At 42.1% G+C, this 72089-nt stretch overlaps 2 protein-coding genes across 2 annotated transcripts; one reads left to right on the top strand and one right to left on the bottom strand.

Annotated features, from left to right (window-relative positions):
• Nucleotides 1–18136: 18136 nt before the first annotated feature.
• On the top strand, nucleotides 18137–50889 carry EPYC (epiphycan). Its single transcript, XM_044994270.1, has 7 exons — nucleotides 18137–18346; nucleotides 20634–20814; nucleotides 37181–37334; nucleotides 44202–44360; nucleotides 46343–46545; nucleotides 48166–48261; nucleotides 50471–50889. Exons 2-7 carry the CDS (start codon nucleotides 20647–20649, stop codon nucleotides 50639–50641), a joined length of 951 nt encoding a protein of 316 aa, XP_044850205.1. The 5' UTR covers nucleotides 18137–18346; nucleotides 20634–20646; the 3' UTR covers nucleotides 50642–50889.
• Nucleotides 50890–54893: 4004 nt separating this feature from the next.
• Nucleotides 54894–64546, bottom strand: LOC123347709 (myb/SANT-like DNA-binding domain-containing protein 2). Its single transcript, XM_044984946.1, has 3 exons — nucleotides 64121–64546; nucleotides 55627–56331; nucleotides 54894–55083 (listed from the first exon to the last, which is right to left on the bottom strand). Exons 2-3 carry the CDS (start codon nucleotides 56065–56067, stop codon nucleotides 54949–54951), a joined length of 576 nt encoding a protein of 191 aa, XP_044840881.1. The 5' UTR covers nucleotides 56068–56331; nucleotides 64121–64546; the 3' UTR covers nucleotides 54894–54948.
• Nucleotides 64547–72089: the final 7543 nt, after the last annotated feature.

Here is a 72089-nt window from a genome sequence, read left to right as displayed (position 1 = left end):
GCATTCATCAGGTAGGTTGCTGCTGCTTTGTATAGCTTCAGCCCAAGCCACCTCAGCACATATTCACTGCCTCAGCTCTACTGAGATCAGTGGCATATAGAATCCTTAACATAAGTGAGACACTCCCAGCCCCGTCCCCCCAAAAAAGTTCTTTTTCTCTGTGTTTAGCCCTGTGCAGGCTCTTTTACCTCACAATTTCAGATTGCAGTTCTGGTTATAGTGACTCCTCACCCCAGGTAACATCAGTACAGTTTACTGACCCATTCCCCACAAGGATAACAGCTTTACAACATCTCCAAACTTAACTGAACTTTTACCAAAATCAGAAAAACTCTCCTATAATAGAAATGCAAACGACTGCTGGCCTGCTCACTCTTTTCCCCAACAGATGCTGTCAGAAAGCTCCCTCCCATAGGGCACTTCTGAAGTTTTCAAGCAGCTCTGCGGTACTCTTCTCTGTGTTCACCAACAGTGTGTTCACCTCAGTATGCTCCAGAACACAGGGTTTATACCGACAGCCTAGAAGGCAAATCTTGTGTGATGTACAGGACCCTCCCTTGCGTAAAGGAGCTCTGTGGCCATCTCCCCAATCCTGAGGTCCCACACCCTCTCCACAGTTTCTGCTTGTGTCTCTCTTCTTGGAGAGGTCTAGTACCAGAAGCCTTTTCAATATCTGCCCTGCTGGGACACTCTACCATTATACACCGACTGTCAGTGAGGAACCCCACCCACAGGGACATATGGCAGTAGGGAAAGAAGCAGAGTTTCAGACTGCACTTCGAGGGTAAGATACAGAGAAAATGTAAGTAGCCACAGAGCATGGTTACAGTCTCTGCTGGAGAAACATAGCAATGCCTGAATCAGATCAGGTCTATGTAGTCTAGTATCATGTCTCTGACAGTGGCCAGCATATGTTTCTAACATTTCCTCTATCAGGGGCTCCTCAACTCAGGATTCTCAGAGTTTTCCACAAGCATAAAGATTGGCAGATGTAGGTCGGATAGTCGAGATCAGTTTTACCAGAGATCCCTGAGTAAGCAGCTAACCCAGGCTAAAAAGCATGCCACACTAACAAGTAATGATTGTATACACCCTGGGCATAGGTAAAGTCAGCAACACATGAAGTGGGGGGAGGTGAGGCAAGGCAGATGAGTTCAAGCCCACTCCTGTTCACTACCAGTGGTTATTAGGACTGCAGCTCAACCCTACTCATAAGTATGACCCTGACTTCATTCCAGATGATTTAGGCTGTTTTATTACTATCTGGGCCAATGGCAGCAACAATTCAAAAAGGGAAGAATAGGCTCCAGCTGCCCAAAGTATAGATACCTATATTTTCTTTATAAAGCTGTGCTTATTACTATAAATAATCCACCTGATATACATAGCGTGAAAAATGCTTACAAGGGACAGTACCTAAACGTGACAGGAAATTTTACATGGCTGCCCGATTTCTGCCATCAGATACATTCACGCGGTCCTACTGAAATTCACCTCAGCTCCAAAGAGAGGGTGGTCGAGTTCTGCTTTCAGATAATTACATACAACTGTCACTGGCCTCTGTCTGAGCCCTTTGACTCACTATTTACACATGGTACCATTGACAGCTTACTTCAAAATGTTAGTAGAAGACGACTATCTTTTAGGCCTGTATAGTTCTTAAACAAACAAACAAAAACAAAACAACTAAAGTTGGATAAAAGTGTTTGCATTTTCTAAGATTCTATGAAAAATGCTGGAATACATTTTAAAAAAAAATGTATTCTAGATGTTTACAAGTTTAGAGAGAGGTGGACATTTTAAAAGAAAAGTAAAAAAATACACAAAGAACATTGTTTTAACTGTGAAAATGTTTCTGCATTTTTTAAACCAGCTCTACCCACAGCCATTTTTCCATGGTGTGCTTTCCCACAGCTTGTGTTTAACGCAGCCTCCCTTTTCCCATGGCCTATCTTTGCTCAAGCATTCTACCAAGGAAAGATGTCTAAGTTGAGACGGGTGCCATAAGAAGTTATTTGGCACCCAAGAGATGCATTGAATTATTGTATTTCCTGAATTCCCAGATGGAGCAGCAGTTGCAGACGCTTATGCCACTGTGCCCTCCCATGAGGCAGACTTTCCACCCCGCTGACATCAATAGCTGGAGTTCTGCCAGTTGAAAATATCATTAGAGCACAGAGTAGAGAACTGCTATTGTGATGGCTGCCATATTGGCTGACACGTACCCAAGATTGAACTGGGGGCCTCCAAAGCAAAAAAAAACCCATGAGCTGCTACAGATTGAGCTAATGAGCCAAGTCTTTGTAACTAACTGCTGTAACTACTCGTATCATCTGTAGAGGACCTAAAACACACACTTAGCGGGTTATGCTGTTACTGCAATGCACAGAAATCAATGTGTTACTACCTAAATGAAATTCACCTGATTTTGCAATAAATGATATGAAAAACATATGGCCATTAGGTCTGAATTTTAGAAATTAGATGAAACTAAGTTTGTACACTTCTGATCTTCACCTTGTAAGCATTTTTAGAATGACAGTAGAGGGCATTAGACTCTGCAGGGATATTGAATGTGCATTTCCAAACTAAAAATAACCATAATTTCATAGTCAAACATTATATAAAAAAAATAGGGTCTGTATAAAATTTATGGTAATGATAATGTGTGAAAACCCACTTATTTAAACTTTGTTTTCCAAATTTCAAATTTGCTCTGGATGGTGGTTGGCATTAATATCCTTGTGCTATGTAAAGGAATTCTAGGGGCTATATTTAGTAACTACAATATAACACACTGTCTTGAATGTGTGTGTGTGTGTGTGTGTGTGTCTCAACTCTGCAAGTGGATAGGACAAACTGCAACATACAGCATGTCCCATGGACAATTTAAAACTCTTGCATTACTGAATCCTGCTTCTGGTTGATTGATGCATCCCAAATGAAACTTTATAGTTTCTTTCAGTGAAGAATACAATAACTCACATCTGAAGTGTATTTGTTTAGCTAAGCAAGAAAATTCTAAACTAAACTTTTCCATCTCTGTGGCCAGGAACTGCATTTTCCTGAGAGGGTCTAACACCAATCCACAAGCTGGGCAGGAACTACAGGCCATAACTCTAAACGTTAACAAAGAAACATTCTGCCACACCACATGTTTGCATGCTCAGCAGAGCTACCTTATGTTCAGCTATGATTAAAGAAAGATCATATATTCCTTTTCCCTCTCTCAAAACTTTGGCAAATTATACCTTTTCAAATGTAAATTTGGTTTTAAAAGAATGGCAGTCTGTAATGTGAATGAAATAAAAGCCAAGAAGAATCAGATCCAGCAGCTATTACTCAGGCCTTTGGCCTTTATGGGATTTCTGTCTGAGTAAGGACCGAAGGATTTGGTCCTAGAAGATTTCTATGTGATCTACTGTAAGTTCTTCAGAAATGTCCCCTGCTCCCCAGGTATATATCAGGCGTTGCTGAAGAAGTTCTGATAAAGTTAAACACCTCTCCAAACTATGCCAAAGCAAGACCAAGCCTTATTTTTGACATGCCAAACAGTACATCTAACTTTCTTCTCCCATTTAAAAAAAAAAAAAGTTTTATGTAGCTTTGAATTCCCAGATTCTGACAGAGTCCAGAGCTAGAGATGACAAAATCTCAAAGAAAGGGTATTCTCAGGGAGACCTCGGACCCAAATAAAAAGAAGAAATCTCATGAAAAAGACTGTCACTGAGAGATTCTTCAGAAGTTTTAGCAGACACTAGAGGTTTAGATAGTTTGAATTTATACCCGGTGAACTTTCAGATGCTTATTCAAGGCTAACAGCTAAAAATGCCATATGGTTTGCCCATCATTAATTTATATTGACAATCTGGCTTGTTTTTTATCTGCCTGGGCATGCACAGAAAAAAAAAATGGACTTGAAGCTGGAAGCAGATTAAGCAGGATCTCTTTAATTCTGAAAAACTTCCATGTCAATAGGCCTGATAAGGACCATTGAAGTCAATGGGCAGTGGATCAGACTCAAAGTTTACAGCAAGGACTGGGGATTTCAGAAGCAGGTTTTGTGGATTCTGTAGCATCTCTGCAGTGTGGCATCTGGGAGGCATCCATTCCTGCCCACTTCCTCCTCCTCTTTCCCTCCCCCCATATATAAAATATGAAAAGCAATATGAAAAAATAATCAAATAGTTATATACAGAGAGCTATTTGAATTTGTACATTTTTTTTCATATTGCTTGCCTAAGTTTACTTTTTAACAAAGCTTGATGATGAGTCTTAAGAATTTCCAAATAAGTTGAATGCAATCCTGAAGACTCAGGATTGCAGCATCACTAGTCCTGGTTTAGTGGATGCACACATTTATGATTCTTGCCTCCATTCTGGAATATATTAAATTCCAGGAACCTTTGTAGACCATCTTCAGAACCCTGGAAATCCAGTGTTTTTAAAGATTTTGAGATCTCACAATTAGTGAACAATGGTAACAATACCTAGTATATATATCAAAGCATTTCATAAAAGGTGTGTTATTGTTCTCACATTGTAACTAAGGAAACTGAGGTCCAGAGAAGTTAAGTGACTTGCCTTAGGTCACACAGGAAGATAGTGGCAGAACTAAAAAAGAACCCAATTAATAGGATTTTAATCTGAGGCTTTCCTATTAAATCATGTTCCTTCCATAAGTTCAAGAGGCGAAAGAGCTCGACTCCTATTGGTGAAAAGGCAAAAGTGATACCATACATAGCCGAATTTGCATAGGATACCTACCCACAATTCCTCTAATGACACTTGGGGAATCACCGTAACTATATGTGAACTTCCAAGCAGCCAGAACTCTACTCAAGGGATGTTGGCTTTCCTCCTATACAGACTTTGCTGCAAGAGCTTTTATAGATGGAGGACTTCATGGCAAGAAACAACATAGAGGTCATCAGCAGACACAAATGGAGTCTTTGCCTGCCAGAACCTTAATAAAGCTGAGTCATTAAGCTGGGTGACAGGGTGGCAGATGTCAGCAGAACACAGCAAGCAGCTTCCCTGTGTTGTGAGCTGGTATGGGTGTGTTCTCTCTCCATATGCTGTCCCAGCTCTGCACGAGTAGTTGGTTCAGCAGACCTCGATATTTCTACCCAGCAAGAAAGACCACAGGCACTGTAGAGTGGGCAGTCAGCCAGGTTTATTGCCCTCAATGTACAGTATTAGCATCCTGGCTCTATGGTTACAGGTACACTAACATGTATGCCCACTGGCAAGGATCAGAGGGGTAGCCATGTTAGTCTGGATCTGTAAAAAGCAACAAAGAGTCCTGTGGCACCTTATAGACTAACAGACGTATTGGAAGATAAGCTTTCGTGGGTGAATAGCCACTTCAGACACAGTGGCAAGGAGTGTCTCAGTCACTAGCAGCAGTCTCTGCTGTTCCTTAGACCACACAAAGGGTTACGGTGAGGTACTCCAACATTTATAGACTGAGAAATGATTTACATACCACCTTTATGTGTTTCATGAATCTACTTGTTACCTTCCCTTGTATCTTGCTCCAAGTGTCTTGGACAAAACATCCCTATTCATCACTCTGTCAAACCCTCTTATTCTGTGACAGGTTACGTTGTATCTGTGCTAATCTTTTGGAGTGGGTAACTTCACACAAATTTAGTATCTGTTGCTTTTTAGGAGTGCCTGTGTTCTAGCAACACTAGCAATATCTTTTCCAAGGTCGTGTATTGGACAATAAACTTGTAAGCATCTGTTTTACTACATGGCTTGACTTTGGTTCACGACATGACCTAACTTTGCTGATTATGATTCAGGCCTCAGATCTTATACCAGGCCCAGTGCTCAAGGCACTTTCTCTCTCTCCCCCCCACACCTTGGAACAAGAGACAGACATGCAAAGAGACACGTGGACTATTGCTACTCCTCACTGATCCCCACCATGACTAGGATTTGGTAGATTGTGTAGGTTTGGGGTTACTACTCCTGGGACATTCTAATCGGTGGGTGAGAAGGAAGTTAGATGGGCTACTGCCAGAGTTATTGGGAGGGAGAGTTGTTTTACTCTTTATTTGTGTATGTATTCTATTGCTATGTTTTCCCAGTTTATGTCTGGATCCCAAGACTGTGTCAGCTGCTCCTTGATGAGTGACAATATGACCTTACAGAGGCCCTCCACAATTATAAAATCCTCCTGCAAGTGCAGAGGGGGTAAAGAGAAATCTTACCACTATTCTCTGAGGCTTAAGTTCAATGAAACATGTATGTGCTTAAATACCATTGATGCCAGTTGAGTGGGAGTAAGGAGGTGATTTTACCTCTTTATATGGTGGAACTGATACTAGAATACTGCATACAGTTCTTATGCCCACATTTTTAAAGGGATGTTGGAAAACTGGTGAAGGTGCAGAAAAGAGCCACACAACCTGCTCCAGGGCTGGAAGAGATGCCTTACGGTGACAGACTTAGAGAGCTCAATCAGTGTTGTTTATCAAAAAGAAAATTGAGAGGTTACTTGATAACAATGTATAAATACCAAGTACCTTCACAGGGCAAAAATACAAAGAACTAACTAGTGGAGAAAGGCCTAGTAAGAACCAATGGCTGGAAACTGACAAATTCCAATTAGAAATATGGCACATAGCTGTGGGGGTTATTAGTACTTAGAACAAGCTGTTAAGGTATTAGTGGATTCTTCATCTCTTGAAGGCTGCAAATCAAGACTGGATGCCTTTCTGGAAGACATGCTTTAGCCAAACAGGTTATTAGACTCAATATCAGTATCTGGATGAAATGTTATGACCTGCATTATACCAGAGGTCAGACTAGATGCTCTAATTGTCCACATAACCTTAAAATCATTTAATGTGCTTGTAAGATTGTGTACTCACGACCTATAGTGTCCCTTGTGCCAGGGTGCAATGCTGTGAGGGTCCTTGTACTGGCCATCTGCTTCTCGCTGGGTTTTCCATGGCTTAGCCTCTAGCCAAGTCACACAAAGTTCAGTCCCCTTCCAGGGTAAGAAAAGGTCCACTTGAAATTCCTAATGCAAAAGAGCCTTTGCCCTCCTCCATCTTGGGCAATTCCTTGGCCCTTCCTTTGGCGTCAGTTTCCAGCCCCACCCTGGGCTCAATTTCCTTCTATTGGGCTTCCATGCCCCTTCCTCAGGAGCTGGTAGGGGAACCCAGGCCCACTTTCTACTCTGGGTTTGGCTCAGGGACCCTGTATTAAGCAGTTAGCAGCATATCTGAAGAAGCAGACCTATCTCCAAGCTCTCTTGTACTGCTTCCCCACAGCTTGTGTTTAACACAGCCTCCCTTTGGTTCTTAGGCCTCTGGCATATCCCTAGATCCTCCCATCTTCTCCTTTCTCTGCTGATCTAATAAAGCTCCCGGTCCACTCAGGCTCTACTAAAATGCTTTTACTGACCCTACCTCAGGGCTTCCCCCACAGGACTCTAACCCGCTCCTGTGGAGTTGTTCCTTTGTTGCTTCTGGTCTTAGCAGGCTTTCCCTCCCTTCCTCCAGGATTTTGGCAGCTTGTCCTAGGGATCTCCCTAGTTTGCCAGCACTAGCTCAGGGCTTCCCCCACAGGAGCCTATGCTGCTCCCTGTGGGTCCACCTCCCTGACTTCTCGCCTGTTTAAGCCCTGTCTCAGGACTCCCAGCCACTAGAGCCTGACTCTGCTCTTGGTGAGTTTTCCTCCCTGTGGGAGGGCACTGCTTTCTCTTCAGCCTGTCCCCTCAACCAAGCACTCCACTGTGATATCTTTTTCATGACCCTTTCACAGCTGGAATCGCTAATTATCTTTAAGATGCCATATCGCCATCAGCTTGGGGCTAGCTGGTAGGTCACAGGCAATGCTGAGACTGGCTTGCCTTAAAGGGACAGCCAGTCTGTGACGCTGAAGTATGGACATAAGTGAATTTGGGCCCAAGCGAGCAAGGTGGGGGAACTAAAATTATCCCTATTTATCACCCTCGAAGCACTATAATCAGTGTTAAGAAGTTGTCTGCATTACCACCACCATGTGAGAGGACACAAGGTGCCATGAAGAATCTATTACCTTTTCTTAGTATCCCTCTCCAATTAGAAGTAGAAAACTCTTAAGGAAAGGGTAGCACACTATAGGTTTCAGTATGTAACTGACAATAATTAGAGATATGAGATCTCAAAGGTTCATCATGTGATGGCACAGGCCTTTCTCTTTCATTCATTCCTGAATAACAGCTAAGAGTCAATCTGTACAGATATTTCTGCCAAAATCTTAAAAGCTTCTTAAAAGAGAACTGAAAGGGTTTTTTAAAGATGTCCCAGAATGTCAACTTTTACATATAGGAGAAGCGCTGGGCAGACAATTTACATCTAAATAAATTAACAAACATTTAAGAGTTCTATCTTTGGGTCAGGGAGAAAGATCAATCTTCTCTGGCTTGAGGGAACTCCAATAATTTAATCTCTCTGCAGCCTGAATCAGAAGGGGGTTATTGTTACTCTACAAGTGAGAATAGAATGTTCCCCCTTTGTTGTATCCACCTGCTCTTATTTTATGCTTAGATCATACAAGTTTTTGTCTCGATCTTGATGGGCAAAAGGGAGGTTATTTTCATTTGAGTTAGTTTAACCTGACTGAAAGTTTCATCTAGACTCATTTAAAGACTTATGAGCTGGTCTCATTTTAGCCAAGTAAACCACAATCTCTGGAGTCTCCCTCATATAGCCAATGAAATTATTGTGTGCAAATTAGCTGTAGAGTAAGGGCTGTGATTGGTTGAGTTACCATTGATATCAATATTCTAGGACACTTGGTATGGCATAGATATATGCCGTACTGTCACACAGGTGCAATTTGTAAAGTCAAAATGGCTGAAAACTTAAACATTGGATGGTAACAGACCAGTTGCTGGTAATCCCAGTGATTATTGAAGCTGGTGATATTCTGAACAAAAATAACTCTCAACCATGCTTGTAGCTGTTTCTATCACTTCACACTGACTCAGACATTCTAGATTTCAGAGTAGCACACACAGTGACCATCTTGAAATCTTATTACATGGATAACTATGAATAAATAATATCACTAGAAATGAGCATAAACAGTTTCAAAAGACCAAACATATTTTGCACTATTGCCCAAAAAGTGATTTGTAACCACTTTTCTCTTAAATCACTGATATCAGTATGAAATTCCTGAACTGTCAATATGTTGTCACCTCTTCCCCAGAGAAATTCACAAACACATAAAACTACTCTATTTGGCATTCAGAGACCAAGAGGACGAGCACACACTTATTGGGGAGGTACTCTCTTGCTCAAGATCCTTCCCTGGACTTTTGTGCTATTTATTGACTATAGCTGACTATAATAGCAGTGAGCAGGAAACTGGATGGGAATAAAGAGACCTGGATCTGCCACAGACCTGCTGTTTAATCTGGGGCAACTCACATTACACCAGTAACACTATTTGTAATGATACTCACCCTCCCTTGTAAAGATTTTTTTCAACCTATGGATGAAAAGTACTATACTAGGGCTGAGTGCGGTTATTATTGAGGGAATTAAGAGATAATCATTCCTTAAAAATCGAGATGCAACCAGTGGAACCGTATATCTGTTAACCAGGGAAGTTTAGAGCTGCAATAGAACTGGTACTTTCCAACATGAAATGCATTGATTTGGGATTTTGTAACTTCAACTGATTAATTTTACTTTTAATGCTTTTCCCTGTATTAAAATTCAAATTAAAGAGGAGGAATTCCTTGCAAACATTAGCTTTAATTAATAAAGGATGTGTCTGCCACCAGAAAATCAGAAATCCAAAAGAAATAGGTTACAGTTGGAGTTATCTATAGACACTTAAGAAAATAGTGCAAGTATGTATAGAAAGAAAAGTGTATGTGTAAAGCAATAATATGATTTAATATAAGAAGCATTACCACTTCAGCCATGAATTCTCTTCTACTACATGCAAAATGTATTACATACTATAATGTAATGCAATCAAATTAGCTCTTTTTGTTAAAAAAAGTTAACTCCTTGTCTGCATTTATGGATGCCCAGTGTCTGCCTAGAGAACAAGTTTAGAAATCAGATTTAAAATGACTAAAGAAAAATTTTAGCATTTCCATTATGACACACTTCTAACAATTGTCTGATTAAGTATAGGTGGTACCCTTTGCTTCAGGTGAATCCCCAACAAGATCTGTGAGAGTGTTAGGGAATCCATGGTGTACACTGTTACCTGAGGTTCTTACAACCCAAAGCTCTTGGTAACTTTTACTCTGTGAGAGGCGGTGTCAGGAAATAAATCAGGGAAGACACGGCCATCTGAGTGCTACATGGCTGGCACAAACAGGACAACACAAGAGTGTTTTCACTTAAAACCACACTTTACTTAGTCTCAAGCACTTACACACGTCCACAACAGATTAGTAAAACCCCCCAACCCTTGATAATTACCAAAGCTGAGTGTGGCTCTCGAGTGACACAGCAGCAGGCTTCCGGTGGCCAAATCTTCTGTCTGCCAGTGGGGAACGCAAGATGTATCCCGAGGGAGAGTCCAAAAAGAGTCCCCAAACGAGTCCAATTATCTCAAGCTTTTTCCCCTTATTTATATATTAGTAATAGAATGACATATCCCTTAAAGAAAACTTGTTAAGCAAGCAGTTCCAATGGGCAAGCAAGAGGCTCCTTCTGATTGTTGATTAACCAGGTGTGGGTTTTTCCAGAGTTTGCAGCCTTGAGACCCTAATAGACATTCCTGAGGCACATCTTGCTCTTTTAAAATGCATGTATCGGCAACTTCAACACAATTCTTATCAGGAAGGATGCAGGGCAAACTGCCCTTTCTGTGGCACCCCAAACCTCCCCCCCTCCTGCCTTGGTCAAGCTGAGACTGCTGAATGGCCAATTTACAGCTTGCTGACTAGGCTGCCTTTAACAATAAGCCATAGTGGTTTCAGGCACTTTACTGGTTTGCCAAAGTCTCCCTGTACATACACCTACACATGGATCAAGACTGATGACACAGCTGTAGCTGGCCTAGGTCAGCTGACAGGCTTGTGGGGCTTGGGCTGCAGGGCTAAAAATTTCTGGGTAGACATTTGGGCTGCTCAGGCTCCAGCATGAGCCCAAGAGTTCACACAACGATTTTTCAGCCCTGGAGCCTGAGCCCAGCTGCAGGGTTCTTTTTAATCCCTATGTAGACACAGCCCATATTGTAAATGGGCAGGAACCACTAGCTTTTTCAACAGGGTCCAGACACATTGAATTCCTCTCCTGGAAGTACTTTAGTTCTATGCAGGTGACAATGTGGCCTTAAGCTTATTGTTCTTATTTTTGATGGATCTTTTACTGCTTTTACTATGTGATGGAAGATCTAGGGGAAGATCATGCAACCTTAGCTTTGCCAATTAGTTCATCCTTATTCATGTGAATAATCCGGATGAAATCAAAGCGACCCCTCACCTGGGACTCCATTCTGCCCTTCTTACTTATGCTGAACACTTACTCCACATGAGAAAGGGTGGATGACTTGGACCCTAATGGTCACATAAGGACTGTAGGATCTGGCCCTTGTTAATAGGAAAGACACAATGTATCTCTTTTAGAGATGGACCTAATTTTCAGCTTTTACTGTAAAATAATACCTTGTTTCTTATTGCAAAGTTTTTAGATCTGAAGTCTGTGATCCCAAAAGAAAACAAAGCAAAAAACAACAACCCCCTAATCAAATGGATGCTGACAGCTGGAAACACATGCTGAATATTTTATATGGCACATTGTGGAAGAGCAAGATGACACTGAAGCTTTGGGACTGAATTCAAGTTCTCAGTCAGAGGCCTTTCCATCTCCAATAAAGCTGAAATGCAAACAAAAACTTCTGCAAAACAAGTAAATAAAGTAATTCATTTAACTTTGTCAGCTAGTAGATATCAGGAATGCATGTTAGATAGTAATGTGTTAGGCAATAAACCACAGCTGCATGTAGTTGCATCTAAGGCCTTGATCCAAAAACAAATGAAGGGAATAAGAATCCCTACATTGACTTCAAATGGGCTGTGAACCAAGCCCTAAGTTAATACATGTGAAAGCAAGATTGGCAAGTGATTGACAAAGTTTATAAGTTTATAAGGCTTATGGTGCTTTAACATAAGAAAGTCCTGTTAATTTCATACTGTATATGGAAAAATAGATCTAAAGTGTATGTTAGCCAGTAACCTATTTCATGATCCTCTGTAGTAACAGACTGCAAGACTAAGTCTACACTACAAGGTTAGGTTGAATTTAGCCATGTTAGGTAGATTTTATAAGCAATGCAGCTACACAACCAACCGCATTCCGCTGATCTAAAGGGCTCTTAAAATCAACTGCTGTACTCCTCCCCAAAGAGGGGAGTAGTGCTAAAATCGTCCTTCCTGGGTCGAATTTGGGGTAGTGCAGATGCAGCACTGTGCAATTTGATGGTATTGGCCTCCAGGAGCTATCCCAGAGTGCTCCAATGTGACCGCTCTGGACAGCACTTTCAACTCCGATGCACTAGCCAGGTACACAGGAAAAGCCACAGGAACTTTTGAATTTAATTTCCTGTTTGGTCAGCATGGAGAGCTCAGCAGAACAGGTGACCATGCAGTCCCAGAATCACAAATGAGCTCCAGCATGGAGTGAACAGGAGACACTGGATCGGATTGCTGAATGGGGAGAAGAATCTGTGCGGGCAGAACTCTGATCCAGAAGAAATGTATCTTCTTAAATTCTAGAATGGCATGCAGCTGATCATAGAAATTCTACTCTCCTGTTCTTCCCCTCCTCCCCCAATCATGAACATACACCTAAGGGTAGCATAAAATCCCTCCTTTACCTGTAAAGAGTTAAGAAGCTCAAATAACCTGGTTGGCGCCTGACCAAAAGGACCAATAAGGGGAGAAGATACTTTCAAATCTGTGGGGGAAGGTTTTTGTTTTGTCTCTCTCTCTCTGTGTTCGCTCCAGGTCTGCGAGGAATCAGGGCAGGAAAAATACATCTCCCAAAGCCATACCTGAACTAATCATCTAAGATTATAAATTGTAAGTAATAGGAAGGAAATGCATGAAATTATCTTTTGTTTAAGCTTGTGAATTGTCCCTATGCTAAGAGGAAAATTTATTCCTGTTTTTTGTAACTTTAAAGTGTTTTGCCTAGAGGGGAAGCCTCTGTGTTTTAAATCTTATTACCCTGTAAAATTACTTTCCATCCTGATTTTACAGAGGTACTACTTTTACTTTTTTCTTTATAATAAAGTTCTGTTTTTTTAATAATCTGATTGGTTTTTAGTGTCTTAAAAACCCAAGGGTCTGGTCTGGTCTGTGCTCACCTTGTTAACCTATTTGGTTGGTATATTATTCTCAAGCCTCCCCAGGAAGGGAGTTAAGGGGCTTGGGGGAATATTTTAGGGAAACAGGAACTCCAAGTGGTCCTTTTCCTGAATCTTTGTCTAACTCACTTGATAGTATCAGCAGTACCCATCCGAGGACAAGGAAGGATTTGTGCCTTGGGGAAGTTTTTAACCTAAGCTGGTAAAAATAAGCTTAAGGGGTCTTTCATGCGGGTCCCCACATCTGTACCCCAGAGTTCAGAGTGGGGAGGAAACCCTGACACCCCCTGAAGCTGCAAATGTTTCTATGCTCCCTGTATCAACTCCATCCCTGAGGTTATCGCAGATTAGAAGGCGAAAAAAATGCACTCGTGATGACATGTTTTCAGAGCTCATGCAGTCCTCCCGCACTGATAGGGCACAGCTGAATGCATGGAGGCATTCATTGTCAGAGGCCAGGAAAGCATACAGTTAAAGTGATCAGAACATGTAGGAGCAGATGCTGAGACTAATGGGGGAGCAAACTGACATGATGAGGCATCTGGTGGAGCTGCAGGAAAGGCAACTAGAGTACAGACCCCTGCTGTATCCATTGTGTAACCTCCTGCCCTCCTCACCAAGTTCCATATCCTCCTCACCCAGATGCCCAAGAACATTGAGAGCGGGAGGTTCCGGGCATCCAGCCAATCAACTACAGAGGATGGCCCAAGCAACAGAAGGCTGTCATTCAAACAGTTTTGATTTGTAGTGTGGCTACAATAAGCAATGTGGCCTTGTCCTTCCCTCCTCCCCCACCCCAACCGGGCTACCTTTTACTAGTCAGCGTTGTCAGTGATCTCAATATTTTTTAATAAAGAAAGTATGAATGGGTTCAAAACAATAGGAACTTTATTTCCTGTGCCAGCTGGGTCGAAGCAGGGAGGAGGATTGGCTTACAGGGAAGTACATTCACTAAAGGGGGCAGCTTTGCATCAAGGACAAACATACACAACTGTCACATCATAGCCTGGTCAGTTGTGAAACTGTTTTTCAAAGCCTCTGATGCGCAGCGCACCTCGTTGTGCTCTTCTAATTGCTCTTGTGTCTGGCTGTTCAAAATTGGCCACCAGGCAATTTGCCTCAACATCCCACCCCACTATAAATGTCTACACCTTACTCCCACAGATATTATGGAGCACACAGCAAGCAGCAACAATAGGAATATTGCTTTCACTTAAGTCTAAACTACTCAAACAGCGCCAGTGCTCTTTTAAATGTCCAAAGGCACATTCTACCACCATTCTGCACTTGCTCAGCCTATAGTTGAACTGCTCCTTACTGCTGTCCAGGCTGCCTGTGTATGGCTTCATGCGCCACAGGAGCAAGGGGTAGGTTGGGTACCCAAGGATAACTGTTGGCATTTCAACATTCCCCACAGTAATTTTCTGGTCTGGGAAGAAAGTCCCTTCTTGCAGCTTTTCGAACAGCCCAGAGTTCCGAAAGAGGTGAGCGTCATGCACCTTTCCCAACCATCCCACACTGATGTTGGTGAAATGGCCCTTGTGATCCACCAGTGCTTGCAACATCATTGAGAAGTACCTCTTGTGGTTTATGTACCGTTTGGCAAGGTGGTCCAGTGCCAAGATAGGGATATGCGTTCTGTCTATCACCCCACCACAGTTAGGGAACCCCATTGCTGCAAAGCCATCCACTATGACCTCCATATTTCCCAGAGTCGCTACCCTTGTTAGCAGAAGTTTATTGATTGCCTTGGCTACTTTGATCACAGCAGCCCCCATGGTAGATTTGTCCACTCCGAATTGATTCCCGACTGCCTGTAGCAGTCAAGCATTGCAAGCCTCCATTGGGCTATCACCACTCGCTTCTCAGCTGTCAGGGCAGGTCTCATCTTGGTATTCCTGTGCTTCAGGGCGGGGGAAAGCAACTCACAAAGTTCCATGAAAGTGGCCTTACGCATGCGAAAGTTTTGCAGCCACTGGGAATCATCCCATATCTGCAACACTATGTGGTCCCACCAGACTGTGCTTGTTTGCCGGGCCCAGAATCGGCATTCCACTGTATCAGTATGCCGCCATGATATCCCAATTGCCACATCCTGTGCTTTCAGGAACATCAGTATCCATGTCCTCCTCACAATCTTCATTGTGCTGGCAGCTGGCTTCCTAGCCAGGCTCTGCACATACTTCAGGATAATGCACGAGGTGTTTACAATGCTCACAAAAGCAGTGCGCAGCTAAGTGGGCTCCATGCTTGCTGTGCTATGGTGTCTGCATGGAGAACCCAGGAAAAAAGGTGTGAAATGATTGTTTGCCATTGCTTTCAAGCAGGGAGGGGGTGGGAGAGGGGAGACTGACAACATGCACCCCAAACCACCCATGACAATGTTTTTGCCCCATCGGGGATTGGGAGCTTAACCCAGAATTCCAATGGACAGTGGGGACTGTGGGATAGCTACCCACAATGCACCACTCAGTGATGCTAGCCACAGTATTGAGGACGCACTCCACCGACCTAATACGCTTAGTGGGAACATGAATGATCAACTGTATAAAATTGCTTACTAAAGATCGACTTCTATAAAATCAACCTAATTTCATAGTGTAGACAGGCCTTAAGTGTCAGCTAGGGAGTCAGAGATCTGGGGTCAATTTCTGGCTCATCTACAGACTTCCTGTGTGACTATGAGTATATCACTTAATCTCTATATGCCTTGGTTCCCCATCTGTACAATGAAACTAACAATACTTCCTTTTTCTATCTGTTTAGTCTAAGCATTTTTGAGGAGGGGCGGGGGGGGAACGGAATGTCTTTTACCATGAGTTTGCACAGTGTCTAGCACAATGGGGCTCTGATCTCAGTTGGGCCTTCCAGAGGCTAATAAAATAAATAATAATAAATAATAATATAATGTTTGAGAGTGAATGTATTGCTGTATAGTCAATAAAGCATATTGTGGTCTGGGAGGAGTCCAGAAAGCAAGAAAAATGAGTTAAGCTGAGGCCTGCAGCTAAGGGGATTTAAATTTTATTTGTCCTGATAAAGGCAAATCACCAAAGCACCACTCCTACAGAGCCACAGATGTAACGAGTCGCAGGTTCTAGGCTACAATATGTCTAAATCAACCTTACTATGTTAGGAGTATTAGAAACATGGATCTCCCTTTATGATCAGCTTACCTTAAACAGTTACCAGCTTTAGACAGGCTCACCAAAGCATGAGGGATCAGGGCCTTCTGTGTAACAGAAATTCAAACACTGAACAGCATGCCTGTCTGGAAAGAATAATTCTAGAAAGGAAAAAGACATATGGAAAGTGAACTGAAGTAGAAAAAATCCTTTAAATGCACAAATACATGAATGAATAAATCAATTCAAAATAAATTTTAATGTAAAGATAGAGCATCGGTCACTCTAGTACCCAATCAGCAGGTTAAAAAAAACAAAACACTTGTATAACCAATGGAGGTAGAAAATGAGCACTAGATTGCTCAGGATGGTGCTTACTCATTTTGCTGCAGTGCGTGAAGGTACAACTGCTTGCTTTGAGGCCAAGTGGTAAATGCTCAAAATGAAATCAGCTCACTCCTCTCAGAGGAGAAGTACAATCTGTTAGGCTTGAGGCCAGTGTTGCTTGATTCAAGAGCAAAGAGATGGAATTATTTGTAGAAACAGCATATTGTAAAGTGGGCCTACTTCTGCATTCACTATCTCAATTGTCTAATGGAGGAAGCTGTTGATATAATGGAAGGAGACCCAGGGAAATGAAATGACAAATACACTATTCTCTTAGTTAAGACCTACCTTCAGAGAGCAGAATGAATGGTCTTTAAAACAAAAAGGCAATTGAAGAGGGGATATTATCATGAGATAGGGACCACCATCATTTAAACAAGAGCTATTTCCCAAAGACTGGGAAAAGAGTATTTGGATGAGGTGCTTTCTAAGGATATTGCTGCAAGAGTGCTCAGTGAAATGTAAGAAGAAAATATTAAGCAGTACATCTGAATGCACAGTATCTGTACTAAGCTCAAATTCAGTTCCCACTGTCAGGTAAGCTGAACCAAAAAAGAAATATTACTTGCAGGGAGAACTATTTAATATTTAATCCAGTTTGCTAGAGGCTTGCACTTACAGCCAGGGAAAATATGCATCCTCAATCCAATGGGACTCAGTGTTTGCTTGCAGAAGCCTGACTATGTGTTACTTTTTGAATGTTTTACATGGCTTAGCCAAAACAGGTTTTCCACTTGGTAATAAGGGGCCACATTCAACTCTCAGTTAAATCATTGTAAATCCAGAATAACTCAACTGAATCTGGACTAATTCTATTGAAGTCACTCAGGTGTAATTTAAATCAGGATTTGGCCCAAAGTTAAAATCAATACAAATACCTTTTAAAAGTATGTAGATATTATCCTGGATTTTGTTACATCTAAATTACATTTTCTTTTACCGTCAGGGATATCCTGTAATTAGGTATATTCTTTACTTAATATCTGAATATTAAATAGCAATAAAGACAAACCCTTCTAAATGTAAAAAACCTTGTTGTTCCAAGTCTTTGATTCCATTTGTTTCATCGCATTAAAGCATCCAGTACATCCTTGCATAGATGTAATACATAGAATGCAAGTAATTTGCTTTTTCCTTTATTGCAGAACTTAAATGAATGGACTCTAAAATTAAAAAAGTCTCTCTCTTTCTGCTCCTGAGATTTGAGGCACATTGATGGATTTTTTATTTTATTTTTGTAACATGCTCTGTAACTTCTGAAGTAAACTGTACTTGCTTACAATACTAGCTTTGTTTGACTTCACTTCAGTTTGATTCAGCAACATTAATATCAAGACCAAAAACCTTCTCAGAATGAGGTCTCCACTTGAGGGTAAAAATTGTACCACCCTCCCACAGGTCCAAAATCCCACTGCCATTGGTCAGGGTCAAATACCACAGGCTCTGCATTCTGAGTAACTCTGTGCCACTTCAGAAAGTAGAAGCCAAAGGTAAGTTTTACTACTTCTTTTCTTGATTGGTAAATTGGATTCTTAAAGATGGAAATGTTTTTGATATTTGTTTTATTATATCATGGAAAATAGTAATTCAAATGAGGTAGATTGCTGATGCTATTTACTTTATTTTTTTTCTTTAAACATTTCTTAGTTCCTTCCTGTGAAAGGTGTACATGATCTTCAACAAAATATTTGAACTGACAGCTACAGTAGATGCCAATATAATTACAGTGTGTTCCAATATCTGATGCATAAAAAAAGTAGAGAGACACAAACTTTGCAAGCAGGTCCAGATACTACAGTAGCAGTTATAGACATACAGTTTAATAGAGGTGAGAAGATAACTGATTACTTATTTTGTTGCTAATATTCTTGTTACGTGAGATAAAGTATTTAAAAACTCATACATTTAAACTTTTATATCTAGGAAATGTAAACATGGTTTTAAAATGATTTGAACAAAGAAAACAGACAATTCTTAAATGATTAATTATATGTAATATTGATATACAGGAACTGCTCAGAAAAGTTTACACAATGCAAAAAGAAACCTATGCCTGATACGTTAGTGATAATACACAGCACACTTGGACCTTTGGGGATTAATGCCAGAATCAAGCCAACCATAAAATGAGGCCAGTAACAATCCTGACAAAAATAGGGAACAGAAAATAAAGACAAGGAAAAACAAATTATTTCATGTTTTCTTTGGCTTTTAAACCAGCACCAACAATTAAAAAACTGGGACTACACAACTGAGTGAGGCCATAACGAATGTTTTCTTATATTTGAAGGCTCTGTAATAGAATTATTTGTAAAAAACCAACTTTAATAATCTTGTAAGACACCATTGAAAAGCTGCCATTCAATTAAGACTTGCTCAAAGACTAGCTAAGCTGTCCCTAGGTTTTCCCAAAAGCAGATAAAAAAATTATTTGAAAAAGCACTGGAAGGAAAAATGAGTGCCTTGTGCAGTTCAACATCCCCACTGGAATTTCATATCCTCGTGCCTAAACCTGCTTCATAAAGACCTTCTTTCAAGTAGCTGAAGTTCAGTCTGTTGCTCAAAGTATGCAACCTCAAAAGGAAAGGTTCTCATGAATTTCTTCTCTCTCATACACTGGGTAGTTTAAGCAACTAGAATTTATAAGTGAAATAATAAGATACCATAATACAACTGAGGATTGTACATAGTATCTTCGGGAGTATGGTTTATTAGCCCTTATTGGATCTAGTCAGCAATTATTACTGTCAGTACTTCTGTTGAAATCAATTGTAGCTATAGGTAAGTAAAGGATTGAATAAGGAATGCTAAATAGAGCCCTATATGCGGATATTTTAGATAATAGTGAACGGATCACTTAAGCGTGAGAGGGAAGGAATATTAATATTCAGTCCTATCCTATTTTGTACTGATTTTATTAAAATATGGAACATTTATATCAATTTCACATGTTCGATATTCTAGCTGGGAAGAAGAGGTGACTGTCACACCCCGTTTTCATTGGAGCTAGTTAAAAAAAATGGAGTGAATGGGTAAGAAAAAATGGAGCATACCATTCCTTTAAGTAGTGGTGGGGACATATTTTTTTCAGTTGGAGATCTGCAGAAGGGATATTTTTTAAATATATCATGCCTTCCAGCCAGTTGAAATGCCATATTTCAACATATTGGTAAACAGAGTAAAAGTACTTGAAATAAGATACTACTAGAATGGTGGAAAAAAGATTCTACTCTTGTTCGGTTTGTAGGGGAAATATAGAATTCTGTTGCTGGACATTTTGAAAAGTGAATCATTACTGTGATGTATAAAAAGTCTACTAATTTGGCCCTTGATTACCTTCTCAAGCATCATTTTATGCTGGAATTGAAAGGGCCAATGTTGTGAGAGTCAAAATGTATTCCTCATTTAGCTTTTCAGATCTATTCTCAGAGGCATGTTTTGTCAAAAAATCCTCTATTAATGCTCTCATGAAACATGTGAAAATCAGTGGGCCAGATCCTAAGCTGTTGTAAATCAGCACATGCCCAATGAAGTCTGCAGAGCTATGCTGATATCAGCAATGGATCTGACTGAATGGTCCTGATTCAAATGAAATTGTAAGGTATATTCACATTAAAAAATCATCAATAAATACTTTCAATCAATGATCTTGGAATTTTTACAAAAGCTCCTCAGCCTTCAGAATTCTTGATAAAATTGCATATCCTGCTTGTATAAGATTGAAATTTTGCAGGTTATTTGCAATTATATATTTATGCATACTATGTTTCCATTTAGAAAGAATTGAACAATGAAGACATTTGCAAATATTTTTCTGGGACTTTTTGTCTTTGAGACCATTGTGGCTGCTCCTACAATAGATACCTTAACTTATGACTCTGAAACCTATGATGTAGCATTGGAAGACTTGGATAATCTTTACGACTACAATGAAAACCTCCCCGTGGATCAGGCAGAGGTAATCTGAACTTCACTTATTTTGCTTTTCCCAAAAGTACAATGCATAAATGCATTGGTTATTTAGGATTTTTTTTAACTATTCATCATTGAGACAGGTCTAGTTGTGTGGTGGCTATTGCATACAGTTGACTCAGTTTTCTGTTTAATTTAATATACCATATTTAACACATGATTTCTCCCCATCTTCACATGTGGTCCAAGATGTGCCCCTGAATTTTTTAGAGCTAATCCTTGAGATTATAGCCAATTGCCTCTGTTTCCCTTAGCTTTCCTCACTTGGCTCTGATACATGTTGGAGGCTCTCATGGTGGTACCACTATGTTAGTGGGACAAAACCGAGAAATGGAGAAAGTTGGGATGGAAGAAACATCCACAGCTCCTCATAAAGTGGGATAAAGCAAGGCTGTTTCCTGAGGTTGTATTATGGAACAATGGATACACGGGATACAGGTATTTCAGCCCACAAGCTCGTTCTATAACTGTTGGAACAGAGAGGAAGGAAAGGAGGAGGGAAGGAAAAGGGAATAAGAGAAAAGAAAGAATGGAAGAAAAATAATTAAGGAGAAAAGACTAAAAGAGAACATGATTAAACTGATTATAGTCCACTCCTGCTGTAAGGACTTAGGCAAACTCCCAAAGAGGCAATGGGGGTTTGCCTGAGTCAGCACCGAGTGCTAAGAAAATATGAAGAATAAAAGAATGTTAACTAATGTTAGATTTAGATAATAAAAACAAGACTTGTATTAAATATTATATGTTGGGGGTTCTGAATCTGAATCCTTCCTGTGCCATCAGATGTTGCTTAGGGCACAAACAAAGCAGTCCCATCCCTGTCTATCATGCTGTTTGCCAGAAGGACTAGCTTGTTGTGTTTCTATAACGTCTTTATGTGGACAGGTTTTTGGCCTCTCATTTAGCCCCTAAGCTGGATCACCAGTGAGTGCTTCTTGTCTGGCCCCTACCCTTTGACATGCTCAGTTTGGACGGCCCTGCCAGGAGTAAAAGTTCCTACCCGCACAGCTCTCGGGGTCATTGGAATGTGCAAGGTTGCATCAAGGTGCAGTCCCAACCCCACAAAGTTTTGGTGCTCATTACCTAACAGAATTATACAGGTTTACAGGAGTTGTTATTGTTTTAGGGTTTCATGATCGAGGACAGTAACTGTAACTAACATTTGGTAACTATGTAATAAACATTTCCCAGCAGTCAAACGGTAGGCCAGAGTCAGATAGTGTAAGTTAGATCTGAGCTACATAAAGGGCTCTATTGAAATCAATGCTGAATACTAGCATAGAATCTGGCCCTAAGATCATAAACACTCATTGATGTAATGCAGGGGAACTGCACTGTTCCTTTTAAAATAGGGAGGAAAATTTCTGCTAAGCCAGGGATCAGCCTTTATGCAAAAAATGCTTGAAATGGGTTTAAATGTTCCCAAAATACAAGGTCCACAATGAGCTGGTTGCTCTTCGGGGTGTTTGCAAACAGCCTGCTAATGATCATCTTCCTTCCCTGCTCCAGAAGCAACACAGTCATGGTGAAAAGGTGGCTGACTCTCCCCTACAGAGATGACTTCCCTTAGTCTATCTCCCCTATGCACAGCCCCCATTTGCAGACACCCAGCTCTCCCCACACATGTTTCCTGCATGCCTTCCCTGAGAAATTTACCTCCACTCACCAGAAGCTCCAGCTGCATGTCAGCTGAGTATATTTGATGTTGATTAATATGTGATACTTATGCCATGCTTCCATCTGGGAAGAAAAAGGAACCTACATCACAACTGTAGGGCTTCTCATATTTAAGAGAGACAATTTTGTGATGTCTTAATTAAACTACCGAATGCTAATGGTGAATCTAATGAATCCCATGCACTCTGTTCTCTTTATGAGTCACCCAGTAAGCTCCCATCTCACCAAGACATGGAGTGGCTCTCTTTACCAAATTCCAACAATTAAGGATCGAAACAGGGCTAGCCTCTTGTGGCTCACTTCCCGCTAAACGGTAGTGCTGGGTTCTGTTTTTAATTTGTGCCAGGGCTTGTCTGGACTGAGTCCTGGCACCTCTAGGCTTGGCCGTTCATAGCCCTGGCATCTCTGGGCTCCCAGACAGCCTCCACTCTCCAGTAGCCAAGCTCTGAAGATGGCACTGCCATCAGCAGCAGTGCAGAAATAAGGGTAGCAGTATATGGTGTATTGCCACCCTTACTTCTGCACTGCTTCTGGCGGCAGCACTGCCTTCAGAGCTGGGTGCCCGGCCAGCTGCCACCACTCTCTGGCTGCCCAATCTGTGCTGGGGCTTACCAGGGCTGAGCCCTGGTGTCTCTTTCATTACAATTTAAGCAGTGGCAGGGTTCTCAGCCCAATCTTTGCTCCCACCAACCAAAGAGAAGAAGTCTCTCCATCTCAATTTCCCTCCACTTCCCTATGAAAGTAATAAATGGGAGGGGTGAGAGCCCCTCAATAGGAAAGAAATCAGAGCTAGAAAAGCCCCATTAAATTTTTTTATCAATTTCTCTCCTGAGGCAGTATTGTCTCCTATTACTGAGCAGTTCATTCAGTCTTATTTTAAATTCCTTTAGTGATGCATCATCCATCACAGCACTTGGAAGGTTTTGTAATTTAAAAGACCTCCCGGTAAGAATATTTTCCAGCTATCTAGCCAAAAATTTCCTTTGCTTAGTTCCATCTCTTTACTCCTTCCATGTCCCATCCTGAACAAGTCAAGGCACTCATAGTTCCCTGAAGTCAATGAGAGTTCTGAGTGCTCAGCACTTTTGAAAATCAAGCCACTATAAAGTAGGTGTTTAAATATGGATTTAGATGCGTAGGCACCCAAGTTTAAAAACTGTGGCCATAAATTATATTTTAATTGCTACAAACAAAATTTATCTCCTCATTCCATCACTCCTATGCCTCCTATCTGACATGGAATCCAACTGTACTTATAGATCTGAGCTACATAAAGGGCTCTGTTTAGAGAAATTATTCATACAATTCACACAGATTATAGATATTGGTGTCAAGTGATGAATGAGTGAGTGATAGTGCAAAAACTCAGGCTAGCTGTAGAATCCCAGTCTATCCCATTTATGGATGGCTGCTTAATAAATAATAATAATTGGAGATATACCAATCTCCTAGAACTGGAAGGGACCTTGAAAGGTCATTGAGTCCAGCCCCCTGCCTTCACTAGCAGGACCAAGTACTGATTTATGCCCCAGATGGCCCCCTCAAGGATTGAGCTCACAACCCTGAGTTTTGCAGGCCAGTGCTCAAACCACTGAGCTATCCCTCCCCATAGACTTTTTAGGGTCCTGACACTTCCATTCACTTCAGTGGGCTTTAGATCAAGCCTTAGACTCTTAAGGCAGTGCAGATAATTATTCTACCTCTTGCGTTAAGGACTTTAAAGTCAAGTGACTTGTGAACCTGTGAATTTTTCAAAGAGCCTGATTTACACAACAACATCCCATTAAATGTCAATGGGACCTAGACACCAAAGTCAGTTAAGTGCTCTTCAAAATTCTACCCAACAGGTATTATACCTGAGTATTCAAATATGCAAGCACCAAGTTCAGTTAGATCTCCACAGACTGGGAAAAGAAATAAGGGTATTGAAAGTCTGAGTTCATTCACCATCTAGGTCAGTGGTAAACAGTGGGTGAGAGAAGAATCAGGTCCATTTAAAAAGAAAGAAAGTGTGTATTTGATATTCTTTTATGGAAGTCCATCTCTTCATGCTGGAGATCATGTTGTCTGTGAAGTGAGCACCATCTCAGCACTGAATTAATAGACCTGGAAAATGACAACCCTTAGACATTTATCTTGAACACAAGCACAAATAAAGAGCTGGTTGTTTTTTCTAGACTTGCAGGAGTCCACTGATGTGAAGCTGCTGGAAGGAGCATAGGCAGATGATCTTGCAATAATGTGAAGTCATATGAGTGTGGTCTCAGAACTGAATGTTTGAGAAACAGTCACTAACACTTTCCCTCTGCCCTTTGGGGTTTGTTGGTAGGATGTATCGGGATGAGTAAGCCTGAAGAGAGGTATCTGTAGGAATGTTTGAGAGAAGAAAACCATTTGGGAGGTAGGCTAGGAAAATGGCAGCTGTAATTAGTGGAAGAGATCATGGGGGTTGTTGTGGGCACTTTTAAAAAATTGCCTTGTTGGCCAGATTTATTTATTTTTAAGTAAGGGAGCTCAGAGGAGAGGTCTGGTTGGGTAACTTAAGCAGCCTGCTAGAGGCAAAGAGGGCCTTAAATATCCTATCAATTTATTTCCTCTGATTCTGAGGAGAGTATATTTCCTTTAAATTTTGTGCTTGGGGTCCAGGTCCGGGGTTCATTTCTGTGTCTTCTGTTTTAGAGATTCTTTCCTTGGGGAATCTTTGTATTCCAATGAAAATAAATGTATACCTCTATGGATTTTGTGGACTATCTTCTGTGAATCAGGTCACCTAGCTCATGGTTGTTGAAGTTATCTCCTGGGAAGCCTCTGATTTGTTAGTACAACTTTAATGTTTGTAGAGTTAACATGCTACAAGGATGCTGTCAGTTACCACTGTATATGCATAATAGACCTAAATTCGTCTCCTTCAGTGTGTTCATCTGGTATAATCAGTGTGTGGGAAACACGGTATATGGATGTTAGAAGGGTAATATAGATGAGGTTTTGTATTACTTAGGAGAAATGTACTCAATCCTTAATCAGAACTGGGAGGCAGTATAATAGGTAAGGTTACATTTTGGCTATGAAACCCAAAGTTCCTTCTAGCACCATTGCCCTGAGACCTGCAAGTTCTACTATGGCTTTGTAGTGGAAGGAAATTTATTGTCGGAGAGCCTTAAGTAAAGGAAAAAGGTAACTCAACTAGAATTGTATGTGGTGTTTGTAAACAGACTAGTGCCAACCATAGACAACAGGAAAAAGAAAATAAACTTAAGAACCAGGACGAAATGCTGAGGTCCTAACAGAATGAGACTAGGAAGGAGAGATTTAAAAGGCAGACTTCAAACTTTTTAAACAGGGTTTATCTTCTGAAACTGACGATCATAGTTTAAATATAAGTTGAAATAAAAATATTTTGAGGAAAAGATATGGTATTAATGATTTATATTATAGTAGCAACCAGAGGATCCCAATCAATATTGGGGCTTCCTTGTACTAGGTTCTATAAAAACCATATACAAAGTCATATTTTCTTCCCCAAAATTGGTATAATCAAAAGACCAGACTGTCAAAGGCACTACTCATGTGAGTAAAATGATCACTGATTCAGGGGTTCAGAGACTTTCATTCAAAGAGGGCTTACACTGAATTCTGTTAAATGAAAACTTCATTTGAACAGCACGTAAGACAATATTGAGAACTGGAGACTGATTTATGCATATTTCAGCTAATAAACTCAAAGAAAATCCTAGCACAGTCTGATTAGGCATGTGTAAATATACTCTGTAATCTCTTTTCCTTACAGCAGATAAAGCTGCTTTACAGCAGAAGGAAAGACAAATTAAGACTACATCTAACTATGAACTAGGGGTGTGATTCCCCCGCTGTTGTAGGCTTACTTGCATGAGCTTGATAGGTAGCACAAACAAATAGTAGCGCAGCTGTGGTAGCATGGGCCATGACAAGTACATACCCATGGGGTTCAGGTGAGTATGTTCTCGGCCCCACTAAGCCATATCACCACTGCTGCTACCCATACTACCAAGGCTATTTATACTTGTGCTAGCTTGATAGGAGCGAGCCTTAGCATGCCTATATGAGCTAGGAATCACACCCCTAGCTTGTAGCATAGATGGAGGATTAGCTCAGTAGTTTGAGTATTGGCTGGCTAAACCCAGGGTTGCGAGTTCAACCCCTAAGGTGACAATTTGGGAATTTAGTTGGGGATTGGTCCTGCTTTGAGCAGGGGATTGGACTAGATGACCTCCTGAGGTCCCTTCCAACCTTGATATTCTGTGGCCTAAGAGGTATTGAGATGGCAGTAAAATGTTTCCAAATGAGATGAGGAAAATCAGTGAGCCTGAGAGATACAAGTTGGTTATGCTAGATAACAGGAGCAAGTTTAAGAGAAGGGACAGAGATAAGGCCAGGGCAAGACAAATAAAGAAAGTGGGTTGGGGAGTTGATGGCAGGAAAAAAGGGTTAAAACAATATCCTGTGATTGGTATTGGGAGTGTGAGGTGGGAAACAGTCACAAATCCATCCAATTTAGGCTTAAATAATTTTGATCTTAATTTATACAATTTCAGACAGATTTGTTATGTCTGCCCATATGTTTATGCCAGACAGACAGATAAGAGGGACTTGGTAGCGGGCCCAAAATACCACATTCCTGGGCACTGGGAAGTTCTCCTGTACTTCATGATGGTAGTCACTGCCTCAGATCTGGTCCTTCAATCCTGTTCCTTCAGTTTCTGACCTGGTGTTTGCCCAGTTTGTGCCTTTATCACTTAGGTTAAGTAATGCGGAAATATATAAAAAGACCCTTCTCAAATGATTAATATGCTTAATGTTGATTGGTTTTAGGTAATGTGCATGTGCAAGTTTCAATTTACACAACTTTTGCTACTTATACAATTTTCATATCATTCTACTTCTGTGTCACCCTGCTCTTGGGATTACCCAGTAAAGCAGGCTTCTTGTCATTGTAGGTTTATATATTTTACCTAAAATCTTCCAGCACATGTTGTCTTTGTCCTGTCATCAATTACATCAGCAATTCCTTGTGAAAGGAGAACAGCACTCATGTCAGGCAAAGCTTTGGCCTAAATGTAACCTTATCTAAACTCATTCACTATCCATAATTGTAAATTACTAAAGTGTAACCAACAAAATTCTTAATCTGAACATTCTGCAATTCTTTATATTTCAATATTATTTAGCATGTGTGTATTATCACACACACAGAGGCAATAAAAAATGCCACAGCCTCAAAATGTCAGCATTTTCTTTATCTTCTTTAAACATAGGTTTTGAGAGACTTTCACTCAGAGTCCAACCCTAGGTTTGCAAATCATTATAAAAAAAGCTTTGTTAGTAATTTCCCCTGTATTGCATTTTAAGGGGTGTCTTAATTTTAGGACCTTAATAATCAAAACTGGGGAATAAGAGCCTACACAGAGGATGGCTCAGAAGACTGGTAATTGTCTGCACACTATTTTATCACATACTTATTGGCTTAAACTTTGATTAAGTTAAGTTATTATTGCTCAGCTGCCCACACAAAACAAATTTGTGGTGGTAGTTTAATTCATAGTGTACAGGCACATATAACTACAAAAATTCCACCTGCAATTGGCACACTTGTTGGCAATCTCATTTGAGAAGATGAGGACTGAATAGGAGCGAAGATGAAGCTATTAACTCACTCCTACAAGTGAAGGCTGAGGTACATTGTCAAGGTAGTGTGAGGAAGCTTGTACTGCTTCTACTACCTACGCTGTACTTTCTTGAGCTAGATAGAAGACTTCAGGGCATGTCTATATAATGCCGACAGACCCTGGTCATCAGCAGGTGGGATCAAACCTGGGACCTCTGGAGCTAAATATATGAGCCTCTCCTGCATGAGCTAAAAACCATATGGCTGTTAGCTAAGGCTGTAGAGCAGACTCAATCTCTCTAAGTAGTCTTGGTACCACTAAATGGGACAGAACACCAGACCCAGGAGGTGTGGGGTATATTTACACTTACAAGGGAATCGACCCTGTGGTGATCAATGCACCGGGGATCGATTTAGTGGGTCTAGTGAAGAACTGCTAAATCGACTGCTGATTGCTCGCCTGTCAACTCCAGTACTCCACATAAATCGATGGGAGAGTGTCTCTTGTCAACCCAGTGTGGTGTAGACATCTCAGTAAGTCGACCTAAGCTGCATCGACTCAAGCTATGTTAGTCACATAGCTGGAGTTGTGTAACTTAGGTTGACTTACCCCCGTTGTGCAGACAAGGCTTCAGGCTGACAATCCAACACCTTTCATGAGCATGACATGCATTTTTAAGACTTTCCATTTGATGATGCTAACATGGTGCCGGGAAATCCTCAATCAACAGGGGAATTAAAGCTTTCACAAGACACCATTTGTCCTTTATCTTTACACTGAAAATCTCCTGATTTCTATTAGCTTCTTATGTAGCTCAATTGTGATGGAGGTATACAAACCCCACACTGGAGGAGGGGTTAAGGAGCTGCTCTGGGCCTGGGTGCTCAGACCTATGCCAACTACAAAGCCTTCATAGGCTGGAGAAAGAGCTTAAAAGGGGAAGCAAATTAGCTCAGTGGCAGACAGGCAGGTGACCTGAACTCCTCTCCCAGGAAGAAACACCACAGGTACTCTTGTTGCCTCAGGCCTACTGATACTGATCTGACCAACTTGCAAAGGAGGGACTGGTGACTTTTGAAGGTCAGAAACTTTATCTGTTCTGTTATTTACTTTACCCTGTGGGAAGAACAGGCAGTGGTAGGAAGTGATCTAGGGAGGCAGCTATAAAGCACCCCAAACTGTAGGGTTTAGCTGCCTATGACTGGATCCTGGATTGGAGCTTGGTGGAGAGGGTGAACCCAGGCTCTCCTACCAAGATTTAAACAGTGGAGTATAGCAGATGTCCATCCCTCAGTGAAGAACCTAGCTGGGGAAGCCACTGACCCAAGGGGGAATCTCCAAAGCCCTTGCTGACTTCAGAAGACTTCCACATTGTTGGACTTTGTATACCCCAAAAGGGGTGGACTTGAACATGTGAGCTGGCCCGAGGGCTGAGCCTCTGAAAGGACAGAGCTCCACCACCAGGTGGAGCTATAGTGAGAAAGGGGACACCTGGAAAGACGACATCTCCCAAACCCTGGCCTGAGCACTAGGCAGCACTGGTGGTAAGTGTTCGCACCAAGGTTTAACTGCAGCTCTTAAATTTGTTCAGTTACTTCATGATTGCCTTCACCCACTAGCACTCTTCAAAAAAATATCAAAGCTCGTGGATATTAAAGGATAGTCAAAGTCACATGGCTGCAAATCTGTAATTGTAAGTAATTGATAGAAGTCCTGGAAAAACTGAATTCAAATTCTGCCCTAGAGCATATGGGTAGCAGATCAGCATGTCTATTCCCTGCCCCGAATATGACCCCTACATCATGTGGAAAGTGGCATGCACAAGACCTTGAGCTGTCACAAAATGATCATCATGGTCCCTTTTGACCTTAAAATCTATGACTATGACTTGCATGAGCAAGGAGTTCCACTCTGACTAGGAGTTATCTGCCTTCCACTCCTTTGCACCTTCTGAGCTTCAAAGAGGCCAGATCTAAGTATCAAAACTGGCCCAGTACAGCTTTATACAGTACTATTGCTACCACTGGGTTTTTAGCACTGGTCCAACCAAAAGAGCTGCTGAAGGCTGACTTATTTCACACATCTAATATGTTTCTAAACAAAACATCAGGACCAGAAACTAGGGCACCTGAAACTACAAATGAAATTGGTAATCAGGCTGGATGCAGTCAGGGTCAGAATTTGATTTAATTGGTATCAGTGTAAACCCAGCATCTCACAATTTAAATCTGGTACAAATATAACAGAAGTGGTAAGTAAAGCCTCAGTCATACCAGTAGAATCAGTGGTTACTCAGGATTTACACCAGCATGTCTGAGATCGGCATGCAACCCACAAACTCTTGCCCTTGGAAAGAGGTGCTTCAGGATACCTATTTGTGATTCTGTGGCCAAAGATGAATGGAACGAACATTCCTGCTTCCCATAAGAGATTCAATGGAAGAACCCAGGAATCTTCCTGTTTCCATGGACAGCTGCCACAGATGTTAGCTTATGAAGAATCACCATACAACTAATTTTATTTGCACAGAGCTATACATATAACAGTGTACCTGCCTTGAAGAACTTGCCATCTAAATAAATGTTACTTTAACATGCAATTTGCTGCTGTCTCACTGGGTTATAGATTTTAAGATAAAGAGGAACAAAGAAAGAAACTAGGCTGAGGCAACTTCTGTAATAAACATCTTAAATTGCTAGGCATTTTCTTGTATAGTAGCTGTCATCTTCTGTACCATGCAATCTCCCTTCCTTCCTTCAAATGCCTCCCCAAAACTCATTTGCTTTCGATTAGTATTTCATCACTCATTTCTGTTCAGGGCTATTTGGTCTCTTTTGTCCCTCCCCTCACCATACATGTTCATAAACATCGCAAAAATAATGTAAAATAAAACAGCAAAAAAATAATACATTAATTTGTGTTATGAATACTCTCCCACAATTTTACTCTCTGCCTGTGAAATGCTATACTGTGCATATGGACATATGAAAATTGGTTTTGAGTGCCTCATTCCATGAATAGCATCTAAAGAAAGCTGGGATGCTGGTGGAAGAGAAAGTCTACAGAACATTGGTACTGACTTTGGGGCTTATCCAAAGCCAGCTGATTTCAATGGAAAGAATCCCATTCCTTTTAATGGGCTTTGGATCAGGCGCAACATGAGTAAATATCTACCTGAGATGAAGAGTTATACAAAAAGTCTAACTAGAGAGTAATTTTAAGAAGTATTGAGCATCTACAATTCAAACAAAAGTCACTCTGAGCTGGGAGTGCTCAGCACTTGTGAAAACCAGATCTTAAGTTATCTAAGATATAGACCTACAATTTCAAAGGTGGCTAGTAATGTTAAGTGCTCAACTTGACGTGGCTGAAAGAGGCTTAATTTTCAGAAGTGGGTGCTCAGCACTTCCTTTTAGGCATACCACGTTGGGCATCCAAATTAAGTTGTCACTTATGAAAATTTAGTACATACTGTGTAAATACACAAGGAGAAGAACTACAAGATGCTATGTGGGTATCTGAGCTTAAAAGATTTCATGGTGTTATATTATATTAAATTCCTTGAGAAATAGCTTGACCATGTGGTTAAATATTCTGTCATAACGTGTATACACAAAGGAATAGAGTTAAGATTGTATGTGCAACCTTAAGTTTGTCCTTTGCTTACCTTTCAGGGTATAAGTGTGCAATCTTAATGTTTTCTCTCTGTGTGCATAAAGGGATATATTTATACACAGTTTGCTTATGTTGTGGTCTGTTATGCAAGGCACAGGAGATTTGTAACGATTTAAAGAATCAAAATATTTAACAAAGAAAAACAAATTCCTATAGAAAAAAACAAAAAAACCCACATAATTTGGCCCTCTGCAATTCCTTTCTTATTTTAAGAAAGTGAAGAATTTTACAGAGAAAAATCCTACTAAATCATCTAGAAATGTTTTTGCCTGAAATATCTAATAAGGCAAATCCTGCCAAAAACAAACAAACATCTGAAAGACAAAGGGCCATTTGAAGAGTCTAGGAAACATCTTTCTCTTATTAAAATTTTGCGTGATCTATCAAATATGTAAAAGATGGAGGCCTGCAGAACTCAGAAGCTTGATAATAAGAAACAGACTTTTACCTCTAGGTCACTGGTTCAAATCCAACCCCTGTGTAGTGGCCAAGAAGTGTCCATAGTTTGTGACTTGTTTGTAATACATATCAGAGGTTTCTGTCCATTTTCTAGTGGAGAAGTGTCGACATAAAAATCACCATTTAAACTGGCATTTTCCATGACAACTTCAGCAGAGGTGCTAAGAATTAAATCGACTTTAAGAATGTCTCAACAACTCTGTTTGCAATAGCCTCTCCAGATCAGTGTTTGAACTCATTGGCAGGACAAGTATAGGGAAGCTCCCACTGTCCAAGCTATCACTGCTCTGTTTGAAGGAAATACTGTTTCAGTCATGTATCTTTCATACGCACTACATTTAAAAGACCTGTAATATTACACAGGAACACAATAGGAGAAATGATGATCTTATGCTTAAGGTACAGGAGTGGAAGCTGGAATAGCAGGATTTACTTCCTGACTCTGCCAAAGATTGTCTGTGACCTTGGACAAGTGACCTAGAGAGAAATTCTGGCCCCACTGAAGTCAATTGGAATTTTGTCATTGCCCTGTACGAGGGCGGGATTTCACTCAATCAATTTTCTTCAGTTTCCCCACTGGAAAACCAGGGATAATATTTATTTCAGAGGGGTTCTGTGGGACTTAATTCATATCAATGAAGTGCTTTGAGATCCTCAGTATATGTAAGTAGAAAGACTACATACTGTAAACATCAATGTTCCAATGATGTGCCTAAAAATATGGATCATAGGGTATAATAATGGTGTGGTAGACAGGAATGTTGGTAGGAAACCTATCTTTATGACCTGATCCCTATCATATAACATAGGCCACATTTACAAGAAGTTATTGGACATCTGTCAATAACTACTATCTCTGAATCTCAATGGCTTTCTTCCCCAGAATTTTCTTTGCAGTACAATTTCCATATCTTACTTGAATAAAAATGTGCACAAAGCCATTACTGAGTTTGGAAACACATTTTGGATGGGTTCAAACTTTTCCAAATCTGCACTTACAAAAGTGAAACTTTACAGATGTCCACAAAACAAAGGAAGTTGACTTCTGTGGACAGACATATGCAAACACTTTTGCACAACACCCGTACAGGGTCAATATGTTTGGAATGCATCTCTCCCTCTAGGCTCTCTCCATTCAGAGAACAGCTGCCCCTATTTCCTGTGTTCTCTTGGTCTTTTTGATTTGTCCCCTCGTCCATTCCTGTTAAAGCTGTCTCTCAGCCCCACAGATTGGAACAGTATGTTTTTGGTAGATACACTGATAAGGTGCATCCTTATTTCCTATTACCCCAAGTTGGCAAGCACTCATTTGCTGTCTTTTGAAGTTGTTAGTTTTTCCCTTACTCCATTTGCTGTTTTCTCTTACACATTTAGAAACATTAGTGCTTCCTAATTCCAGCACCACCTGCTTTCCTTTTAATTATATTGAAATGATAGTATCTGTGAATTGTTTCAATCAAAACAAATATTGCTGCTTTCCATACACAGTCATTAGGACAAGATAAAAACATAGGGCTTGATTCTGTGTGATATTGAACACCTATGAACTTCTAAACTGTTTGCTGTCATCAATGGAACTCATCACTAGAGCTGATCAGGCATTTTGGCTATTTTCCCATTGAAAACTATTGAGTCGTCAAAACTGAAACTTTGCAGGAAACAGTCAGTTCTGACTTTTTTACTTAAATTGAAAACATCAAAAGTTTCAAAATCATCAAAACAAAATGTTTCAGTTGACTGGAAATAGTTTTCTTTTCAGTTTGTTCATTCATGGAAGTTTTCAAGATTGACTTTTGTCCCAGTTTAGGATAGTTTTTTTTTTAAATCTTGATTTTCCCAGATTTTGGGGGGGGGGCGGACAACAACATTTCCCCCCTTTAGCTCTACTCACCACCTCACAGCATTGGGACCTGTAATCAACCCCAAGTTTAAAACAAACTATTTCTATTCAATGAGTATAATGTAAATGGATGCCAGGATCTCTTCCATTCAGCATCATGGTTCTTAACATTACAAGCACAAATACAAAATTACAGTAAAATATTTAAGGAGATTATAATAAGTGTGTTTTGTATTCCCGGACAATCCTGGAATCTGTCTTTCCAAAACAAATATACTGATGGCATAATCAAGCTAAGTACTTTTATGGGGGCATATGCACGGTTTTGTTCATGTTTAGGACATAGACCAAGTGCCATGTGTTTGTGTTCTTATTTGTCCTTCATGAAAGGCCTGATTTAAAAAAAAAATCCTAGCAGTTAAAGTCCTTCCTCCTCCTTTAAATGCAGGTAGCTAGGATTTATGCACAGTAGTTCAGGCTATCCAGCAACCCACACTCAACTGGAGCCAAGGAGATAAGAATGGATGGGCTTGGCCCAGGAAGGAACAGTGCCAAATCACCTGCGAGATGTGGGGATTCAGCTCCTCTCCCATGTCACCTGGTGCAACTTGTGTAAAGCCCCAACTAGTTTGTAAATCTGCCATTCCCCCTCAGCCAGTTATTGTGGTATGAATGCCCCTCTCCAGCACTGCTCACGTATGGGCACAGGGGAGTGAGTGTTAGATTCTCTCCTGTAAGTGCAGGGTGGTGCAGTTATCTCCACACTTGTAAAGGCAGGTTAAGTATGCAAATCATCTTGACAGCACCCATCCAAATTGCAAAATAAACCATTTACTAGGAGAAGAAAGCTCTAGGACTAGATGCAGGTTGCCCAATAATAATTGTATACAGCACACAGATGCCTGTGGTTTGGTTTATAATTTTCATAACACTTCAGAATTCTGAATCTGGACTATTCTTCAGTTCAGCTTCTCTAGTTTGAAAATAAATAAATCAAAGTGGTTTAACTAGGGAGTCCACTATGGCCAGCACACCAGCATGTGATGTCTGTTCCGTTGTCTGGGCTGATGCAAGGACAGGCAGCTATATTCCATTCTATAAAGCATTCTTTAAACTCGATACTGAGATGGTGTCAGGCCTTGTGGAGAGGTCTTTACTCTTTTGAGCTAATTTTCCTGATTGTTCCTCACCCACCTCCCCACCCTTCAAAAAAAGATATTCCTTAAATACCTACACAAAGTAACGATTTATGGAACTGGGGCAACAAATGAGGCATTTCAATTGGGTCCAAACACTAAGAGGCTACCTTACACCTTAATATGGAGGAATATACGCCAATGTATTGAACAGTTTACAGGAAGAACTAGTTCTAGCCCAAGTCCTTGAGGCTCATTTTCACTGTACAACCATAAGGCCCAAACAAGTAGTCCAGGGGTAGGCAGCCTATGGCAGCATGCGAGCTGATTTTCAGTGGCACTCACACTGCCTGGCTCCTGGCCACCGGTCCGGGGGGGCTCGGCATTTTAATTTAATTTTAAATGAAGGTTCTTAAACATTTTAAAGACCTTATTTACTTTAAATACAATAGTTTAGTTATATATTATAGACTTATAGAAAGAGACCTTCTAAAAACATTAAAATGTATGACTGGCACGTGAAACCTTAAATTAGAATGAATAAATGAAGACTCAGCACACCACTTCTGAAAGGTTGCCAACCCCTGAAGTAGTCCTTTCTAAGGCACTTACTTCAGTGGGAGCTGAGCTTGAATTTTATAAATACTTGGCAGTTATCTAGCACCTTAAATGTTCTAAACACTAGACAGACATTAACTACTTGTTCCTTATCAAATGAAAATACTAATATTCATCCACCCTCAGAGGGGCATTTCTGATAGATAAGCATCGTTATTTCCATTGTACATATGGGGAAATGGAGTCAAAGAGGTGAAGAGACTTGTCAAAGACCACACTGAGTCAGTGGTGGCAGAATCCAAAGTAGAATTTGTGACCAATTGATTCCCAATCCTGCATTCATTCCTTCAGACCACAATGCCTGTTTGCAATGGTAGGCTTCTCCTATACTCACTTGCCAACACTACTTTGTTCTGTGATAGCAGCAGATGTGACACTAGAATCCATAGGTGCTGAACCAGGGGTGCTCCCTCACCCCCTGGCTTGAAGTGGTTTACATTATGTACAGTGTTTACTGTTTGGTTCAATAGACTTCAACATCCCCACTATACAAATTGTTTCAGCACCCCTGCTAGAAACCAGACATTTATTTTTCCTTAAAGTAGTTTCGGAGCAACATTGACAGAATGCAGCTTTATAGTTAGTATAGTAACAAAAATTGGTTCTTCCAACTTATTAGGTGGTGGGACTCAGGGAAGGAAAAAAATGTTTTCTAGTGACATGGCAGGGTTTACCAAAGTTTATAGGATTTTCTTGAGTGTAGATCTTCATGCTTATTTAAATGCTTTTTATCTTCAACCCTTCCTTTTTGTATCCTCTGCAATTGCTGACGAATAAAGCTACATAGTGCTGTCAACCATTCAGACAGTGAAAAAAGTTTGACAAACACTGAGACTAATTTATTCTGACTCCCTTTCCTGTTTTAAGATGATGGTTCTTTTAAAGATATTACAATTCAAATGTGATATACATGTGCTGGTATGTTTTGTGGATTTATTCTGGCAGATTTTGCCATTCTAAATTCAGATGATTGGCATTTTTTTTGGAGCGTCTTAGTAACTTTTATTTGTCAGACAGATCATCATTGGCTGTATCACAAAACTGGTTCATTAATGCTATCTTTGAATAAGCATGAGAAGAACTTGGTTAATAGAAGTTCTCATTAATGCAGAATGTTTATAATATTTTCTACAGTTGCAGACCAAGTCAAAGTCATCTGGTAGCTGCACTATAAAACGCAGATGTACCATTGAGTGTCAGAGCATGTCTGGCCTCTAGTGGTAGAATCTGATCAATGAAGCATTGTTAGAACAGTGAATACAAACATGTAATGTACCTCCTTAATATAAATGTGTTTCTCCCCAGATAGAGATTGGAACCGTGTTACCTTCTGTAACTAGAGAGATTCATTCCCCACCACCACTGCCAGAAGAAGCTGAAGAAGAAGCATCAACACCAAAACTAACTGATGGTTCTTCACCACAGGGGTCAGGAGTTCTTGGGCCCCAAACACATGATGGTTAGTGAGAAAAAAAAGCCATACCATTGCATTGGGTCGCTTTCCATGATGCACTGAGTCTGGTGGTGAGTTTGCTTTTTATTAAGCATTTATCTAATTTGGGATGAGTTGTCATCTATAAAACTAGTTAACTTTTTCCCACAAAAAAAATTCTCAACAGAATTGGAGTGTTCAAAAATAAAGCTTTTCATGAAAAAAAGTCATCAACATTTTCCATTTTTTGTGAAATTGTGACAATTGAAATTTTTATCAATATTAAGTTCAAGATCATTTTTGAACATCTGTTTGATGATTTCTAACAATTTCAGTAAGCCTTTCCATTAAAAATATTGATTAAAACATTGTGGTAACTCTGGGAAAAGACAGACAAGTTTCCATTCTTAACTTGCAAAATGGAAATATGGGCATTTCCTGTGTCTTTGACTATTGCTAGTTCAACTGGAATCTTTGATAAGTCCCAAGGGAAATTCCTTTAAAAAAAGTTTATAATAAAATGCAAGCCCACCAAACCACAAAACACCACACCACCAAAGATCAGTAATTGCTATAGTCTCAAATACATGGAAGTTGGGGGTTCACCCGTTTTGGTGGCTGCCATGACAGGTCTCAATGTTATGCAGTGAGAGATGCAGCCAGGGAAGAGCCTGCAGATTCTGTTTTGTACCTTGCCCATCAACATGATATCTGAGTGCCTAGGGGGACAAAAGAGAGGAGTTCCTATTTCCAAATGTGTGTGTTTAGTGGATGGAACGGAATCACTCCCAGATTCAATTTTTTTAAATGCCACCAGTTGGACTCTGCCAGGATAAAGAATCTGTACTGATTCAAAGCAGAACGGGGGTGGAAGGTTCTTTGGACAATTCTGAAATATCCAATGCAATTTTCTCCATTTTAGATTTTCAAACCTTTCAAAAGAGTTGTTATGCAAAGCTTCCCTACCTTATGTATTATGAAACTGTCATACTTCACAGGGACTAAGGAGGATCTAGCAGAAAGAGAGATCTTCCTTTTGAAAGTGTGGATAGGGAACACCTGTTCTTATGTCAGGCATTGGTGCTGCTCTGCCAACTAACAGGAAGGCTGAGAGATCCAGGAACTCCACCTTCTCTTCCTGAATCCACTTCAGAGTCCCTTGCCTCCTAAATCCACACCAGCCCAGGAGGAGGAGTAGTAGTAGTCCCCAAGGAGGGAGAAGAGGCGAAAGTCTGTCCCTGTTTTAGCTGCAAAGTCCTGTCTAAGGTGGCTATCTAAGACTCTGAACTAAGCCTGGTTGAGAAACAACAACTCCATTTCATGAAAAGTTTAAAGGCTTTAATATTTGTTTTGACTCCAATGAGGAATGAAATCAAAACCCTTTTGATATTTTTTCCACACAAAAAAATGAGAACCCCACACCAGAATAGCCAACACACCAATTATAAGGGTACTCACCTGGGATGTGCGAGATCAAGTCTCAGGTTGATACTCTGAATGAGGCAGTACAGAGACTTGAAGGTGGGTCTCTGACAGGCCAGGTGAGTTGGAGGCTATAGAGGCAGCCTCTCTCTCCCTCTCAATTTCTCCTGTTGCAGCTGTTCCACTATGTATAAATAGCCATTGGAGCAGAGACACAGAGACTGACTCTGTAGACCAGTGATAACAGCACGCGCCAGCAATGTCATTTGAAATGGGGACTGGAATCGGGGTCTTCAACTGCTTACGTGAGTGCCCTGATCACCGCACTACTAGCCATTCAAAAGTCTGTGGCCATCTCTATATCCTAGACCCAAGAAACCATTTTGGTTGAAACTGATAAATTTTCAAGAAAATTGTTTTCACAAAATGGCATTTTTTGCCAGAAAAAAATTGTCAGTTTTTTTTTCCCAAACAGCTTTACTCTAAACTCACTTAGGCCCAGATTCACTACAACTGATTCAAGGAGGTTTGGGACGTGTAACTTACACCTCTCTGTGTCAGGCTTGCTCCTTGAAGCTAGGTCAAATCACCCAATGGGAAGGAAGGCAAGAGGGCAGGCTGGAGTGTAGTTTGCCTCTAAGATATTTCTCCTGGAACCCTGAGCACTGCAGACAGAGGTTCCAGAATAAGGGAAGATGTTAGCCTGTGACTCTTCTCTCTGCTTGTCTGAAGAGGGCAGGTAGCAGACCTAGTATGCCCTTGGAGGGGTGTCCCTCAGCTAGGCAGTGCTAGCAATTATCATGGTCTTTCAGTGATTGACCTTTTTACAGAAACAAGCCTTGTTATCCTAGTTGGCCAAGAGGGGTCAAGCCAAAACTGGCAACTCCAGAAAAAAAAAACCCTAAAAGCCAATCCAATAAGTTTTTTTAAATGGTAAGCTTCACTAACTTTCACTAACCACATTGCTAACTGAACTGTTTAGTAAAACTGACTGTCACAGGGTGAGCACAGGCTCTCCCATTTTTGTGTCTGCACCCTGTGTTTAGGCTTGTTTAATAAAGAGTGTCCACACCCTCATTTGTTGAATCACCCCAGTGTCTTTATTTACAGTGCTCGTGCAGTGCCCAGATCCCCCAACAGTTAGTGCCCCACAGACCCTCCCTAGGGTCTCCGGGCCCTTGAGGCCTCCTTATTTGCAAGGAGACAGAGATACTGCCCTCCTGTCTCCTCCCAGGCTATCTTCCCCACTGAGGTTTGCCCAGAGCTTTTACAGCCTTCTCCTGCCTCAGCCCAGCTGTCACTACTTAGCCCAGCAGGTTCATCTGAGCCAGCCCTCATTAGAGCTTGCAGCTGGGCTCCCTGCTGAGTACCTGCATCTCTACCCCTGGCCTACCGGCCAGACAGCCGGCTGTAGCCAGCATTTTGGCAGGGCTTTAAAGGGGTTTTACCCCTGCCCTGCCACACTGACCAAATAAATTTGACAAACAAAACTATCCAGCACAAAATGCTCAGTTGGTTCCATGGCCAAAACAGGTGAGAAACATATGAAGTGGAGCAGGAATATTTATACCCTCAATCAGTGAAATGTTAGGTTTCAGGGATTTACACATGCCCACTAATATTCACTACTCAAAATGGTTTGAAGGCCATCTGGCTAAGTACACAATTTCCATAGTGTGGCTCTGTGGAGGAAATATTAGGAAAAGGACCCACTCTAGCCTTCCATATCCCACACCTTTCAGTAGGAACCTTTTGTGAATGAGGTGAAATGGCTTGAGTTTCGATTTTCATGTTCCTCCTGGGGCAGCTAAATGTTTTCTTTGCAAATGCACATCTTTCAAGCAGATTTAGCTCAGGGGATGAGAAATCTTTCCTGAAGTCAAGCTTCTGGATCAGAAATGTTAATTAAAAAACAATGGGAAAGAAATTGATATCCTGTCTCTATAAGCCTCTAAAAAAACTCATTTCCTCAATAATCATCCGAAAGATACTGTTTACGGAACTAAACTTAAGTAACTGTAATAAGTTTCAAAGCCACCACATTTGAATCTTTAGGGTAGCATAGCATCTGAGGAGTTCAATGTGACTAATCTCATAACCCTAAGAAGGAAATGTCAAAATTAATTCTATTTCTCATATGAAACTCTTATGAAAGTGGATTGCAGTTGTGACTGCTGTTCTTATCACAGTTTTAATCACCAGAGGAATCTATCAATAATTTAGATGTTTCATATTACTGTGTATTAAGTTCATGTTCAATGGGTTCCATTACATTGAACTTTGAAGCACTAAGTTTTGACTGGCCATATCATGTTGAACCACTGTTAAATAAGACTTTGCAATCCAAGAAAGGAATTAGCCATTAAAGACACCAAGAGGATTGTCTTGGCAACACATACAGATAAGTGAGATGATGAATTCCAGTTCACATACCTAATCTTTGTAATCAAAATTATAGCAAGAATGGAATTTGCACACAATATGGATTGTGTCCATTGTGACCATTCATAGAAATCTGACAATCAGTGGAACTTGATCCATTCCACTGAAGTTTTAAACCTTCTGCTCTTCTGGGGATGCCACAGGACCAGGGGATGTCTGGGATGTGTAAGGATTCAAGGTTTAGTTTCCCCATATAATTATGTTAGTTCTACAAAAAAAATAAAAATAAAAATAAAATTTAAAAAAATGGATCCTACACTCTCTGGGACATATATAGTAAAGATAACCACAAAATCTAGCATGTGGACAAATGTCAATATAGATAAACCCCCCCACCCCCATCCCAAACTATACCTTATTAGATTCTGTACTTTAACTCCTTTATGCAAAAGCTTAAGGCCAAGACTAGCGAGTGGGACTAGCATAATCATACAGTGGTAGGCAAGTAACTATCACCCCTTGCATGGCTGCTTACGGTAAAGGGGAAGCATGTAGGTAGCTACTCCTCACAATAGCAGTCCCTGCACTCTTGCCCTCTTGGGAGAGCAGGTGTAAGAGGGAGGGAGAATCAGAGTATCACACCAAGCTACAGAAAAGGTCTGGAGTACCAAGGGGAGCATTCTTCACCCGCTCTGTAGCCTCAGGGGAGCTCATGCCTACATGAAGGACAATCTCCCCAGTATTGCTCCTGAGCATGCAGAAGCCTGCACAGCTCTGTACTGCTCCCTACTGAACACTTGTGGCTTACAACCACAGTGTAGCCCTAAGAAGAGAGACAACAAGCCTTGCGCCATGAGCTGAAGGTAAACAGACTGACAAGAATGCTTGGGCCTGATTTTCCACTTTGTTATTGTAATCAATAGTGTTGTACCCATGGCAGGGAAGGAGACTGGGGGAGTACAGCAGAGTTGAGTGTCCCCAGTATACCAGTATACCAGAATATGAATCTAAGAATTGAGCCAAATAGCTCCAAATGATTTCAACTGTCATGACAACACCTAGGAAGAGAGGGAGCATGCTTCCAAACCATGCAGCGGTTTCTAGATCAGTGTCAATACCTTGAATTGCTCCTCAAAGCAAATGAGAAACAAGTGAGATCTTTGGAGATGACATAATATACACCCTATTGCTAGGACGTGAAACAACCTTATTCCATGCTAGCTGCAGACGTCAAATGGTGTTAGTCAAACACAGTGGCATAATTTAATCTGGAGGTCAGAGACATGTAACTGTGACAAGGTACTCAGAGGATTAGTGTCCACCATCTTCTAATAAAAAAAATAGATAAAAAAGGGTATTTTGGCCACTACTATAAGCTGGAAATCAAGAAGTGCTAAGGGATCCAAGACCACACATATATAGTGAGCCTCACACACACACACACCCCACATCTTTGGCATACCATCTACATGCTTCCCCTTTACCTATAAGCATCACCTCCATTTTATCTGGACTGAGTTTTAATCAGCTAATCTCATCTATGCCTTGTTTACAGCCAGACCCTTGGAAAGCACAGAGGCCGTACCATTTGGATTCAATAAAAAAAGAAAAAGTAGAGCTGGGTATCATCCACATACTGCTGGTAATAGAAAGCCACAAGCATCCCCAGTAGCCTTCCAAACACGCTGAATAGGAGGAGGTGACAGAACAGAACTTTACATAAGAGAATTCTCAAAGGGGATAAGCAATTGATTCCCCCACCCCAACCATCTCAGAAATCAGAGAGGAAGGAGATCCCATCTATCCCAGCAGGGTGTAACCCATAGCCAATGGCACTGAAGGCTGCTGCCAGAGCTAAAGGAATCAACACAGATATTTAACTGTCTTTCCTGAGAGAGGAAGCCACTCCTATCAATGAATGCAGTGTGATTCTTTTGCCACTAGCAGAAAGCCAGACTGAACAGATACAGGGAAATCAGAAGACTCCAGCTGTCATCAGAACTGCTTCACCAAAACCCTCTTTGTTGCTCTTCCCAAACGAGGAAGTTTAGAGACAGGGCAGCAACTGACCAGTTTACCTAAGGAAAGCTAGCATCTTTTATTCTCCCTTCTAGAGGCATTAATCTCAACAAATAAAGGGCCAAACCATCTCCCCTCACACACATACACACTTGGTTTTACTGTCCATTACTGCATCTTGTGATTTGTGGTCTCTTTGCAGGTAGAGAGCAGCGAGAGTGGATGGAGATGGATCCCTCCATTCTTGTGACTGCTCTCCCAGCCCATTTGCACTGGTTGCCCAGGATGTTGAAGCCACTGGATCTGCATAAAAAATAGTTCCCATGGTGTGGTCCTGGCCTGCCTCTTTCATCACCTTCTCAGCTGACCCACTAACCAATGAGCCAGTTGGGAAGATCCTTTACTCTGTGTGTAGATGTGCTCAGGGACCCGCTTGCACAGGGACCACCTCCTTGTGCCTCTGCACATCCCTTGTGTGAGGCTTAAGTGCCGTAGAGGCTCTCCCATTAACCTTCACACCACGGAGGAATCTCACCCTTTGTGAATAGGATCCCATGTATACATATACTTTTTTTAGAAGCACAGAATAAAAATGTCAGCTACTATAGGATTATTTGATTCATTTTCTATTCTGAGAAACATGTTAACAGCTACAGTTCCTTTAATTTCTATCACCATCACAATAAGTCAAACAGGCTAAAGTATACAACATTAAAAACCTTCAAGTTTGGAAGGAATATCTGGAACATCATATGTTCTACACTTATTGCACAATGTGCTATTTTCCAGTGTTTATTCTGTAATGAAAGAGGTGCCAGGGCTCAAGCAATGTTTTTACTTTCATAACTGATGTGGCAAGCCCAGAGGTGCCGGGGCTATGAACCGCCAATCCTAGAGGTGCCAGTCCTCAGCCCTGGGAGGCCCTGGCACAAATTAAGCACTGCTATTTTCTTGATGATAATACCAAACTCTTAGTTAATATAGCTTTTATAAAACTGACCCAATCTTAATATTCTCACTGCACATGCACATTTTTCTTCACATAATTGCTTTCTTTTAATTTTTTCATAGGTCTTCCGACTTGCCTTCTGTGTACATGTCTAGGGACCACAGTCTACTGTGATGATCATGAACTCGATGCTGTTCCTCCACTGCCCAAGAAAACCACCCATTTCTACTCTCGCTATAACAGAATAAAAAAGATCAACAAAAATGACTTTGCTAATCAAAGTATGGGTGACAGTTCTGATGCAGCTGGTTTCCCTTTCTTTTTTCCTTTTTTGCTTCATGGCATTTTAAGTGGTAAACTGTCTTATATAATCAGGGGCGGCCCCAGGCACCAGCAAGCCAACTGCGTGAGGGCGTCAGGCAGGCTACCTTCGGCGGCATGCCTGCGGAGGGTCTGCTGGTCCCGCGGCTTCGGCGGACCTCCCGCATGCAAGCCGCCGAATCTGCAGGACCAGGGATCTCCCGCAGGCAAGCTGACGAAGGCAGCCTGCCTGCCGTGCTTGGGGCGGCAAAATGCCTAGAGCCGCCCCTGTATATAATCTTATGTCAAATCATTGATGTCAGTGGGACACATGCTGAAAGTTTAGCATCTGGTAAAGTGCTTTGCTGTATTGAGGTCTAAGCCTTTAGTAGCTTGACTTAGATTCACTAAAATTCAATCCTAGAATTAGTGCAAATAGTACAATACAAATAATTGACTGTTTATCTATGCACTTGCTAGCATTTCTAATTAACGTTAAAGGGGAAAAAACCCATAGAGAATTTAAAGTACAGTGGTTAGTTCTCTTCTTTAAAGAAAGCAATCATCATTTAGGCAGTATATCCAGCAATTAGAAAGAGTAAGAAGGGAATCTATGTAAAAGCTTAAAGAAGTTTCTTCTTTTAAAGATATTTATTGGTTTGCTCTGGTATGAACAGGAAATCCTTATGGAAAAGGAAATATTGAGGCTAAGGTTTTCAAAAACGTGCTAAAGTTAGGCTCCTTGAGGCCTAAATTGTCAAAATCAACTAGTGATTTTGAGTCCCTCCATTTTTTAGGTAAGCAACTTATGAGGCCTTAAAGGGGTCTGATTTTCATAAAAGTTCAGAGCCATCACAATTGATTTCAGTGGAAACCATTGGGTACTGAAAACTTTTTAAATCAAGCCAGTTTCTGGGAACCCAACTTTAGCCACCCAATATTGAAAATCTTGTGCTGACTGACTTTGGTTACAAAGTGAAACACCAGTCCTGAACCGTTGAAGTAGTGCAATGCACTTAAAAATTAATCATTACTTTTATATTAAATTGAAAATGCCCTATTTGACAAAGTAACACAAATGTATTCTTGTTGAGTAAGACTGCTCATCTCAAACATGCTTACAATATCCAGAGACACTATCAGGCTCACAAACAACCTACTGAATTTTTTTGTGGACCCTCTCTCCCCTTTTAATGGAAAATATGTTTAACCAAATGAAAAAAAATATTTTGGTTTTGTTTATGAAAAATTGCTTCATTTTGGTAGAAAAAAATCAAAACCCATCATCATGTTTTATTCTTTTCTCCTGGAAAAAGGTAGAAAAAAAAGGAGGAAGTGGGTAATGAAAGTGTTTGGATGGAAACACTTTCTTTTTTAACCTCCCTCCTTTCCTTTTTCCAGTATGAAAAATATTTTGCTCTGAAAAACGTTAAGAATTTCAGGAAATTTAGAGAATTTGACAACATTTCATTCGGAAATTTTCAATTATGAAAAATTTTGAACAAAAGGAGTCTTTTATTCAATTTCATAAGATACTTTTTTTTTTAAACCAGCTCTCCTCAGAATCTCTCAAAATAAAAATTGTTCCAATTGTGTAATTTTGCTCTCAATGGAAGACCACCCCCACACACTAAAGGAGCTTACTGGACCTCCTAGAAGTATGTTCTGCTCTTGAAGCTCCCATAAATTGCATTTGCGCTCATTATTAATGGAAGCTGGCCCCTTTCAGAAGAGGAAAAGTTCTTCAAGCCTCAAATTGGCATTACTGCATTATTAAAGACCTCTGGGAGAAGTAATCAATGCTCTACCATACAAGTACATGTGTATAATTAAATACCATATAAGGGAATGTTCATATGTAATTAAAATGCATTTGCTTTTTTGGTTTTTCCATTTTAGGTTTTAAGACAGTCAGAAATAAGTTCTGGAGTGCTCTAAATATTTTATTAATTTTCTCTGCCAGACAATTTAAAGAGGATTGATCTGACATCAAATTTTATATCCGAGATCGATGAAGATGCCTTCAGGGAGCTGCCCCAGCTTCAGGAGTTAGTGCTCCGCGATAACAAGATAAGGCAGCTCCCCGAGTTACCTCCTTCCCTGACATTCATTGATGTTAGTAACAACAGGCTTGGCCGCAAAGGAATAAAGGAAGAAGCATTTAAAGTGAGTTTGGGATTGACAGAAAAATCACAGAGCACAGAGGTGCTATGTCCACTTTTGTGGGCAGGCAGAGCCTTGGCTCTCCTGTCCAACTTGCTCAGCAGTGTAGCTATACTGGCACTTTGTAGAACGCACACTTCGGGGCATATATGTTAACTCCTTCTCTGGAACAGCAGGTAGACTGCAACTTTCTGAGTGACACCCTTCCTCCTGATAGCAAAACTATCAATGTGCTGCTCCTTACTCCAGGCACATCACTAAATCACAATCCAGGCCTCGATTTTAATACATCTAAATAATGAAAATAGTTGGCCAGATTCTCATGCCTGATCTGACTCATATACACTGTTCGGTTATCCCAAAGGATTCTAGCTGTACTCAGGGCCGGCGATTCCATTAGGCGACCCTAGGCGGTTGCCCAGGTCACCAGGGTTCGGGGGGCGGCATTTTGTGCGCTCCCCACAGGGTGCACGGGAGCTTCTGGTTCCGCTCCTGTCGCGCCGCCGAATAAGGACCTTCTGCCGACGTGCTGCGGAAAACAGCGGCAGGCAATTGAGCAGCTCAATGACTGCTGCTGTCGCCTGCGGCATTTTGGCGGAGGGTCCTCCTTTGGCGGCGCGATGGGAGCGGAACCGGAAGCTCCCACGCCCCCCGTGGGGAGCGCACAAAATGCCGCCCGCCGAATTCTGCCTAGGGCGCCAGAAACTCTGGCGCCGCTCCTGGCTGTACTTGATCAGTTATGAATTCTTTCATGGGAAAGTGGCTCTCAGACAGCATAATAAAGTTTGCAGAATCAGCTCCTGCACCAACTACTTCCTCTCAGCCTAGCACCTAGCGTGAGATGGGGAATGCACAACCCAGCCCCCAGGTAGCCTCTCACTCATGCATTCAAGAGGGTCTCAGACATGGGAGAAAATCTGCCCTACCATTCCATACATGCACACTTGTCATCCTAGAGTCTCAAAGAGCTTGGCAAATGTTAATGAATTCACAACAACCAGTGAAATAGGTAGGTAGTCTTATGCCTGTTTTACAGATGGGTGAATTGAGACACAGAGTGGTTTATTGACATCCCCAAGATGATTAGGGATGAGAACTCAGGAGTCCTGATAGTCTGTACCTTAGTGCAATTAGAAGATACTGCTTATCCCAGACTTGCCACTGTTGATACACAGGAGTCCATCTTACTTTTGGGGGTGGGAGGTAAAGATTATTATGTAGATACATTTTGCTTGAACAAAATTGATTTCTGACAAACAATAACCTGATGACTCCTCTAAGAAAAAAAACAGGCCCAAAGGAAGGGCTTTCTGCAGAAGCTGGGACGGATAGTATGTGCATTTTGACACAATGCTGAGGTGAAGACTTCACTTAAATATTTATTTGCCATTCTCAGTTGCTTTACCAAGACAGCTGATCTCTGATAGTAACTGATCTTGGCAATGCATGTTCCTATCTATATTTCATTGTAATTTTTTTTAAACGTAGAGTCATGTTGATTTAAAAGGAATTGGCAAGTTCAGTTTCTCATTGCAAAGGTGGATGTAAAACTTACTGTCTTCTTCTTGGAGATTTTACAAAATTCTGGTTTTTTAGGAAACACTCCCCTTCCTTCTCTTCCAGGATATGGTTGATCTGCATCATCTTTACATCACTGACAATAACCTGGATCACATCCCACTCCCACTCCCTGAAAACCTCCAAGCTCTTCATCTTCAGGTAGATTACAAAACCAATTGATTTTTTAATAGCAAAACAGAACAGATATAACTGGGAGGGCAAACCACTATTAGTGCTTAGTGGTTTGGTTTTTTTAAACTTCAGGTAAACTCTTATTATCCAAATGGATCATGGGACATCTGAAACCTTAGGCTAATTGGGGTATTGATTACATGAAATTCACTCTTTCTACTCATTTCAGAGTCAGGTGACAAAAAACAAAATTTGAATAATCCAAATAGTAGTCCATCTGGATATGAATCATTAAAAAACTTATCTGTGCAATGTATATATATTCAAACAGAAAGGGCCAGATTCTCCACTGATATAATTTAGTGTAGGCAATGGAGCCATTTTTATTTACAGGATGCAGGAGCTGGCCCACAATTCAGAACATAAAAACATAAGTCTAGCAAAACCATTTTATCATTTGTCATGGGGTACTTTACTCATCACTAGGTGGTACCTTCTACTGGATGTTCTGAGGATTAGCTTTTTACAGGTCCAACACCCTGTTGTACTGCTTGCTGCATCCCTGCCACCACTCTTTCTTACACTCTGTGACTTAAGGTGCTCTGTCTTCATGCTTAACCCTCCAGCCAGGTCACTATAGCCCTCCCCTTTCAGGGTAAGAAATTCCCACTTGACAACCATCCTAAGCAGTCTGAATTCTGCTGCCTGGTCTGTGCCACTTCTTCTGTGGCTGGTAAGGGAACCTAGGTCCACCCACTATTCCAGGTTCTAGCCCAGGGATCCTATACCTAGCAATTGTGGTCTGCTTTCCCTCAGGCTCTGTTGGGTCTTTCCCTGGATTGCTTCTAGCTCCCCACTCTTTGGGTGTACCAGCTCAAACTCCTTCCTCCCAGGAAGAAGCTGCAGACTACTGAAATCCATAGCCTCAGACTCCCCCCCTTCATCCCTTTTCTGCTATCAACTTACTAGCTTTATACCAGCCCTTCCTGTTCCTCCCCAGCTAGGCTCCATCTTCAATCAGTCCTTCAAGGCCTGGCTCTTCCCCAGGTGCAGGCTATCAGATTAATTGGCCTCTCCTCAGCATCATGAATCCCTTCTGGGCTGGTGTGTGGTGAATACCCCATTGCATATTCATACTTGGATTCCTACTTTTAAAAAAAATAAAATTGGGGGTATGGAAGGATAGCTCAGTGGTTTGAGCATTGGCCTGCTAAACCACAAGTTGTGAGTTCTATCCTTGAGGGGGGCCATTTAGGGATCTGGGGCAAAAATCAGTACTTAGTCCTGCCTAGTAAAGGCAGGGAGCTGGACTCAATGACCTTTTCAAGGTCCCTTCCAGTTCTAGGAGGTAGGATATCTCCATTATTTATTTTATAAAGACCTATATAGAATAAATGTATTTTAACAATGCTAATCAATTCTATTGGTTGCACGTTGCTAAACTGGGGCAACATAAGCCACTACATATTGAACAATTGTACAGACAGGCAACAAGCTGGATTCTCTCCTGCACCAATATCTGGCAGGCACAAAAGTGTGGGAGGGGCTCTCTATAGTGGTTAGATGCTCCTCATTTTGAGACACGTCATTTTAGTTCTAAAATAACCTATGTCCTACACAATTTTGGTGTCCTATCATTTTTATTGGTGAAAATTGTTTACCTCAGAAAAAGAATCACAAAGCTGGGGTTACAGGAAGAGTTAGTTACACTAAATGAATGAATCCCACAGCATTTTAAGCTTCCTGCATGAATTCTGGGTGTGTAAGCCCTTTATTTAGGGCCTGTGACAAACATTGTATTCCAGATCTGTGACTTGGCAAGTTGAGAGGTCTGAGGATGTCAAGGGGCTGGTTATAGTTCCATGATTCTTTGGGTTGACCTCTGGGCATGATTTTCCAGCTGGAATTGCTCTGGTCTCTCACCTTCCCACCTTGCTCCACCTTGTCTTCTTGGCCTTTTCCCGAGAGTGCGAGGGGTTGTTTCAAGGTGCAATTTTATATCAGTTGAGAGCTCCTCCTAGCCGGGAGAATTGTCAGTTGGCTATCTGCAGCCAGAATCTCTCTTTTGCACTGTGAGCAGTGCAGAGGCGCTCGGTTTGGGAGACAACCTGGTCCTTTGTGCTTATGTTACTTTCTTTTTACAACACAGAAAATATGTCAATAAATTGGTTTTCAAAGACAATTATTGTCAAACATATACTTTTGTCTTTATGGATATTTTTGCTTTTCTTTTTAGAACAACAACATTCAGGAGATGCATGAAGACACTTTCTGCAAAATGAAAGATGTTACTTATGCCCGTAGAGCTCTAGAAGACATCAGACTGGATGGCAATCCCATCAACTTGAGCAAGACTCCTTCTGCTTACATGTGCCTACCCCGTTTGCCAATTGGTAGCCTCATCTAAGCTTCGACAGTGGCCAGCACTGTCGTTTGACATGGCAGTGTCTATGACAAATGAACAAGTCGTTGCTACAGAAAGCCCAATACATATTATTTTCAAAGTTCATTCATTTGACAGGTTATTAATCAGTAATTAAATTAATGAAAAAGACAAACAATAATGTGAAATGCTAAAAGATGTACTGAAATATAGACTGTGCAATGCTATAGATACCAATGCATTCAATACAACAACTGCATTGAGTATATAGAAAAGGGGGGTCAGAATAACGGAATATGTATAACTTGGATGCAAACAGATTTAATGTACGCATGCTAAAATTTAATAATTTTATATAGATTTAAATTAATTATAACACAATAAATGAATAACACAAAATGCACTATATCCATGACATTTTCATTCTAATTGGCTTCATACTCTCAGTGAAATACAAATCTTTGCTTTCTACTTGTCTTCTAAAGCACCAAATTGTTTTTGAGAAATACTAATACTATTCCAAAATATTTGGAAAATGTTGACCCTTCCCTTGCATCAATACCAAAATGTGAAGAATAAACATATACAAGTAAATAAATGTACATAAAATGCTTCTCCCTTTGTAGTAATAATTGGGCACTATAATCTTGATGAGACACAAAGCCTTGTTTTCTATATCCAGTTCTTTTAGAGCAATAATAAAATCCTCATATTTAATGGCCTGTTTGGAAAATATTGAACTTTAACCTGTATCTGTTAAAGAAGCTGAAGAACTTTACCTGGAGTACCTTGATAGTCAGACAGAACATTCCAGTTGAATAAGTTCAGTTTTGGCATGTGAGCTAAATCTCCAAGTATATATATCCATTTCTTTGAGTTCTTCTTCATTCCTCATGGAGTCTCAGCAATCAGGATCTGGAAATTCTCTCACCCCGGCAATTCTGAAGAAATCTATTTTCTGTTGAATGTTTAATACCTTCCACTTTGAAACATGATGGTCAGAAACAACCTGATGGATTCAAGAAGCCGGTCACTCATAAGGGTAAAGAGAGGAAAGTGACACCCTGAAAATCTTTTGAAATATTTCTGAAAAAAAAGTTTATGCTAGCCAGTAACAAAAAATATCTTCCCACCTACAAAAACTAAAATTCATTTGCTCTGAAAATTTGCCTGAGCTTAAATGAGCACGTGCACCATGTAAGTGTCAAATGCAACAGAAACACTTCCTCTACACTTCTGCTGAGCCAGGCAATGGAACATTGCATCTCCCTTTCCCATGCTCTCTGAACCACAACATGGAAGTAGGCATGCTGGGGACATGGACAGCAGGTTTGTTTGTGCATGGCATGAATTCAGAAGGGCCAAAATTAATGCTGGAATGTCATAGCAGGCTACATCCACTACTCCCCCACTAAGCTGGACAGTATTTTTTAGAAAGCTAGATAGGAAGGATATAAATTATTCCGGACTGCAGCTTCTGTTCTCATTTCATACTTCTGCTCAGACTTCAATTTTTCAGAGTTTCTCAAATCCTGGTATATCAGGGAATGTGGGAAAATAGTTTCTTTTTGCATTCTCCAACCCCCTAAACATGCTCCCCCCCCAAAAAAAATATGCTATATCATCAGCCTTTTCATTGGTGAGGCTTCTTTTTGTCCTCACAGGGCCCTGCTGTCTCAGAGTACGTCTACAGTACGAAATTAATTTGAAGTTATTTTATTTGAATTTCCTGAATCGAGTTCATACATTCGATGTTATGTGTCCCCACTAACGTGTTTGAAATCGGCGGACTGTGTCCACAGTACTGAGGCTAGCATCAAATGGTGGAGCATTGCACTGTAGTAGCTATCCCACAGTTCCCGCAGTCTCTGCTGCCCATTGGAATTGTGGGTTAAGCTCCCAGTGCATGATGGGGCAAAAACATTCTCACGGGTTTTTCTGGGTGTGTGCCGTCACTCGCTCCTCCCTCTGTGAAAGCTACGGCAGACGCCATGATGCCAGCAGACTATGCAGCACGGTGCACTGTCTGTCTCCTGGTATGTTGAATCCACTTCGAATGTCTTCTCCTCTTTCTATCTACTCTTTCATCTAACCATTTTCCGCCATTTCTCGGCCATCGTGAACAGAGCCGCACATCTTCCGCCGCTTTCTCCAGATTGTCTGTGCTGGGCTCCCGTGGAAGCTACAGAAGGCAACAATTCTCCACCGTTTCTCAGCCATCATGAACAGAACCGCACAGCTTCCGCCGCAAACTCTGCTCACGCTTCCGTCGCAAACTCTGCTCTCGCCCCTTTCTCCATGTTGTCGGTCCTGGGCTCCCATTGAAGCTACAGAAGGCAATAATTCCCTGCTGTTTCTCAGCCATCGTGAACAGAGCTGCACAGACAATCTGGAGAAAGCAGCGGAAGCTGTCCTGGGCTCCCATGGAAGCTACAGAAGAAAACCATTTACTGCCTTTTATCGGCCATCTTGAACCAAACAGCTCATTTCACGCCCTTTTTCAAGGATTACCTGTGCAGGTGCCATTGCATGGCAAACATGGAGCCTGCTCAGATCTCTACTGCAGTTTTGACCATTGTAAATACCTCGCGCATTATCCAGCAGTATGTTCAGTATCTGCAAAACCAGGCGAGGAAACGACGACAGTGCGATTACTATACCGATGAGGACATGGACACAGACATTCCTAGATGCACGACGTGGTGATTGGGAGATCATGGTGGCATTGGGCCAGGTTTATGCTGTGGAACACCGATTTTGGGCCTGAGAAACAAGCACAGACTGGTGGGATTGCATAGTGTTGCAGGTCTGGGATGACTCCCAGTGGCTACGAAACTTTCGTATGTGTAGGGCCACTTTCATGGAACTTTGTGACTTGCTGTTCCCTGCCCTGAAGTGCAAAGACACCAAAATGAGAGCAGCCCTCACAGTTGAGAAGCGAGTGGCCCTATGGAAGCTTGCAACACCCGACAGCTACCGATCAGTCGGGAATCAGTTTGGAGTGGGCAAATCTACTGTAGGGGCTGCTGTGCTGCAAGTAGCTAATGCAATCATTGACCAGCTGCTATCAAGGGTAGTGACTTTGGGAAATGTGCAGACCACTGTGGATGGCTTTAATGCACTGGGGTTCCCTATCTGCAGCGGGGCAATAGACGGAACGCATATCCCCATCTTGGCCCCGGCATATCGTGGCGGCCAGTACATAAATAGTAAGGGGTACTTTTCCATGTGCTGCAAGCACTGGTGGATCACAAGGGACTTTTCACCAACATCAACGTGGGATGGCCAGGAAAGGTGCATGACGCTTGCATCTTCAGGAACTCTGGTCTGTTTGAACAGCTGCAGGAAGGGACTTATTTCCCAGACCAGAAAATTACTGTTGGGGATGTTGAAATGCCTATAGTTATCCTCGGGGACCCAGCCTACCCCTTAATGCCACGGCTCATGAAGCCATACACAGGCACCGTGGACAGTAGTAAGGAGCAGTTCAACTATAGTCTGAGCAAGTGCAGAATGGTGGTGGAGTGTACTTTTGGACGTCTGAAAGGGCGCTGGCGCAGTTTACTGACTTGATCAGATCTCAGCACAACCAATATTCCAATTGTAATTGCTGCTTGTTGTGTGCTCCACAATATCTGTGAGAGTAAGGGGGAGACTTTTATGGCAGGGTGGGAGGTTGAGGCAACTCACCTGGCTGCCAATTTCACACAGCCAGACAACAGGGTGATTAGAAGAGCACAGCAAGGCACACTGCGCATCAGAGAAGCTTTGAAAGCCAGTTTCATGACTGGCCAGGATACGGTGTGACAATTGTGTTTGTTTCTCTTGAAGTTACCCACACCCTATATATATATATGAAAGGAAATAAAGTCAAAATTGTTTAAAAAACGTTCTTTATTATTTGAGGCACAACGCATTGACAGAAATTAGAAGGTAGACTTGGGAGGGGTTAGGGGGGTGGAGGAGGAGGAGGGAAGGACAAGTCCAGAAACCAAATCAAAAGTTCGCATATGCCAGCTTTCTGGTGCTTGGGCGATCCTCTGGGGTTGAGTGTGTGGGTCCCTGTAGCCTCCCTGCTCGTGTTCTTGGGAGTCTGGGTGAGGAGGCTATGGAACTTGGGGAGGAGGGAGGGCGGTTATACAGGGGCTGCAGCGGCAGTCTGTGGTCTTGCTGCCTTTCCCGCATTAGATCCACCGTACAGCGGAGCATGTCAGTTTGCTCCCCCATGAGCTTGACCATAGCGTCCTGCCTGCTCTCATCACGCGCCTCTCTCCTCTCTTCGTGTTCCTGTAATGCTTTACGGGACTCCGCAATTGTTTGACTCCATGCATTCAGCTGGGCCCTATCAGTGCAGGAGGACTGCATGAGCTCAGCAAACATGTCCTCCCGAGTTCATTTTTTCCACCTTCTAACCTGGACCAGCCTCTGGGATGGAGTAGATAGGGGCTGAGTTGAAACATTTGCACCTGTGGGAGGAGAAAAAGGGAGGGTAGTATTTTAAAAAATATATTGCAGAGAACAAAGGGGGCACTTTGGTATGAGTAAGCCACCACACACGGCCAGGCAACAGAATTCATCTTGCAGGCAGTCTAGGGGCACATGGGGTTCTGCTTCTTCTACATTCATTTCAATGCTTTCAATCTGCTGGGCCCCCTTTCCCACAGCAAGCAATGCCTGGTGGGTTTGCCATATAAAAGGAGGGCCTGCGGGCTCTCTGGGATCACTGCACACAACAACCCCCCCGCCCCCGCCACACACACCCCGCCCCCCCCACCGCGTGGCTCCAATCAGGCTCAAAGCAGGGATGAGCCATTTACTCTAAATGTGAACAACCCAGCATGGCTTGGTTCCCCCACACCCACTGCGTGGCTCCAATCAGGATCTCACTCACCAGAAGTACCTTCTCCAGAGTCATGGAACAGAAACCCGCCTTGGGAGTGAGGGGAGGCTATTGGATCCAGTGTTAAGATTAGTTCCTCGCTAGGGGCGAAAACGGATTCCCCACTTACCCCTTCCTCTTCCTCCTCCTCTTCGTCCTCCAGTGTCTCTTCCTCCTCACTCCGTGCCACTCCCCTCTTGCAGGTGTCTATGGACAGTGGTGGGGTAGTGGTGGCATCACCCCCCATAATTGCGTGGAGCTCATGGTAAAAGCGGAATGTATGGGGCTGTGACCCAGAGCGCCCGTTTGCCTCCCTGGCTTTTTGGTACGCTTGCCTGAGCTCCTTGATTTTTGTACGACACTGCTCTGTGTCCCTGGAGTAGCCTCTTTCCGTCATGGCCCTGGAGACTTTAGCATAGGTATTTGCGTTCCTTCTTTTGGAACGTAGTTCTGCCATAACAGACTCATCTCCCCAGCATGCAATGAGATCCAGTACTTCTCGTTTGGACCATGCTGGAGCTCGTCTGCGAATCCAGGACTGGGTGATCTCCTGTGATGGTGGATTCTGCATGGTCGCCTATGATGGTGGACTGTGCTGATGGTCACCAGTGCTGCTGGTGACCAAACAGGAAATGAAATTCAAAAGTTCCTGGGGCTTTTCCTGCCCAGAGTTGAGAGTGTTAACTAGAGCGGTCACAAGGGAGCATCCTGGGATAGCTCCCGGAGGCCAATAATGTTGAATTGCGTCCACAATACCTTTAACCTGGGATTGCGATCTTGATTGAAGCGCTACTCCATTTGCCGAGGTGGAGTACAGAAATTGAATTAAAGAGCCCTTTAAATAAAAAAAAAAGTTTGGTCATGTGGACGGAATTTTTTTTTTTTCGAAATAACTCGGGTAATTCCGAAATAACAGGCTAGTGTAGACCAGGCCTTAGACAAACAACTGCTGGGTCAACAGTTTCAGAATCTCCCCCTACTTCAGATCAAAAAATCTTAATTAGCTGCTTTGTGTTTGGTAGTCCAAGGGTCACAAACAGACATCACATGCATTGCATTTTACAAGATAGGGACTCCACATTGGTTTTTTCTGCAGCCATTTTGTCTAGTCCCTGAGACTCATTTTACCCACCTTGTCATTCATTATTCAATCTGGGAGAGAGAGGACAATTTCCTCCAGTATCTTTGAGAGATCTCACTGTTTTAAATTTAAGTACCATTGTGGGATAGGGATTTTACCTAATTCTATGCAGGAGGGAGATCATAGCTCTCCAGGAACTAAGAACAGCGCGGGGGATGTGATTACACCTCCAGGGAAGTACCATCGCCTGGAAAGGCTTGCATATGCTGGTTCAGACTAGATTTTTTAGAAAAAAAGCACACAAAGAAAGGACTTTTGGATAAATAGCCTGAATTTAAGTTGACTCAGGGCCTGCTTTATCATCTAACAATCAGACAGAATCTTATGCCCAAGGAAGACCCCAATCCTTCATGGGAAGGGTTGGAAAGACTTGACCTATTCATGGAATCATAGAATAGAATCATAGAATATCAGGGTTGGAAGGGACCTCAGGAGGTCATCTAGTCCAATCACCTGCTCGAAGCAGGACCAATCCCCAACTAAATCATCCCAGCCAGGGCTTTGTCAAGCCTGACCTTAAAAACCTTAAGGAAGGAGATTCCACCACTTCCCAAGGTAACCCATTCCAGTGCTTCACCACCCTCCTAATGAAAAAGTTTTTTTCTAATATCCAACCTAAATCTCCCCCACTGCAACTTGAGACCATTACTACTTGTTCTGTCATCTGCTACCACTGAGAACAGTCTAGAGAAGGGGCGGCTCCAGGCCCCAGCACGCCAAGCGCATGCTTGGGGCGGCATGCCACGGGGGGCGCTCTGCCGGTCGCTGGGAGTGCGGCAGGCGGCTCCGGTGGACCTCCCTCAGGCGTGCCTGAGGAGGGTCCACTGGTCCCGCGGCTCCAGTGGACCTTCCGCAGGTGTGCCGCGGGAGATCCACCAAAGCCGTGGGACCTGCGGACTGCGGGACCAGTGGACCCTCCGCAGGCATGCCTGCAGGAGGTCCACCGGAGCCGCCTGCTGCCCTCCCGGCGACCGGCAGAGTGCCCCCCGCGGCATGCCGCCGTGTTTGGGGCGGTGAAATATCTAGAGCCGCCCCTGGTCTAGAGCCATCCTCTTTGGAATCCCCTTTCAGGTAGTTGAAAGCAGCTATCAAATCCCCCCTCATTCTTCTCTTCTGTAGACTAAACAATCCCAGTTCCCTCAGCCTCTCCTCATAAGTCATGTGCTCCAGCCCCTTAATCATTTTTGTTGCCCTCCGCTGGACTCATTCTAATTTTTCCACATCCTTCTTGTCGTGTCAGGTCCAAAACTGGACACAGTACTCCAGATGAGGCCTCACCAATGCTGAATAGAGGTGAATGATCACGTCCCTTGATCTGCTGGCAATGCTCCTATCAGGGCCGGTGCAACCATTTAGGCAAACTAGGCGGCCTCCTAGGGCACCTAGTGGTTGGGGACGCCTAAAAGCCCGCTCAGGTAAGGAGGTGGAGTGGAAGTGAGCTGGGGCGGGAGGGGGGAGCCGGGGGGCGGGCCGCCCGCAGTAACGGGTGGGGTGGGGTGCACAGGGGAACCTCTCCCTGCCACAGATCATCTCCACTCTGCTTTCTCCGCTGAGCACACAGCCCCCACTCTAATACTCCTCCAATAGACGCTGCAGGCCTGGGAGGGGAGGAGAATTAGAGCAGCGCCGGCGTGCTCAGCGGTGGAGGTGGAGTGGAGGTGAGCTGGGGCAGGCTCCCCAGGCGGCGTTAGCTGCCGCAGAGGGAGGGCTCCCTGGGCGGGGGGTGTGGCAGGCTCCCCGGGTGGGGGGCTGGGTTAGCTGCTGTGGGGGGGCAGGGTTAGCTGGGTAGGGGCGTGGTGCAAGGTGGAAGTTTCGCCTAGGGCGCAAAACTTCCTTGCACCGGCCCTAGCTCCTATTTATACAGTCCAAAATGCTGTTTGTCTTCTTGACAACAAGGGCACACTGTTGACTCATATCCAGCTTCTCGTTCTCTGTAACCCTAGGTCCTTTTCTGCAAAACTGCTGCCTAGCCACTTGGTCCCTAGTCTGTAGCAGTGCATGGGATTCTTCCGTCCTAAGTGCAGGACTCTGCACTTGTCCTTGTTGAACCTCATCCGATTTCTTTTGGCCCAGTCCTCTAATTTGTCTAGGTCCCTCTGTATCCTATCCCTACTCTCCAGTGTATCTCCCACTCCTTCCAGTTTAGTGTAATCTGCAAACTTGCTAAGGGTGCAGTCCACGCCATCCTACAGATCATTAATGAAGATATTGAACAAAACCGGCCCCAGGACCGACCCTTGGGGCACTCCGATTTATACCGGCTGCCAGCTAGACATGGAGCCGTTGATCACTACCTGTTGAGCCCGACCATCTAGCCAGCTTTCTATCCACCTTATAGTCCATTCATCTAGCCCATATTTCTTTAATTTGCCGGCAACAATACTGTGGGAGACCATATCAAAAGCTTTGCTAAAGTCAAGGAATAACACATCCACTGCTTTCCCCTCATCCACAGAGCCAGTTATCTCATCATAGAAGGCAATTAGGTTAGTCAGGCATGACTTGCCCTTGGTGAATCCATGCTGATTGTTCCTGATCACTTTCCTCTCCTCTAAGTGATTCAGAATTTATTCCTTGAGGACCTGCTCCATGATTTTTCCAGGGACAGAGGTGAGGCTGACTGGCCTGTAGTTCCCCGGATCCTCATTCTTCCCTTTTTAAAGATGGGCATTACATTAGCCTTTTTCCAGTCATCTGGGACCTCCCCCGATCACCATGAATTTTCAAAGATAATGGCCAATGGCTCTGCAATCACATCCGCCAACTCCTTTAGCACCCTCGGATGCAGTGTATCCGGCCCCATGGACTTGTGCTCGTCCAGCTTTTCTAAATAGTCCTGAACCAGTTCTTTCTCCATAGAGGGCTGGTCACCTCCTCCCCATGCTGTGCTGCCTAGTGCAGCAGTCTGGGAGCTCACTTTGTTTGTGAAAACAGAGGCAAAAAAAGCATTGAGTACATTAGCTTTTTCCACATCCTCTGTCACTAGATTGCCTCCCCCATTCATTAAGGGGCCCACACTTTCCTTGACTTTCTTCTTGTTCCTAACATACCTGAAGAAACCCTTCTTGTTACTCTTAACATCCCTGGCTAGCTGCAACTCCAAGTGTGATTTGGCCTTCCTGATTTCACTCCTGCATGCCTGAGCAATATTTTTATACTCCTCCCTGGTCATTTGTCCAATCTTCCACTTCTTGTAACCTTCTATTTTGTGTTTAAGATCAGCAAGGATTCACTGTTAAGCCAAGCTGGTAGCCTGCCATATTTACTATTCTTTCTACACATTGGGATGGTTTGTTCCTGCAACCTCAATAAGGATTCTTTAAAATACAGCCAGCTCTCCTGGAATCCTTTCCCCCTCATGTTATTCTCCCAGGAGATCCTGCCCATCAGTTCCTTGAGGGAGTCAAAGTCTGCTTTTCTGAAGTCCAGGTTCCGTATTCTGCTCTCCCTTTTTCCTTGTGTCAAGATCCTGAACTCGACCATCTCATGGTCACTGCCTCCCAGGTCCCATCCACTTTTGCTTCCCCTACTAATTCTTCCGTTTGTGAGCAGCAAGTCAAGAAAAGCTCTGCCCCTATTTGGTTCCTCCAGCAATTGCACTAGGAAATTGTCTTCTACACTTTCCAAAAACTTCCTGGATTGTCTGTGCACTGCTGTCTTGCTCTCACAGCAGATATCAGGGTGATTGAAATCTCCCATGAGAACCAGGGCCTGTGATTTAGTAACTTCTGCTAGTTGCCGGAAGAAAGCCTCGTCCACCTCATCCCCTTGGTCTGGTGGTCTATAGCAGACTCCCACTACGACATCACCCTTGTTGCTCACACTTCTAAACTTAATCCAGAGACTCTCAGGTTATTCTGCAGTTTCATACTGGAGCTCTGAGCAGTCATACTGCTCTCTTACATACAGTGTGACTCCCCCACCTTTTCTGCCCTATTTTCTGCACCATTCATGGGGACGCTTGTTATGAGCCAAGGTGGTTATGAACTTGAAACCACAGAAAAATAACCTTGGTGGGGTTTGAAGGACTGGACACCTGCCAGAGCTCTTGTTGGAGTTGGGATGATCTCTTGTAAACTTATTAGCATATTTTTTATTGTTTTAGTATGTTCCCTCTGTTAATTCTTTCCCTTTAAGAATAAATGTGATTGCTTAGAGAGACTGTGTGGTAATTTATACCTATGGGCAATTATGCTGCTTAGAGCATAAATCAGGCCCATTTAGGCAGTCTGACTTGGTGGGGAATTCACAGTGTAGACAAGCAGCCTGAAAAAAAAAACTGTTCAGGAGGTAGTGGGACACCACCACCAAAGAGAAGTGACAGCTGGGGAGCCTAAACCCTGAAAGTGGTTGCCTTTGGTGGATCATAGAGGGGGAATACAGGTGCAATTGCTCTGAACTGTGAGATAAGTTATATGTAAATTTTTGGCAGTCAAATAGAAAGCAATGTTAGGAAAAAATGATCATTTAACATTATTTTTATCTGCTTCACACAGGCAATTAGGATTTTCCACTACTAAACACTAATGGCAGAGGTCAAATTACATTGGTAAAGTGCAATATGTTTCATAACACTGTGTTTAAAAATTTTGAAAAATATGCAGTCCCTCCTGTTAACAGTGGTTCTGAAGGAAACCATTTGTTTGGCTGCTCTAGTTAGAGAGACAGTCCAGGCAAAACAGTGGGACAGAGAAGCAAAGGAAGAATGTTGGAAGAAAGGGGTGGGAGTTATTCATACCCATTTACCGAGGCCTGAATATGTGAAAAATAGGAATCTCCCTTTCCGTCACTGCATATAAACCACCCATCTTTTCTGATTTATGTTTTCCTGCTTTGTTTTTTATACAATGACATAAAAATCAGTCACAGACACCCAAACATTACTAATATTTCTGATTAATCATGGGAATCTTTTAAAAGTGAATCCAGTGTTCACCATTTGAAATGCTGGATCCAGGGCCGGCTCCAGGCACCAGCGCAGCAAGCTACTGCTTCGGGTGGCTCCTGGAAGAGGGAGGCACATCCAGGTCTTTGGCAGAAATTCGGTGGCGGGTCCCTCAGTCCCTCTCGGAGGACTGGCTGCCGAACTGCTGGCGGCAATTTGGCGGTGGGTACACCGCAGGCGCGGGACCGGCAGACGTCCTGCAGGCACGCTGCCAAAGGCTGCCTGACTGCCGTGCTTGGGGGGGCAAAATACATAGAGCCGCCCCTGGGTACCAGGCACTAAAGGGTTATTTAATCTATGGGAGAAAAGTATAGCAAGAATAGCTGGATCATACAGAAACATAAGAGCCCAATGATATGATGCCTCGTGAACATTAACTAACTGCTCTGGTAAACTTAATAGTGTGGTGTTCACACAAAGGGGGTAAATTTTCAACATAGTGGCTGGGGGGAAATTGTACAGCTTTCAGTACACCAGGAGCAGAAGGGCATATCAAACCTCTCTGTATATCACACTGAAAAACATACATACCCTTTCTGTGGCAAACCAAAAAACCTGAACAGTGAACGAAAGCTTTGCTGGAACTTCTGTTTGCCAGATACTCAATATTGTGGCAGTTGTCTGGAAAATCTATTAAGAATGAAAGGACAAGGGACTACATTCTTGTAGGACAACTGCTAATGGGAAACAGAGTCTTTTATCATTGTCACACATTCAAAATTACTCCGCTCAGTAGTGACAGAAAAATCTTTACCACCTTACACTGTAGAATTACTTAAATGGAATGGGTTGATGGTAGAAGTCTTCTTCCTAGTGAACAGTCCATCAGCAAAGATATCATCATTGTTAGCACACTTTGTAAAAGCCCAAGATGCTTGCATTTAACCAGTAAATAGCAAAGAGTAAATAAAATAAAATAAAATAAAATCATCATCTTAATAGAGAACCATGACTACTAAATTACCCTTTCACCCATATAATTGACCCTTCTGAAATGGGCTTAAGGTATGTTAGCAATATAGTTTGGGAAATGGAGTCTATTCTGTGAATAAAGAAGACCTGTCTGTCTGGCAACTTTCTTAGTGCCTGATCCAAAGCTCAAAGAAGGCAGTGGAAAGACATCCAGTAACTTCAATAAGCTTTGGATCAGATCTTTAAACAAAGAATGAATAGAGATATCTGCTATAATTAATGTGGCATGCCACAGATACTGGAATGATATGTCAGAGCATCTCCAGACTAGCTCATTACGCAACAGAGTCTAGTTCAGAGACCATATTTGTAGTTGAACCTCGCTCAACTGCATTAAACAAAATTTAACATCTCTCCTACCCTATTTGCAGTTCATCCCAGTAATTGTTGGGCTATGTAAGCTTTTGTTGTGGTTGTCTCCATAATAACTAAAAGCAAATGAGGTCTGTTTTCACATAGATTGTATGAAGTGTTGTTGTAGCTGTGTTGGTCCCAGGATATTAAAGAGACAAGGTGGGTGAGGTAACCTGAAGAAGAGCTCTGGGAAAGCTTGCGTCTTTCACCAACAGAAGTTGGTCCAATAAAAGATATTATCGCACCGATCCTGTCTCTCTAATACCCAGACATCTTCAGTTAATCATTTTACACAGACTACTACTGCCATCATGTGTTGATACATTATACAACTTTGTATTAAATCAAAGCCTTATATTAAAGATAAATGTACTTGTCCTCGTTCAAGTTTGCTATGCTCATCACTGTGAGCATCTTTCCCGTTGTAGTCCCAGTATATCAGTCTGCTAGAATTTTCACCGTGGCCTCCTTACTGAGTACTAATGGAATACATGGAATTGGTCTGAGAATAAAGCAAGGTGACACGATATGAAATTTTGTTTGTTAAACCAAAAGAAAAAAAACGAACTGTAATTCCTTTTGCTCCACTCTGTTTCAAATACAGCATTTTAAACACACTCCGTTCTTAACTGTTTTTTTCTGATTTCGTATTTAAATAAAGAAAAAGCCTGCCAGAATTATTTAGTGATGACAACTTTCTCAGACTGAGATAATACTGAGGCATAATATTCAAAAGCCCTCAATTAGTATTGCCTTAGTTATCTCAGATATTGCAGCTCCCTTTGTGATAATAACCACATATGACAACTACAATTACACGGGTACCATGAAACTAGCGACCCACAGGAAGAGGCATACAGATGGGGGGCATGCAGATATATTAGATAGCCAGAAGGCAGGGATATGCTGTAACATGTAGTCTCCCAAGGCTACCCCTCCACATTCAAAAGAAGGCAGACTGCAGGACCCCATTACAGAGCTTTGTGGGCTGCATTTTAGCCAGATTTTGGCCAGATTTTATTTTTGGAAATCCCTAAAGATAGAGTACATAAAGCAACATGCTCCAGTGATTGGGCATGGGACATGGAAGCAGGAGAGCTGGGTTGAATTCCTCTCCCAACCATTTGCTCCTTGTGACCATGAAGAAGACACTTAACCTCTTAGTGTCGCATACATCCTATCTATACAATGGAGATAATAACGATCACTCACCCTTATAAGGTGTTTTGAGAACCTCAGATGGAAATCTCGGTATATGTAGCAAAATGTTGACTGGTATTAAAGCTTGGGGTGGGGCGGGGGCCTGGAGGTAATAAAGGGGTGACACACAATTTTATTTCTCAGCCCCAGCCTCCTGACCTGGATCAAAGTCACAAAGGTTAATATCCTTGTCACATGACAGGGGCCAGAATCCACTGACTTCAGGGATAACTGCAACACTTGGTCTGACCTAACCCAGAGTTTGGGGTGTTTGGATCAGGCATTTTGTCTCAAGCCCATCTCTAGTTAAAACCCATGCACAAAGCATGGCAGGTGTGTGGGGTCTGAATATGGTGAAGTTGCCCCGCAGCCTCGGGCAGCAGGCAAGAGATTTGGCTCTCCTTAAGTCTCCTAGGCAAGAAAAACAATCTCAGGCTCGCTCTGGGCAAAAGTGCCTGTGGAATGTTCAGTTACAGCCCCGCCCATTGCTTTGTGATTGGCTGCCTGTTGCCCCCGGTGACTGGGATGCTATGTTCAGTGTGGACAGGACTCCTGAGGCAAAAGGAGGCCGCCACCCCCGGTGGCACTACACCCGCGGCCTGTTGAGTCTGTGCAGGGACAAGGGACCAGGCGGCATCTCGCACCGGGGGCTCATCATGTTACGAGCCGCTATAGGAGTTGGGCATGGCCCCAAGGCAGGAGGAGCTGGAAGGAACAGCAGCAGACAAGGAGAGCAGCTGCAGGAGACCAGCTGGTTAAGGCCAGGAGAAGCTGGCAGTAGCAGAAGGAATCAACAGTACAGAGGGAACTGGCAGTTGCAGGAGGAGGTGGAGCCAAGGAAGCAGCTAGTGGTGCAAAAGAAGAAGTATCTGGTGGAACAGGATCCTTATATATCCCTGACTAGCAAGTGGAGGAGCCAGCATTGGTGGCAGCAGCTTTCTATGCAGGGTCAACAAGATCAGTGGCCTGCAACAGGGGGGAGAAGAAGCCTGGGAGGGTTTTCTCACTGTCACTATGGCACTGGGCAGAGGCAGCCAAGGGCTGTCCATCCCTCTCCTAGGTGGTACCACTACAGACTCCCTAAAAGGAGGCAGTGTTGGTGGATAGGGGGAGGCAACAGCAGGGGATCCTGGAAGAAGAAGCAACCAAAGCATTGGAGTACAACACGGCGCCACGGGGTCCCCAAGTTCCGTGTACCAGCAAGTATGCGTGAAGCTGTAGCTGCACTGCTACGACCCATGAACCTGTGTGGCTGGCGTGCACCAGGGATGCGTGCGCCAAGGAACACGACCCAGTTCATCATGCACCAGGTGTATCAGGACATGCGGCGGCAGGAGAAGGAAGCAGCAGCAAGCAAGGGAGCAGCAGCAGTGTCCACTATAGTTGGGGAGAAGCCAGCGATACAGCATCCCAGAGGAAATAACATCTGCAATCTGGTGGCAGAGAACTTCTCTCACATGGTCACCCTCTCTGCCATGAGCCCAGAGAGGTGCATCTCTGATGGGGAGGAGGAGGAGAGAAGTCAGCAAAGCCAATTTGGGCCCTTCTGTCAGGACCTGGGGTCCCATCTTGGTATCTACTGTGAGACATAAAATAGAGTCATGGGCAGTGCAAGGAAAGTGTCTGACTCATGGAATCATCAGCTATTAAGAGCAGTCCTGCTCTTGACATTCAGGTCCCTGAATAAATATATATCTGCACTCCTAACCATGCTGCCTACTGCCTAGTGATTCACACACACTGAGACAGGACCAGGATTATGGAAGATACAGAAGTGCATGGGCTAGTTTTGTGTAGATGTGTCCTTTAGCCTTGATAGGTTCCTCAAAGGTCTATTTAAGTCCCTCTTTTGCACATATATCCCATTCAGGAAAGCATCCCTATTCAGAAAAGCACTTAAGCACATGTGAAGTCAATAGGATTCATGCACATAATTAAAGTTAAGCATAAGCTTATGCATTTTCCTGAATAGGGATGGACCTCCTCATGTGCTTAAGTACTTTCCTGAATCAGAGCCCTAGTTAGGACATTAGCTGGGAGAATCTTATTTAATTAATTAATTTATTTAGATTTATACAAATATTAAAATGTACTCATCCAAGGCCTTGGGTAATTTTGGGGTTTATATACTAAAAAATCCCAATAATATGATAAAAATAAATGCAGCAGCTTCCCTAAAACCAGCAAGACAAGGGGGGAGGGAATCACACTCCAGCCACAGAACACTACTGTCAATGGGTGTATCCTGACCCTCAGCTCAACCTCCCCTCACAAAAAGCCTGTAAAAAGAGAGAGGCTTCAATCTGTTAGATGATGAAAGTGATACCACAGAGTTCGTATCAATAGTCTGATCTCTCGGTGACAGAGACATGGATTGTGAATGCATAATCCTCATCAGAGAGAAATCATTGCTAACTCTAAGACAGACAGCCATAGAAAAAAAGCCTTCCTGGCCACTGCTGCTATATGATCATCTAACCCCAGCTGGGGATCCAACAAGACCCCCAGATTAAGAATCTGAGTAACGAGTGACAACCATATAGCAAAAGTTGAAAGGGCACATAAAATCCTAGCCATATCTCCCAGTTCCTTGTGCCCACCCCTCAGGCAGCATCACTTCTGTCTTATCTTCATTGAACTTCAGCCTGGTCCAGAAGCTTCCTTTTGTATAACTGAGTTCTGGGTTGGGATTGGGAGGTAATGAACTGTCATTTGTGTTGTTGAGTTTGAAGTAGGTGGGGTTGTAATTGTTTCCCTTCTCCTTGATAGCCCATATTCCTCTTTCCTTTGCCCTATATATAGGGCCCTACCAAATTATCGGCCATGAAAAATGCGTCATGGACCATGAAATCTGGTCGCCCACCATGAAATCTGGACTTTTGTGAGCTTTCACCCTATACTATACAGATTTCACAGGGGAGACCAGTGTTTCTCAAATTGGGTATCCTGACCCAAAAGGGAGTTGCAGGGGGGTCGCAAGGTTATTTTAGGGGGCAGTGGTATTGCAACCCTTACTTCTGCACTGCCTTCATAGCTGGGCGGCTGGAGAGCAGGAGCTGGTGACAGGAGAGTGGTGGCTGCTGGCCGGGCACCCAACTCTGAAGGTGGTGCCTTGCCAGCGATAGCGCAGAAGTAAGGGTGGCAATACCATACCATGTCACCCTTATTTCTGTGCTGCTACCTTCAGAGCTGAGCAGCCAGAGAGCGGCCACTCCTGCTGAGGGCCCAGCCCTGCATGCAGCAATGCAGAAGTAAGGGTGGCAATACCATACCATGCTATCCTTAGTTGTGCACTGCTGTTAGTGGCGGCTCTGCCTTCAGAGCAGGGATCCCAGCCAGCAGCCTCCGCTCTCCAGCTGCCCAGCTGTGAAGGTAGCACCTAGGGTTGCCAACCCTTCCGGTTTTTCCAGGAGTATCCCGGAATCGGGCTCCATTTCCCGGAGGCTCTTGAAACCAAACTGGGAGATTTAAGGCTACTTAAAGTCCGGCGGTGCAGTGGGCTAAGGCAGGCTCCCTGGGAGCAGGGGTCTCTCCACACTGCCCATGCTCTGAGCACCAACTCTGCAGCTCCCATTGGCCGCAGAAAGTTGTCTTCCTAATCATAGGGGTTGATAGCAGAAACTTGTTTCTTCGGCTCATTATTATTTTTAAATGGGGGCCTAGCATCATAGTAAACAACTGGAGCACTATTCCACAAAAGTGGTCAATAGTACAACCATGGAACAGTTTAAGCATGACTACAACAGTATGAATAGGCATAATGAGTCAAGATCTGAAGAGTCAATTTTTGCTTGTTTATGACTAAATTCTCAGGTCATTGATATTTTAATGACCAGTTTGGATAGAACTGCCTATTAATTTTGTTTGTTCCGCTGTGAGACTAATTGCGGAGAATGTAATGCAGTGCAGTTGATTCAAATTCCTTTTAATATGGCTTTTTAATACTTTTTAATTGGCTTGAATTAATTATAGAATATTTCCCCCAGAACACTATTCACAATTTATCTTCACATTTTGTCATCTTTTTGTGCAGAGTAACAAAGATGGAACATCAGTATGGTATTGTTCAAAGTTTGCCATGCAGGAACTAATGTCTGTCAAAAAACACTAAATATGAAGCCATTTACAATGTTTACATTTTTTCCTTCAGAGAGTTTTTTTGTTTGTTTCCTTATTTATTTGTTTGTTTTTAAGCGAACACTTTAATCTTCCTGAAATTCTTGTAATCTTACAGTGAAGCTGTTGTTAAGCCCAAATCTGAATTACATTGATTTGATTTATTCTGTTTTCTCCTGGAGATACAGTTGAGGGGAAAGCACTCTGCTGTACAGCTCAAACATAATCCAAAGAAACATGGGTTAAGTATTGTTTCTGAGAAGAATTTTAAGACCGCGAAATCAAAGTTGATTGCATCTTTCACAGTTTTGCCTCTTGTGATAAGAGATGATGAATTTTAGAGAACAGCATTGTATGTCATTTTATCTCCAGAGAACAGAGAGAAAACCTTCACTTTGAAGTTATCTACTGTAACAGAGGGAAAGGAAGTGACCAGGGTTAAAAGAGGGCAGAAAACCCTAAAACTATTTTAACAGTGAAACAGCATTTAACAAATGTGTGATGAAGATCTTATATATAGTGTCAATACATGGATATTAGAATTGGGGGATAGGAAGCCCATTATGAAATATAACCAAGAGAAAATCTAAATAGTTATTAAAATTGTTTAAAAATGTGACCAGAGATATAAAAATATTTTACTCTAACATACCATTTGGCCACTAACTTCTAACAGGTCAGATGCTGTGTCAGCATCATGACACCATGGCATTGGTTCAAACTATTCCTTTTTAGCAACTACATTTTGCATCTAGACTAGTGGTCTAGACAAGTAGCATCTAATTAATCTTTAGGTGAGATGTAATTTCTTTAAATGTCATATTTCAACTAAAGAGTCACGTGTTCTATTTAATTATAAAGATCACATTTCTTAAGAGATGAATAATTTCATATATAGACTCTCTGAATATGGTTACATACTATATAATAAAATTGAAATGTCTATGAGGTAACTGAAGTGTTCTGACATCAATGTCAATCTGAACTTGACATTGCTTCACTTCTAATTTGAAAAAAATAGTTTCTCTTTTATTTAATCTAAAACCACAAGTATTTTGACAGCATATAATTAACATTTACAAAATGAGCAATATTGGGTGGTGTCATTAATGATACTGCTTGTCATTACGGATCTGTCAGGATTTCTAATGTATGTTAGGGAACTTGTGAGTATTATTTTCATTGAGTATACGTTTGCAATACAGCAAGTAGGAAAACGAAATCTTATACCTCATTGAGTCTGACATCTCCAAGGCTTCTCCCAGACTTACTTCTCAATTTGCCAAAGCCTAAATGTTGGCCACAATGAGTGACAGAGACCCAAAATGAGAATGCAAAACCATTAGTCATGAAGGAATATTAACATGACGTGAGATTTATTCCTTTTGTGTAAATACCTTGTGTTACTTCATTTTAATTATCATTATTTTTGATGTCAATAATTTTCAATAATAAATGAGGGGACACCAAAGTGATGTGGAACAAAAGTAATATGGGATAGAAATAAGGGACATTTGCTAGTAATGCTCCTAGGATCCCGCATTCTTCCTTCCGCTGATCCTGAATTTCTTTTTCTCAGCAGAAGGGAAACTTTCATCCAGATTTCTCGTCTCTTCACCTAGAAGCTTGGCTTCTGAGGTGTTAGCAGGGGAACCTATCCACTTTTTGGAAGAGCTCTGACACAAGAGGTGTTGAATCATTATCCAGTGGGTGTGTTTCTAGTGGGGTCCCGCAGGGAATCAGTTCTTGGACCTAAGCTATTAAAACATATTTATCAGTGACTTGGAAGAAAACATAAAATCATCCCTGGTAAAGTTTGCAGATGACACATAAATTGTGGCTGTGGTAAATAATTAAGAGAACAGATCACTGATACAAGCGATCTGGATTGCTTGGTAAAGGTGGCACAAGCAAATAATATGTGTTTTAATATGGGTAAATGTAAATGTATAATCTAGGAACAAAGAACGTAGGCCATACTCACAGGATGGGGGACTCTGTCCTGGAAAGCAGTAACTCAGAAAAAGCTTTGGTGATCATGGTGGATAATCAGCTGAACAGGAGCTCCCAGTGTAATGCTGTGGCCAAAAAAGCTAATGAGACCCTGTGATGCATAAACAAGGGAATCTCAGGTAGGAGCAGAGATGTTCTTTTACCTCTGTATTTGGTAGTGATACGACCATGGCTGGAATACTGTATCCAGTTCAAGAATGATGTTGATAAATTGGAGAGGGTTCAGAGAGAGCCATGAGGATGATTAAAGGATTAGAAAATGTGCCTTGTAATGATAGACTCAAGGAGCTCAATCTGTTTAGTTTAACAAAGAGAAGGTTAATGGATGACTTGATTATAGTCTATAAATATCTACATCAGGAACAAATATTTAACAATGGGATCTTCAATCTAGCAGAGAAAGGTATAACACATTCCAATGGCTGAAGTTGAAGCTAGACAAATTCCAATTGGCAATAAGGTGTAAATTGTTAATGGCAAGAGTAATTAACCATTGGAACAATTTTCCAAGGGTCATGGTGGAGTCTCCATCATTGATAATTTTTAAATCAAGATTGGATGTTTTCCTAAATATGTGCTCTGGAAAATATTTTGAGGGAGTCCTATCACCTGTGCAATAGAGGAAGTCAGTCTAGATGATCATAATGGTCCTTTCTAGCCTTGGATCTATGTTTTATATGTTCAAATGAAGATGCCATTGAAAATTGAGAATATTCTAGAGAAGCTAATCCATATTCTTGTCTGATTCTACTTACTGGGTGGAATACTGATCCATTGAAGTACCTGGTGAAACTCACACAAAATAGCCATTTCATTTTCTCAGAAGTTAAGGATGTTTCTGTTTACTGCTACAGTTTATCAGACACTCTGAGCCTTCTAATAAGCTTGTGCATGTTTTCTTTTTCTTCCCCACATCCTTAATTTAATGATTTTCTTAAGGATTTATTTATTCTATTTGTACCTATCAGTTTGGAAACCTAGGAGTCAACTGTATTTGAATCTTGTTCTTATTGGGATTATCAGTGCTCTTTTTTGAGTCACCAGGGGACAGGGGGAGAAACATTGGCTCCACCTCTGCTTGAAGGCTTCCCTCCTAGTGGCATCACATCCACTAGGAATGCTTATGAAATTCAGCCTTTTAATACCAATTCACACTACCTTTCACAAGGATAAGGTTGTCTTGCAAACCCAGAGAGAAAGATTATTAAGTTATGTCTGTTCAAACATATCTACCTAATGAATTAAATGCCAATTTCACTGGAGTCTCACTATCAGAACTTAGAGGTTGCTTTATCAGGCGTACTGCAGCCTTAACCTCGTGTTGCTCAAACATTTCCCTCTTTGAAAGTTATAAATCTTGGAGCTCAATTCACATTTTCAATAAACATGATTCTCTCCATCTTGCAGCCAGATTGAATCCCTAATTTAGAGAGCAGTTCATTCAATCCTTTTTTTCTATGAGTACCCATCCTCACTCCTGCTATTGTACGTTAGTCTCTAACAGTGGGGAATCTGCTGTTTTGCAAAAAGATTTTGAGTTTGACATTTGGTTTCATTCCATGTTGGGACAAAAATTAGACTGCTTGAAATGTTTGCATGAAATATCAAAGAGAGACACCCCCCCCAACCCCCATCCTGACCAATGTCACATAGCTAATAGCCTGGTGGTTAGGGGCACTCACCTCTTGGCTGTAGAAGACCTGAGCTCAAGTCTATGCTATGCCTGATTCAGACCATGTGAGTTCCATAACCACTGTGTTATTGGATATGGTGGGGTGAGTTTTCAGCTCTTCTGTACTCATTTTACTGGATATTCCATCCTAGACCTAAGAAAACTTCAATTAATCAGCAT

The sequence above is a fragment of the Mauremys mutica genome, chromosome 1 (assembly GCF_020497125.1).
Source record: "Mauremys mutica isolate MM-2020 ecotype Southern chromosome 1, ASM2049712v1, whole genome shotgun sequence".
Classification (NCBI taxonomy): Eukaryota; Metazoa; Chordata; order Testudines; family Geoemydidae; genus Mauremys; species Mauremys mutica.
This window is presented reverse-complemented; position numbering and strand designations above follow the sequence as displayed.

Coding starts and splice junctions, on each gene's coding strand:
- EPYC (XM_044994270.1), top strand. CDS start 20,647: ATGAAGACATTTGCAAATATTTTTCTGGGACTTTTTGTCTTTGAGACC. Junction 44,361..46,342: donor AAATGACTTTGCTAATCAAA/GTATGGGTGACA, acceptor TTTCTCTGCCAG/ACAATTTAAAGAGGATTGAT. Junction 48,262..50,470: donor TCCAAGCTCTTCATCTTCAG/GTAGATTACAAA, acceptor TTTTCTTTTTAG/AACAACAACATTCAGGAGAT.
- LOC123347709 (XM_044984946.1), bottom strand. CDS start 56,067: ATGCAGAATCCACCATCACAGGAGATCACCCAGTCCTGGATTCGCAGA. Junction 55,084..55,626: donor AGGAGGAGGAAGAGGAAGGG/GTAAGTGGGGAA, acceptor CTCCTCCCACAG/GTGCAAATGTTTCAACTCAG.